This window comes from Anopheles bellator, chromosome 1 (genome assembly GCF_943735745.2).
Source record: "Anopheles bellator chromosome 1, idAnoBellAS_SP24_06.2, whole genome shotgun sequence".
NCBI classification, from domain to species: domain Eukaryota; kingdom Metazoa; phylum Arthropoda; class Insecta; order Diptera; family Culicidae; genus Anopheles; species Anopheles bellator.
The window spans coordinates 38,550,409-38,620,606 of record NC_071285.1 but is presented as its reverse complement, the minus strand read 5'-3'; the positions used below and the strand labels follow the sequence as shown (position 1 = coordinate 38,620,606).

General features: G+C 48.0%; 6 protein-coding genes and 1 non-coding gene across 13 annotated transcripts in view; 3 read left to right on the top strand and 4 right to left on the bottom strand.

Moving 5' to 3' along the window:
• Positions 1–13,016, top strand: part of LOC131205925 (protein spinster) — a 19,491-nt gene extending 6,475 nt beyond the window's left edge. The window contains exons 2-8 of one of the 5 annotated variants that reach the window (XM_058198236.1): positions 6,642–6,999; positions 7,061–7,387; positions 8,283–8,544; positions 10,139–10,237; positions 10,305–10,641; positions 10,823–11,249; positions 11,684–13,016. In XM_058198236.1, coding sequence (XP_058054219.1) covers positions 6,642–6,999; positions 7,061–7,387; positions 8,283–8,544; positions 10,139–10,237; positions 10,305–10,641; positions 10,823–10,974 — 1,535 coding nt within the window. In that variant the 3' untranslated portion in view covers positions 10,975–11,249; positions 11,684–13,016. Of the gene's footprint in view, positions 1–6,641; positions 7,000–7,060; positions 7,388–7,650; positions 7,913–8,282; positions 8,545–10,138; positions 10,238–10,304; positions 10,642–10,822; positions 11,250–11,680 lie in introns of all 5 variants that reach the window. The other 4 variants (XM_058198234.1, XM_058198235.1, XM_058198238.1 and 1 more) reach the window with 4 other exon arrangements.
• A 357-nt stretch (positions 13,017–13,373) lies between these two features.
• On the top strand, positions 13,374–15,323 carry LOC131214618 (sugar transporter SWEET1-like). 2 transcript variants are annotated; one of them, XM_058208970.1, is made up of 4 exons: positions 13,374–13,385; positions 13,519–14,224; positions 14,295–14,414; positions 14,486–15,323. In XM_058208970.1, the coding sequence occupies exons 2-4, from the start codon at positions 13,769–13,771 to the stop codon at positions 14,594–14,596; spliced, it is 687 nt and encodes a 228-aa protein (XP_058064953.1). In that variant the 5' UTR covers positions 13,374–13,385; positions 13,519–13,768; the 3' UTR covers positions 14,597–15,323. The 2 variants fall into 2 exon arrangements, with proteins under 2 accessions (XP_058064953.1, XP_058064945.1); XM_058208962.1 differs by having other exon boundaries at positions 13,374–13,444.
• A 234-nt stretch (positions 15,324–15,557) lies between these two features.
• LOC131213498 (peptidoglycan-recognition protein SC2-like) lies at positions 15,558–16,127 on the bottom strand. Its single transcript, XM_058207550.1, has one exon. The coding sequence runs from the start codon at positions 16,125–16,127 to the stop codon at positions 15,558–15,560; it is 570 nt and encodes a 189-aa protein (XP_058063533.1).
• A 2,617-nt stretch (positions 16,128–18,744) lies between these two features.
• LOC131215547 (peptidoglycan-recognition protein SC2-like) lies at positions 18,745–19,314 on the top strand. Its single transcript, XM_058209938.1, has one exon. The coding sequence runs from the start codon at positions 18,745–18,747 to the stop codon at positions 19,312–19,314; it is 570 nt and encodes a 189-aa protein (XP_058065921.1).
• A 5,017-nt stretch (positions 19,315–24,331) lies between these two features.
• On the bottom strand, positions 24,332–57,201 carry LOC131205706 (serine/threonine-protein kinase mig-15). The gene is made up of 18 exons (XM_058197920.1): positions 57,115–57,201; positions 48,861–48,926; positions 38,739–39,183; positions 38,431–38,673; positions 38,231–38,342; positions 37,945–38,161; positions 37,656–37,886; positions 36,560–36,580; positions 34,642–35,045; positions 33,260–33,476; positions 29,883–30,893; positions 27,672–27,800; positions 25,654–26,361; positions 25,423–25,578; positions 25,177–25,347; positions 24,957–25,106; positions 24,673–24,882; positions 24,332–24,594 (listed from the first exon to the last, which is right to left on the bottom strand). The coding sequence occupies exons 1-18, from the start codon at positions 57,181–57,183 to the stop codon at positions 24,421–24,423; spliced, it is 4,734 nt and encodes a 1,577-aa protein (XP_058053903.1). The 5' UTR covers positions 57,184–57,201; the 3' UTR covers positions 24,332–24,420.
• Trnav-aac (transfer RNA valine (anticodon AAC)) lies at positions 40,965–41,037 on the bottom strand. The gene has a single exon. It is a non-coding gene; the product is annotated as a tRNA-Val (tRNA).
• Positions 57,202–63,709: 6,508 nt separating the features above from the next.
• The window catches only part of LOC131206338 (calcium uniporter protein, mitochondrial), an 88,632-nt gene continuing 82,143 nt past the window's right edge, over positions 63,710–70,198 (bottom strand). For both annotated transcript variants that reach the window (XM_058198859.1, XM_058198860.1), the window contains exons 5-8: positions 66,632–66,737; positions 65,381–65,482; positions 65,098–65,301; positions 63,710–65,029 (exon numbers count right to left, since the gene is read on the bottom strand). In XM_058198859.1, coding sequence (XP_058054842.1) covers positions 64,739–65,029; positions 65,098–65,301; positions 65,381–65,482; positions 66,632–66,737 — 703 coding nt within the window. In that variant the 3' untranslated portion in view covers positions 63,710–64,738. The remainder of the gene's footprint in view (positions 65,030–65,097; positions 65,302–65,380; positions 65,483–66,631; positions 66,738–70,198) is intronic.

Below are 70,198 nucleotides of genomic sequence, written 5' to 3'. Positions count from 1 at the left end.
GGGCGCGGCTCAGCGTAATGTTGTGACGGTTGCACCCGCGGGCGGCATTATGTTACCGAAAGGCATTCTTCCCCCGTACATGTTTTTGTGTGGGTAATGTGGCTTAAGCCAAACATTCCTTCCGCTGCAACAACTGGTGGACGATACGAGCTACGTTTAACGGTTTGTCGATTGATTGACATATTTATTGGTCGGTCGGTGCGCTATCCACGTGAGGCCCAGCATAAACACCTTACCGAGCTTGTTTATGCCTTTTTTTATCGAACCTGTCACTACATCCATCGTGATGGAGCAAGCAATGGTGAACTTTATTTACATTCCACTCGAGCGGCGATGTAATTGATACGGGCAGACGCCCTAAGCACAGGGGGAGGGTCATTGCGAAGCACCTCTTGAAATGGAAGAACAAGCCAGAATGAGACACAACCTTAAGAACCTAATTCCGTTTACTTTGTTTTATGACATTTCACAAAACTGTAAAAAAGAGGACATTATAAAAAAAGTAAACGATGCTAAGCACTTAGAATGTTTGGACAAATGTCTCCCCAAAATAACCCCCTGCAGATGCCGGACACCTATCTCACAATCGACAGCAACAAGTCGCAGTCCTTGCGTCACCGTGACCAGCTGATTGCCCACCGGTTGCCAGACCTCCGCCTGATAAGTGCACCGCAATCAGTGTCCGTTGCTCAGGACCACAATCGCCTCTCTGCGACACAATGCGCCGGTACTGCGCCGACGTGCCCGATGCTTGTGGCCACACGGCAATTAGATTGCGCGATAATTATAACCTCTCACCAAGCGCCAGAATCTTCGTCGTCGACGTCGAGGAAAAATAATTTCTGTAGCTGTAGCAGGTTTTGCACCTTTCCCAACAACTCGATCGGAGGTACCGTACCGACCGATCATTAGCATCACCTTTGCACCGATGCCGGTTTTGCGTCACTTCCTGTTGCCGGCCGGCAAGATGGTGGCGAAAAGTGAATGGAACCAAAGGGGGGCACTCTTAAGCGTATTTCCCGCTCCGCCGTGAGAACGAGCGGCAGAGTTGAATGGAACACAGGTGTCGTCGTAGATGGGTGTGGCACGCGACAACCGCACAGACGACGGGACCATCGAGGCTTTCTTGGAGAGTCCGCGGCCACTGCTAATCAAACATCGTACGACATGATGGTGCACTATGCGAAGCCAATCGATGAGGAGGCAACAAACCGTTAGTCAAGGGGGACACACTGCACTTGTTGGGACTCCGGACTGTGTACGAGTTTTCATTTTCAAGGATTCATTTTCATCGGCAGAACGGGCGGCGTGATGAGGTCATTGTCTATTTTCCCTACACACTCCAGACCGACGGTTGTTTTCTAATCATCCAAACAACACCACGTCATCGGGTAGTCCGGCGGATGTTTCTTTCGGTTGGTCGGATTGCATGGGACGATCGCATCACGTGTTGTCGGTGGCACGCCTGCGCGTACATCGGCACCACGAGTCCCCTCGTATAATATTTTTCGCTGCCAACACAACTAGCCGAGTCCGGTTCGATTGGCCACCCTTCTTCTCGCCACGATTCCCGGATGTACCGCGTGTGGCTTCTTATCAGTAGACGCTAATTACAACATCAAACAATACGGCCGCTTCGTAGACGTCTAAACGCTCGCTGTGTCCTTGCTTTGAGGGAGCAAATACCATAAGTATTTGTTTTGGCCACGGGCCACAGACTCTGCGAGGAGCTAATCCTGTCGCGACGGTGGCGGCTCTATTTTTAGCCGGTTTGTCGGTGCACAGAGACGCCGCAACACGCAACGGTCAGAATGCAAACCGTACTCCGACTTGGTTGCAGTTTTTCTTCGCCACACTTCTCTAACGCGAAGAAACGGATGCGCTGCATCCGCCGCGTTCGCGCACTCCGAAGACAAAGAGAGAACGGATTGAGCCTGTCTCTCTCGTCGTTTTTCGCGCATTACGCAAACTATCAGCACCAGGCGCGGCCTCTCTCGCGCTCTCGCCTCTCTGGGTCGGAGTGGCGCGATCCGGAATCGACCAATCGCGCACGATTAACTGTCGATATGACGTCACGCGCCGCACCGTGACGGTGCGAGTGAGCGCGACGCACCCGGTTAATGATGATTACGCGAAAACGCGGCCCGCGGCGACGGAGCGGCACGTGGTGCCAGATAGCGGGGAACGCTAGCACAAACGGCGGCATTCCTCGGCACTGATCCTCTCGCGTGAGTTTGTCTTTTGGGGGGTCCGTATAATTGTTATTTGTTTGGTTAAGATTTCCCAAACTCAGTCCGAATTCCACCGAAACGCGAGTCGGCATCTTGATATAGCGGTTTGTTGGGGAGTTGGCTTGATTTTGTTCGGTGGTGGACGAGTCGGCCAACACGAGTGCCCCGAACCCCCCACCGAAACATTGATAAGGACCCTTGCTGGAACCAGTTTGACGGGCCGCCGGCTTTAGGTGGCATTTCGCTGGTAATTCTCATTCCGATCAAACGATTACAAAACGCACGCTATCGCGCCCTCCCCTGATAAACGGTCAATAAGTTGATACGAGTGCGGCCATTTGCGGACTGCGCCAAACCGCCGGCTGCAGTTTATTCGATCGAAAGGTTTTAATCACCCTGGTCCATGACTGTGTGAGGTACGGACGCGTGTTACGCACACGCGCCCCATCTAAGCATCAGGAAAGATTAGCAACTACAGGGTGGCCCATTTAAGTTTCTTTTTTTCATTTGGTTATAACAAAAAAACGGCTCAATATTTTTCGATGCGTGAACTTTTATTTGAAAAGTTCATTCACCAAATTTATATATGACATACTATTTTGGTTTTAGAAAATTAGGAAATATGAAAAACATATTTGCAAAATGGTGAGTCATCAACTCAAACTGTACGATACGTTGAAAAGATGATTTAATTGAAGCTCATGAAGCTCATTGAAGCCTAATCGAATTGAATGAATGGAGAAAGGTCACAAAGACAGCCACAATCGTTATCCTGCGCCCAATCTTCGGAAATTGATTAATCAGCAGAAATTGTGTTGTGAATTGGAACTGAAGGAGCTAGGAACTGATATCATTGGACTATTATTTTTCGGGCGCGGTGAAATATAAATGTTATGCGAACAAACCACCTCAAGACCGAAATTCAAGATGCCATTGCCGAGATAGGACCAGATACAATCGAAAAAGTACTCAAGAATAGGTCTACTGCTAACCCAATCGTGGTGGATATTTTACCGAAATTGTTTTTCATAAAACTATTAAAGAATCAACCATTCAAGCATCGAAAAATATTAAGCCTTTTTTATACTACCAAATGGAAAAAGAGCGCTAGATGAGCCACCCTGTAGAAAGGCTTTCTTTTTGTGGCCCAATTCTTCTCTGGGTCACTCTGGCGTCTGGGTGCAGTGATTTGGAGACTATTTTTGACCAATTTATAATAGCGAACAGCGCTGCAAATTCACAATTTACAGCGAAAGAGCTAGTGATGTAACGATTACAAGGCGGCCTAGGCATCGTGTAAGCTGTGCGCATGGCACAGATTCATGGCCCATAGGGTGGCCCAATGCCTTGATGACATAAACCCTTGCGTTTGAGCACTCGATACACTGGCTACAAAAATGGATATTATTGCGATGGTGATTCAACAGCGTGAATTTATGGTGACTCTCTTGCCAGCATTGAAGGTTGCCTTCCCCAACAGGAAGAAAGTACCTACCACTTCATTAGCACTTGATCAACTGGCTCAAGACGCCCGCCAGAGACACAAGAGCTCAGCGGCGTGTGTGTCACGGTCGAATGGGGCGTATCGCGCGTATCTTTTAAGGTCTGCTGATTCAGTCTCTTCCCAGGTAACCCTCCGTTCGTTTCCAAGAAGCCCCCCAGCAGTGGCAACACCCTCCTCTCGTGTGTGATGGGGGAATGAAGTAATCGCATCGCAAGCTTGGCGCTGCACCGGCCAGCTGTTTGGTGTCTGAGGATCATATCAGCGCTCTAACACTTCACGGGGTTGCCAAGAAGTGCCAGTGATACCCCTTCGCCCCCGGGGGAAGAAAAGGTCTTAAGTGTGTGGGGTGTTGATGTTTGATGCATTATGAGTGCCTTCATCAGGGCCGTCCCGTTCAATCATTCGTAGGCCCTCACGCAAGACTGCGATCGATCTGTTCCAGCTGCACCGCAGTTGACGTGGTGCACTTTCTTACTCGAAATGCAGCTTATTCCGTTGTAAAAAAACGGTGCCACTCTCATGACTTTATTTTTAGCCCGGTGAGAGACCTGTGAATCGTCGCCGCTTTCTGTATGTTTTGAAACGATGAGAGAAAGATGCTCAAAGACTTTATGTTTATCGTCCTATCGGATCCCTTTTAATGTTCCACCGAGTGGCTTAGTGTCAACTGGCAGACCCTCAGCATAAGAGTCAGATGTTTATGTTCTCAGCTGGGTCTCGTTTCAAGCAATCAAATCTAGGATGGTATTTGAACAAGGAACAACACTATGTTTAGTTGTACGAACCACGAGCCCAACCGACAGCTTCTGAAGCAGATTGAGTACTTCTTCCGATCAGGTGACGGTTGTTTATTACCAATTTGTTAAATGAAAACAATAAACTATGCCCGAAAGCATACCAAAACGATCCTTGCGGCCTTATGCAACATGAAATAGATCCACAAAGTACCTTTACGATCGGCGGCATCCCATCTGAAGAATGGTGTGTACCGAGCGGCGCAACACTTCAAAATAAAATACAACCGTTTATTTGTGCGATTTTTCGCGTGCCCAGTAAATGTGTTCGTTGCGCATGTGTTCCAACCACGCGAGCAAAGCAAAAACCCAACGACTCATCTTCGTCGGCGAGCCTTTTCTTCTGAGACTTAGTGTCTCGCAGTCTCCAGATGGAAACCCGTGACCCGTATCCATCGCGGCGGACGATGTGCCTCCAGTTGCTGGGTTTGCTGATTTTTATTTCCTTGAAATTAATTAGACGATGACTCCACCGATCCATCTCATCAGTCTACATCGCTGTTGCGATCGGGGTACGGAGTTCTTTTAAACGTCCACACCTTGGCCTCTGGTTCGAATTGATGAACCACCAACCTGATCGTGTGTTGGCAGCAGTCCACACCCGAGCGGCCCCTCGGGTGTAGCGTCAATCAAGAAGATCATCGTGGAACGTCAATTCGCGACGGGGGCCGGCCATGTGACAAGGTCAATCGATCACGATGGACTGAAGTACAAAATTCGCAAACAAGGAGCCTCACATAATACAATTTTCGCAGTAACCCACACGCCTCGCAGGTCCAGAATGGCGCGCAAACGCCGGCCAAAATTGAATTCCCTGTTGAATCAATTGACCTCGAGTTTGTTTTCTCTTGAAACCTTCCAGAGTCTTCCAGGTCCCCGGGAATGTGGGTCTCACGATCATTGACTTTCGCCGACCTTTCGGTGTCAATTTAATGGAATTAAATCTAATTGGCAATCAATCGGTGCTCGACCGGAGCGCTAGCTCCGATTGCCAGCACCGGTGAACAATTCTGTGATCCCGACCCGACCGTTGGTTATCTAAAGATCCAACCGACACCACCATCCTTCGAGTCGGGCGTTCGTTCTTCCCTTTGGCAAACCAATGTGATGCAATCCGCTGCTTGGTTTATTCTACGGCTAGTCGCATCGAGTCGACGGCGGAAGCGATCTGAAAACACACTATTTTTAAACAATGTCCGCCGGCGGTTTGTGATGGCGCCTCCCGGTGGAGACAAGCGTCATCCGACGTTTCAAAGTCCGCTCAGACTGAAGGTTGGGGTTCTTCGGGATGAGATGAGTTCAAAGTCGCCAGGAGACAGTGCCTTCGCGTGTCCTTCGTCATGTTTGTGGCGTGATGCCCGCCAAGTGATCATGCGATGGCTGTGATTAGAGTATTGTTTTTGAAAGGCCGCCAACTTGTTTTGCGGAATCAAATTGTTTCCAGAGGAAATGAACCTTAAATGTGTGTGGCGAGTGCCGGGGTTGAGTTGTCCACTAAGGAGGGCTGTGCTAATTGGCAAACCGTGACAGAGCTAATTACTGTCGGCCGAATGCAATGACCCTCTACAGTGGGTGCTACAAATGCATTTGACATAAATTATAACCCGCTCATTACTATGCCCCAATCCCAGAGCGCCAACAAGTGACGCTTTAAAAACACTTTAAATATTTATCAACCGAAAGCGTTGTCCTGCGCTTCGTGTATGTACGCTTCAAATCATTACTTCTTTGTTCAAACCAACTAAAAAGTTGTCCATAAACTATACAAATAATTTCTACTTCGTAACAAACCATGAAAACTGGCACTCACTTGCGAATTTGCGTCAAGGGAGCCTCCAAAAGTTTTTCTTCAGGGCTTCTCAATGCTTCTTCCAGCCGGAACGAATTCGTTACGGAGCTTCCCTTCCGCGTGACGTCCGACGTACGCGAGACGTCTTATGACCAACGTTTGATTAACGCGCTTTTGTGTATTCCGATTAGGTTCGGTTCTGGCGAGTTCCGTGCCCCACAAAAACATTTTCGCATCCACGCTCTAACGATCCTCGTGCCCGTCGGGCGGTTTAATCGTGTTTGACTTTATTTTGTACCCTTCTTCTTCGGCTTCTTCTTCAGGTGTGCTCACGGAAATACAGGATCACTTCCAAATCGGTGACGACGAGGGAGGCCTCCTGCAGACGGCGTTCGTCCTGTCGTACATGATCTGCGCGCCCATCTTCGGGTATCTGGGCGATCGGTATTCCCGCAAGTGGATCATGGTCCTCGGGGTTTCGCTCTGGAGCACGACCACCCTGCTCGGATCGTACATGAACCACTTCGGATGGTTCATCACGTTCCGCGCCCTGGTCGGCATCGGCGAGGCGTCGTACAGTACGATTGCCCCGACGATCATCTCCGATCTGTTCGTTGGCGATATGCGCTCCAAGATGCTGGCCCTGTTCTATTTCGCCATTCCGGTGGGATCCGGTTGCGGGTAAATATTTCGGCCGACGGCTCCATGAACGGATAGACTAACTGGTTCGTTTTGTTTGTAGGTACATTATCGGTGCGGAAATGGCCAGCCTGATGAACTCGTGGGTCTGGGCACTGCGCGTGACACCGGTGTTGGGTGCAATCGCCGTAGCACTCATCATTATGCTGCGGGAACCGGTGCGCGGGCAAAGCGAAGCGTCCCACCACATGCAGGCCACCTCGTACACCAAGGACATCAAGGCGCTGGTTCGAAATCGCTCGTTCATGCTGTCGACCGGTGGGTTCACCTGTGTCGCCTTCGTAGCCGGAGCCCTCGCCTGGTGGGGACCCAAGTTCATTCACCTCGGGCTAATGTCACAGGCGGGCAACGAACACGTTACGCTCAACGAGTAAGTATCGTGTGGTCCACACGAGATCGATATCCTGAGGGTCCGGCGAGTGTTCGTTTGTCCCAAATAATCCCCGTTTGTAGGGTCGAGAAGGTAGTGTTGCCATCCCACATCCAAGTTACATCCAAGTATAAATTAGCAAAGAATTGGCTCCGACATATTTCACGTGGCTGTCAACCGTGGGACTTGGATGGGAGAAGCTGATGCTACCTTTGTCAACCGCGCCCCTGCTTGTAACTTCTTCTAATCCATATCGTTCTAAGCGTGTCCTACCGGTTCGGGATCATAGCGATGACGGCCGGTTTGATCGGCGTTCCGCTCGGATCGTTCCTTTCGCGGCGGCTTCGCGAGTTTGCTGAACATTGTGACCCACTCATCTGTGCCGCCGGACTGATCAGTAGCTCACCGTTCATCTACCTTAGCCTCGTCATGGTCAAGTACAGCGGCGGCTGGTGCTTTACATTTGTGTTTTTCGGCGAATTACTCCTTAATCTGTCCTGGTCGATCGTCGCCGATATGCTGCTGGTAAGGGTACAGGAGCCTACGACTGATGACCTAAGAACAGCTCGGCGATCAGGAACACTACCGGTGGCACAGCACGCTCGCAGTCGACAGATCAGCGGGTTTTGGGCAGCTCATGTTATCATCATTAACTTTCCTGGCCGCTATATCCTTTGCTTAGTGCCAAAATTAATCATTTTTCTCTCTTTCTTTTTCTATTTTTTCTCTCTGTGGCATCAATCCGTCGGTGATCCGGGTACTGGCGATCGATTCGCTTCTCGGTGAATGCTTCCGCGCGTGTGACAATCTATGGACCCGACCACACGAACGATCCTTGCACCGATCGCTCCATTACCCCGTGATGCTCGATGTAAATTCTTTCCCACACGCGCAGCGTGTCGTTCGTGTTCGGTGCCATTACGATGTTGACCGGTATCATAGGCGTACCGCTCGGTTCGTACCTCTCGCAGCGCTACAGCACAAAGTACCTGCAGGCCGATCCGTACATTTGTGCGTTCGGCTTGATCGTGAGCTCGCCGCTGCTGATCGGCGCAATGCTCATGGTTCGCGTCAACATTTACGCGACGTATGTTCTAATCTTTTTCGGCGAACTAGCACTGAATCTCAATTGGGCGATCGTAGCGGACATTCTTCTGGTAAGATCCAAATGCCATTCATGTTTAAAATCTCTTCTTCTTCAAAACCACCCTTTTCCTGGCCACTCGTCGTCGTGCACCCACACACTGCCACGGCCGGTGTTTGGCATCGGGTCTAATCGAATAACTGTGCTTGTTGCTACTGTGTTTCTGTGTACTATCCCTACTAACTTTCTGATTTGGGGTCAGGTGTCTCGTCGCTAGTCCTTTCTTCGAAATGCAACACTCTCACACACTCCACCGACACACCATCCTTCATTTTCTTCTTCTCAAACACGAAAGTCCTTTTATATGTTTTTATACGGTGTTGGGTCCTAGGTTTAATGGATGTGGGTCCTTCGGCGTGGTCTGTGTCCTATCGCTGGCTGACGGCTATGGTTCTTTTGGAAGTCCATTTTTGTCTGCTTTACTGTTCATTCGTACAAATATTTGTTTGCGTCGATAGATTTTAGCTTTAGTTTTGAGATTTACATCGAAAGAAGACAACTTCATTCACTTCAGTTCTGGTTTCTTACTGAGGTAACAGAATGCTCCATCTTCGTCACCTTCCGTGACTGCAGGCAATATATGTAGCAAGCAATTCAAACTAATCGCCAAACCATTAACTGCCGTCGTCTTGTGGCTAGACGCTCGGCTTCACAGACAATGTTGGTTTTTGTTTTTCCTGCTTCCAGCATTAGAGACAAAGTTTCCTCCATTTGGGCGTTTGTTTGCTAAAAGAAACCTTTTTTTTCGCTGACACGCTGAGTTTGGTGCTTTTGCATTCTTTCAAAGAGCTCTGATTTCAGCCTCCCCTTTGCATTCCTGAGATCTTTTCCATCGTGTCTGTGAGTCATGTGTGAGCGTGTTGCGTTTTGTGATTTTGATGACATTAGTTTGCTTTTGTTGGTAGCATTGGCATAAAACTTTCGCACCCATCGTAACGCTTTTTAACCTTCTTAACCGGCTTCTAATATATAGCAACGGCTAAGGCCTCCCAACGGTCCGAGGAGATAAGGCGTTAGGCAAAATTCGCAGCACACAAACGTACGCACATCGAAAGAGCGCAAGACAAGGCAGAAAATTATCCCATTTAAACGGTCGCCCATACACCCTCCATATGCTCTCTCTTAACCGTTGATCGTGCGCTACGATCGTCCGAAATCGATTAGAACGTACGGGTGCGTAATCGGCGGTACCGTAGATTGTCACATAGTGCAAAAGAAGACGTAACAGACGTTCGTCTCTTCATGAGAACGGTGATTTTTTACTGTTGCAATTGCGGAATATTTTTCGCCATTGCGTTTGTTATGATTTATGCTGTGTTTTTGTGATAAAACGAAAAAAGCATTGACACGCATGAAGTACGCGTTTAAAAGCCACGCTCGAATCGACCCCTTGTGGTTGGAGATTCCATTCTGCGTCGTTTTCTGCATTGTCTCTCGAGTGCGAGTAGCGCCATCTGTGTTGCAGTAGTGTAAATAGGACCGTCACTGTTCATAGGCCAAGCCGTTGGTTTCTTAACATTTTGTGCATGAAAAATTAAAACATTTTTTAACAAACCACCAAAACTATCCATCGCTAACCGTCGTATTCTTCTGATTCGTCCTCACAGTACGTGGTGGTGCCAACGCGGCGTTCCACCGCCGAAGCGTTCCAGATCTTGATTTCACACGCACTCGGTGATGCCGGTAGTCCATACTTCGTTGGCCTGGTAAGTATCGTGCCTTCCGTTCCGATGTACGACAGAGCACCGCATAATGAAACCTTCGTCCTTTTAGATGTCCGAAGCTATTAAGCGAGTAATTCGGTTGTCGTCCGATGCCTACGCTGGCATCGAATCGATGCGGCCTTCCATCAGCATGCGCAGCCTATCGCAGTTGGCAGAAAACGCAACCGCGACGACACTGGAAACGCTCAGCACCAGCACCACCCCGGCGCTGGAACTGTCCGGCCTCGGTATGGGACCAGAGGACGATACGCCTCTGGTGAAGTTCCGTGCCCTGCAGTACTCCCTCTTCTCGACGTGCTTCGTCGAGATTCTAGGCGGACTGTTCTTCATGGTGACCGCCATCTATATCGTGCGTGATAAAGCACGCGCTTCGGCGGCCGTCCAAAGTAAGTTGGCCAGTTAGAGTGTTGCCGTCTTATTCGCTTCCGGTTTGTTTGGAGTCCCGTTTTTCGAATCTTGCTTATGCGCACCATTCCGTAAGCCTCGTTCTCGTTCGGGGCCATTCGTCTCCGGCTACTTCATTTACACGTCATTTATGCGCGCTTTCGTTCTTCGTATCCACCGCAGGCTGTCAGCTAGAATTAAGCGAAAGTTCCGGTTCCGCTTCCGATGGTAATGCTACCGACGATGGTCTGCGCCAGGCAATCGGTCCGCTGTGCACCGGTGCACCGTGCGATGGCGGCGTCCACGAGCACCGACGCCCGTTTGCGGCGTCCTAACGGCGGCAGCAACCGACTGAAGTTATCTAATTGGTGGTGTCCTTCGGTTCGTAGCTGTCTCTCGGAAGGCAGCACTTAATGCTTCCTGTACAATGTGTTCCCCTGGTCTCGTCATCCCCGATACCCCTTTAATCATTGCCCATACCGGTCCCCCTGTTACGAACCGAAGGGCAGTTGAGTTCCGTGATTCGATTGTGTCTCGTGTACCAGCACGATCGCTATTCCGGAATCGGGAAAATTAGATGAAGCCACCATGCTAGCGCACTTAATTCTAGGTTAGTTTTGCGACACGGATCAATGTAACTGTGTGGCTCCTCGGGGTCATTTTGTTGTGATGTTTAATTTAGTTTTGTTTTTGAACTTGGCCCCCTTTTTGTTTTTATTAACCGTGGTTGTAGTGTGGTGTGGAAAGTTCCTGATTGTCGTCCTTTTGAGTTCCTATGTTCGGAAGAGTTTGTTCGTGTTTGTTGCACATAACATCGTCTGTGTATGTCTTGTAGTACATCACTTTTTGCTGTCGTATTTTCCTAGTAGTTGCAAGTAGCAAGTTGTTATGATGATCTTCAAATCCCGTGTTTCGTTTGTTCCGTTTAGTATACTCAGTTTTGTTTCTCTCCGTGCTGTGTGCTTTGCTTAGATCGATTACTTCGTGCCAGTAGTTGACTGTTTTAACACTCAATTTATGTCCAATTTCTTCTTTCTCCAGTAGCACAATCGAATTCGGCCTCCGCGCATCGATTGGAGAGCTCGCTTTCCGATGTGGAAGACACGTTACCAAGCACACGGCCGTGAAGTGGATGACCATGGAGCAGTTGCTTGGAAGGAAACAACCGTGGTCCAAACTCCAAAGTCCTACGCAGGGCACGTGGAGGAGCCCTTTAAGTGGAGGGATTGCGATTCTTTGCTGCTCATTGCAACGATGCGTCCCCGTGTGCTCCAAACCGTAGATTTAGGTGAACACCAATTGGAAGAAAGAAACAAAACAGAACTGAACTGAACTGCAACCGCTCGCGGTCCCTCGTGGCCTGAGCTTCTAGGGTATGTCGTAGTGTGTAAGGATGCAAAATACTAGGTTTATTTTCTATTTCGTAATCGATGACCGTATTCGACGGCAACCTCGTTTACGTTTGGGACCTACATAGGATCGCGTGCGGCTCATTATGTCACAACACATTAGATGAACTGAAAGGTCGACACGATAGGGAACGTCGTCCCCCAACAGTAGAAGTAGAGGAAGTGAACCATCCTCCTACGGTGGCATGTATATAGACTCAACACACCACTACTCCCGTTCGCAGAAAGCGCACCTAGAAGGATTTTCGACCGAAGGTGTCGATAGCATTAACAATAATTACCACGTGTTCCGCTCGGGCGGGAAACAATGTTTGTATTAGATTCATCAACTTGCTGTTGTTACGTTAAGAAAGTAAAAGAGATATAGAGACACACAGAGAGAGAAAGAACGCGCGAGTGTCTCAATTGCCTTAAAACTAACTATTGGCATCACAGCATGAATGGACGAGGGTGTGTGAAAAGCAATAGATCTTATGGTAAATAGGTGCAGGAACACAGGTGAGAAACCGTGGAGCTTTGGTGATGTTTTCGATAGCTGACAAACAAGACGTAAAAGGAATGGTCCTGACGCCGGGACTGGATTGACTGAAAAACTACGATTGACGGGAGTTGATTTGAAGTTCTACCATTACCGTCTCGTAAAAACGGAAGAAAGCATTCTCTCAACTCCCCGGTTAAGTTACGTTTCTTATCTGAATTGCCCAACAACTAACAGCATTCATTCGTCTTATAGACTCTTTTAAGGAGTAAACTTCCGAGTACCGTTGCGCGTAATGAAATGAAATCATTTGAGCCAAATTGGTTAGAAAATGCGTTTAGTATTTTGCGAACAAAGCAAGGAAATATTTATTGGTCGATTTTTCTGTATATTCGGTTGTTTGTTTTCTCCTTTTCCTTAGCAAAACACAAGGCGGAGAACGGAAAGAATGAAATGTTAATAAACATAATGAAACAAACATGAATGTTTTCCGGCAATCCTGGAATTCCTTGTTTTAATTGAACTTCTTTGTATTAAGACGTAGACACCGACGTAGACGTCCAGCAGGATTGGCTTGAAGCAACCGGCGCTCCCGGTGCAGGATATCATCAGGAAGGGCAAGTGCGTGTGCGGCCAGTATATCCGCTGCCGGCTGAAGCAGTCTGGCGCATTCAACCGGAAGCTGAGCCTCCAGCGGATCCGCAGCATCGTCCGTCGGAAGATCGGCTTGACGAGCAACTGACTTTCTTGCCAGACATTTCAAAATTTAAAAATAATTCCCCTATCGGCGCACAGCGCCCTCTACTGCACAGCTGTTCTGCTGTCAAAACTTCTCGCCGATCCACAACAAAAACAAACGGTAAGCAAATAAACAAATTCTCCCACGATCGGACGACATTTTTTGTGTCCCGGCCCGTTGTAAGTGTAACGCAGCGGGTTTATTAACATACCGGTTAGTTGTAGACCTTCGCTTGGAATTCTACCTTTTCCAGGACGGTACACCACCACAGCTAGCCATCGCACCGTGGCCAACGCTTCACCGAAGAACGAATCCCGAAGCTACCGCTCTTTGCAATCGTTATCAGCCACAAAAAAACACACGAACAAAGGACGCTGAAAGAGGCGATAATTCGAATGACAGCATAGCACGCCCCGAACGCAACGGCGCCGATCTCTTCGATCAGATCACAGTAGACATCGTTACGTAAAAGCAATTCTCACGACGTCGGAGCGAATCGCAGAATGGATTCGATCGGTGTGGCACTGCAACCGTACAAGGACACGGTGGGCCTGACGGCGGCCATCGTGACGGTGGTGCAGTTCTTCGGTGGAGTGTTGGCCATCAACGAAATCCGGCGCCGTGGCAGCACCGCCGGTTTCTCGGTGGAGCCCTTCCTCGGCGGTACCGCCTTCTGTCTGCTGAACGTCCAATTTGGTCAGATGCTGCGCGACGATGGCATGATACGGGTTAACTTTATCGGTCTCGTGCTCCACATCGGGTACGTATGTGCTTTTTACCTGTACACCGACGGTCCCCGGAAAGGTGCCGTTTGGGGCCGGATCGGACTGGCGGGCGCTTTGACGGTGGGCGTGCTATCGTACGTGCAGTACGAGGATCCGAAGGTGGTCGAGTTCCGGTTCGGTATGATTCTGACTGCCCTGCTGTGGACACTGGTCGGCATGCCGTTGCTTGGATTGGTGAGTATTTCGCAGACATTCGCGACCCACACAGAACCCGTTCGCTCATAACCGTATTATGCGTTTGCAGGGTGAAATCCTGAAGAACAAAAGCACCGCCGGACTGCCACTGCCAATGATCCTGCTCGGATCGATCGTTTCATTTATGTGGCTGCTTTACGGCATCATTCTACGGAGCAACTTTTTGGTGGTAAGTAAAACGGTCACTTGATCCGGTGGCGCGCGTTTAAACGATCGCTTCCAACAATCGATTGCCAATAGGTTCAAAATCTCGTCGCACTGGCGCTGTGCGCGGTTCAATTGTCCCTGTTCATCATCTTCCCGGCGGAATCGCTCAAACCTCCGCCAAGTCCGGCAAAAAAACTCAACTAAGCTTCGATCGGTTGGTGATACAGGGAACCGGAACGGGGAAAGGATTTTTCGCTACTTCGTGAACCAGTTACGATGATAGAGAGAAAGAGATATAGAGAGATAACGGATAAGAGAATGAGAAAGAGAGATAGAGAGGGAGTAGTCGAAAATTATACGAGGAACGGTAAGGACAATAACAGAATGAACAAAAACATTCTTCGCTAAGTCTTGGTTAGCTACGTTGAACGAATTCCGCAGTTTTATGAAATTCAAAGACAATAAAAACGCAACAATAATGTTTCGTAATTTAGGGATAACGAAAAAGCACAATATACTGTTACAAAGTATGGTAACAATAAGTGATAATTCTTGCGAGAAAGCGGACATTTACGTCATGCTTCGAGAGTAAACAGTACACACCACTTGTTAACGTTTTAACGGTTACTAATAAACTAAATCTAGTTATGGGCAAGTTCAAACCTTCGAAAGGGCCGATCGGGTTCCTGTTCTCTTTTTCCGAAACTGCCGGTTTCCTCTTTCAACCGGGTTCCGGTATGTTATAAACTAGATTCCCATTAGCAGCGGACACGTTACGGTACGGCAAACATTGAATGGGCCCTCGAAATCAAAATTTTAAATAAGTAGACTTATGAGACAGACACGTTCTTAGAAACCTTATGAATCTATTTTTGTCAATAGTTGTTAGACCTTTTCGTTGATTGATGGATGATTCAAATTTAAGGAAGATAAGACCCTGCTAACGCGCACGGCGATCGTGTCACATATCCCTTGAGGGGAGCAATAAATCGGTTCAATCACGCCCTCGTGCTCCGATAACGGAACCTTCTAGCTTGATGGCGGTCATAAACCCCTTAGCCTTATCCCATTGACCGGTTCGATTTCCCAAAGTCATCGTGAACGTTCCGAGCCCCAAATTGGTGGATTAGAAGAGATAAGATCTTAGGCGTAATTTATTAAGGTCTCAGACGTTCGGGTTGAAGCGCGCCCAGTTGCGGATCTCGTTGAAGAAGGCATTGCCGGGGCAAGCGGTGGCCACGGCCTGTCGGTGTCCGATGAGCCAGTAGTTCGAGGCGATGTGTCCGAGCGAAACTCCGCAGCTGATGAGCTGCTGGGCGGCGTTGCGAGCGGCCGCATTCGGGATTCCGTTGGTGAAGGTGCCCATCACGCCCATGCCGACCGAACGATCGTTGTATCCGGGTGCGTGAGCTCCCTGGCGTCCCCAGCCGCGGCCCTCGTACGCCGCTCCGTTCTCACCGACCAGGAAGTTGTAGCCAATGTCGGCCCAGCCGTTGCTGTTCATGTGGAAGTTCTGGATGTTGCGCATCTGCGTGGCGCAGGCCGCATCCGTCGTGCAGTGGGCTCCGGCCGTATGGTGCATCACGACCCACGGGGCAGGACGGATTGGAAGTTGGGCCGTGTTGGCCGCCCGAGCTCCCCACTGGGCACGGGTCACAATGCGCGGACACTGACCCGACACGCCGGCCAAGCAAACGCTGGCCACCACCACCAGAAGGACACCCAATTTGTTCATTATTGTTTCGAATTCTACGAGACCTCGGACCAGAAAGGTTGTATCCCTGCGAGCGCATACCGGTTTTAACGGTCGGCACATTCCGCTTTCCGTTCCTGATACCGCTTATCGAAGGGCCAAAATCTTGGCGTGCCGTGTGAAAACGAACTTCGGATCATCTGACGAAGTGTACCCCTAATTAAGGGGTCGATTAGTTGGACTCCCGCAAAGAAACAACGATGGCCGATAAGATAACAGGCCCAACCAACGTCACCCCGTTGACGATTGATCTGTTGAAGCATTGGTTTGTTTACGTTTTGGTAACAGCAAATCGATCAAGACGCATTCAGGATAGGTTATCCTCTGGCATTCGGGACCGTACATTTTTTCCAAAAAGGATGCTCGAAAGAGAAAATTGAAGTTTTTCAGCTTGTTATACCATACAAATACAGTGACTGAAATAGAGCAAAAATACATGACTGGCTTTTATCTCAACGTGCCACTTATGTGACCCCTTAACAACCCTTTTTCTCGTACCTTCAAAAACACATCATTTATTTCCATTTTTGATAATTTGGCAACCTGTGTCTAATGACTGATTATCCCGGGCACGACCACGTTCAGGTATTTCGATAACCTATCCCCATTGTCAACCCATTCCAGATACAGGGGCTATCTAAATGAGCCAATGGGGCTAAACCTACGCAAAACGTGGCGTGATTGTAGAAATCTGGCGTGACCCAAAAAGTACAACGAAATCCTTTATCCCCGAGTGCGAAGGACCCCGCCTAAGTTTGCAGCCTGCCTGTAAATTTCGTTTATGGAATTAAAGTGAAACTTAGGATAAAATTATGCTTAATGGTATTCCAAAATAATTATTTATTTACTTTATTTCTCAGGCAATCTGTAAGCATCATTTAGTTGGAATTCATTCTCAAGTGAACTGTGTTTTGATGAGGAACAGAAAGAAAGTCACAGTTCAGTTGGAACGCGACAAAACCTTGAGTAAAGATATGTAGATTCCACGCAATAAACGATTGAAATTTTAGGATAAAACCCGGGTAAGTAAAATTAAATTATCAATCAATTCGTCACCTTCAAAAGAGTCCGTTTTGAAGGAATATGCATCCGCCGCCCCTCTTATCTGTCCTAGATTCTGACCAAGAAGTTCCACTTGAATAACAACATTTAACGTAAAAATGTAAAAGTTTAATGTTTAATTAGTTTAATGTAAAAGTTTTGTTCAACCTTTGGAATAATCGTCAAATCTGCTTGAAGTTGAGCTATTGAGAAGAGACCAAAAAACAAATAGTCTTCAGATAAGACCTCAACTTTTTCTCTGCACGTTTGTAAATTTTCAGCCAATAAACGACATCAACGGGTCCCGAAATAGCGGTCAGAATGGAACCGTAGAAGCTTAGAAAAATATTAATCGTTTTGGGAGTTTAAAATGGCTAAAAAATTTGGATTTTGCCAACTTTACAAAATATGTGTTAGTCTATTGTAGATTTTTGGACATTGCCTTAAAAAACTCGAAAATCGGTTTGATCAATAGCTTAACGTATGCTCTTGAAAGTTGAAAATAACTTTAAATAAGCTCGTAGTTCGAGAATCAATAAACCATGGCACGTTCCGTTCTGCTCTTTTTGTTTCAAACAGAAACATAACAGTTTTACTTAGCAAACGAATCTCCTGTTGTCTTTGGTTCAAGCAACCGAAGAGTGCTTCCGCTGGACAGAAAGGGGAACCCCAAATCGTTGCGGTAGACAAGTCCCTGGCTAACATAATTGATCGGAATTCCACTTCATCATTGTCACTGAAGCGGCAAACTGTCCGGGGGAGATCTGTGTCTGGCAGAAAGACAAGTGGACTCGATGAAACAAGTGGCGTACATCACCAATTAGTGATGACCTACGAGTGGCAAGTCATGATTAATCATCCTAATCCGAGCCGTGAAGCGGTTTCAGTGCTTTCGGTTTCTAGTGAAATTCCAGTCGTTTCTGGAGCATCAAGAGCATGTTCCAAAACAAATTGGCAAGTTGGCAATTTATCGCAGGACAAGGAAGAAACCGCTCGGAACAGCTGATTGTTGGGACTGTGCGGGCATTTGAGCCCTCATTTATGGCGCTTGATTGGCCGATTAAACCATAAATACTTCTTCCCACTCGTGCTCGGTGTCGACCTCCAAAAACCTACTATCTTATCGTTTGTCAGGAGCTGCATAAAGGTGCTACTAAATTAGCGCCGTGCCATTATCTCAATCACCAGAAGCCGATTACTACGGGTGAGTGTGCTCCCTACTACGGTTTGGATTCGGCCCCTCTCCAACCGAACTGCCGTATCCATAGTGGCTTACTTTACATGCCTTGTCTGGCGGAAAATCCACTTTCTTATCGTCTACGTGAGCGCAATGTACCTTCCACTGGAAGCTGTACGTTTCGGGAGTCATACGTCAGTTCCTTTGGGTGGACAGCGATTTGGGACAGAGAGGTAGAAGCAGCAAGGCTTCGGTGGAGGTTCAATGAGTAAAGATAAGATTTGGACGATAAGGACGAGCTAAGACGGAGTATAAAACGCCTGTCGGCCGCTCAAAAGCTGCTCAGTTGCTTGAAGTTTAAGGTCTCTTGCTTTGGTCGAAATGAATAAGTTGGGTGTCTTTCTGGTGGTGGTGGCCAGCGTCTGCTTGGCCGGCGTGTCGGGTCAGTGTCCACGCATCGTGACCCGTGCCCAGTGGGGAGCTCGGGCGGCCAACACGGCCCAACTTCCGATCCGTCCGGCCCCGTGGGTCGTGATGCACCATACGGCCGGAGCCCACTGCACGACGGATGCGGCCTGCGCCACGCAGATGCGCAACATCCAGAACTTCCACATGAACAGCAACGGCTGGGCCGACATTGGCTACAACTTCCTGGTCGGTGAGAACGGAGCGGCGTACGAGGGCCGCGGCTGGGGACGCCAGGGAGCTCACGCACCCGGATACAACGACCGTTCGGTCGGCATGGGCGTGATGGGCACCTTCACCAACGGAATCCCGAATGCGGCCGCTCGCAACGCCGCCCAGCAGCTCATCAGCTGCGGAGTTTCGCTCGGACACATCGCCTCGAACTACTGGCTCATCGGACACCGACAGGCCGTGGCCACCGCTTGCCCCGGCAATGCCTTCTTCAACGAGATCCGCAACTGGGCGCGCTTCAACCCGAACGTCTGAGAACCGATGGCTTCGTAAAGCACCTGTATTAAAAAGAACTCTTTGAAAGCAATCCTAAAACGGGTGTTTCATTTTTCACAAAAACGCGGTCCTGTTGATCATGGGGACCAAGAATCGAGCTCTGTGATTCAAATTGTAAAAAAGACATATTAAAAAGTTCTGTCATTTTCGGTGCGTTTCAATCGTGTTTAATTTGTAACTGTTTGCAACAATTAGGTAATAAACTACAATAAATGCTGTAATTCCGTAATAACGCGCAAAGATGGCCGCCTAGGGCAAAATCCTATTTCATTGGCTGTCTGTAATTTTGCCTAGCAATTGTCGTAGAACTAGGCGGCCATATTGCGTTGCCATGACACAAAGCCCATTCACTAACAATACGATCGGCCACAGGCGCCCATGATCGAATTAGACGGAGTGCGTAAAAGCGGGATGAAGAAGCGATCCATAATCCGTTTCAGGTCGACCGTTCAGCACGCCCCCGTTGCTAGGCAACCGGTGCCGAACTGGTGACGATAGCGCTGCCTCCTAATACTGGATGCTAGCCTGTTACTTTCGACGCATTTTCGAGTTAATCGGAGCGCGATCGAAAAACGGTTTCGAAAGCGTTCGAATCCTCGATTTCAGTTTGTGTTTTGAACGCCACGGACTAATTTCGGCTACGGATACGGTGTCGGCATTTTTTCTAAACAGCAATAAAGCGGCCAGAATCAGGATTCTTTTTTTGGGCAAAAATTACAACACAACTGAATAAGATAAACGAATTTTTATTCGATTCGCCCCTTGCGTTACCACGAGTTTTTTAAAGCTAGAATTAATTCTTTCGCCCTGAGCCAGTTTCTTGATACTTAGAATTTTTCTCCTTATCACACATCGCCTCACGATCACGCACCGGTGGGGCGCAATGCAGCGAACACCTCATGTATAATTACTTACCAAGGATCACTACTTACGTGTACGTTCTCCATTGCGGAGAACTGTGTCAAGGAGGCGCCACATTCTCGGTCATCACCTGTCGTTATCGAATGGCGCAGAAAGTAAAGCAAACACAGCGGGCAAAATCGGTTGATCTTTAGAGGAATTTATATTTCCGCATGTTTCCGCATCCGCAGCCGAGAATGTGTAACCTTAACGATCGCGTTAAATGCATCAATCGACAATACGCCGCCGCACGCGTCACTTCACGTGTCCTCGATCACTGCGGGTGCCGCCGCCGATACGACCGCCTTCAAGTGGAAGCTGCCGTTGCTTGGTGCTGCAGCCCCCAGGAGAAACTTTAGAACTCGTCGCAAAGCACTCATATCTCTGGTGTGTGTTTCTGGTGCCGCCAGTTGCTTACGCCAATATTGGCTGACCAGTGGTCCTCAAGTACGCCGGGAGCACCCTCTTCTTAGCACCACCGAGTACGAATGGGCGTCAAGTTCAACCGGTGGACGGCTGTCAGTGTCGCGGTCATGGCACGCGAACGCCGAAGGTCACCGTCGCGCGTACGAACCGAGTTGGGGTGAAGGATTGGCGCTTCCGACGCGTTCAACGGTTCGATTGTGACTGAATGTTGACGGTGGGTCCACAAGTAGGTAGAACGAACGTAGGCAGTTGAACGGAGGACTGTTTTCGCTTCCTGTCTCAAGTTTGGATCCGCAGGTTGGAGAGCAGGTTTTCGTGGAATTGCAGCAAACACGCGGCCGCCCCAAAGCTTCAAACGATTGTTTAGGGCCGATTGATATAGGGCCATAGACATATGGGAGATGGGGCCGAAAGCCCGACCCGGCGAATTAGCGAACCGGAACAGTCGCGAAAGTGAAGGTGTGCTCCCGTTACACATCAGTTCTGTGGTGGCTTGAAAATAGGTCACCATCAAGAGCGTCACAATCGTTTGGCGATCGACAGAGAAGACTTCGCCAAACCTCCGGCACTTGGAACCGGTTATTTTGGCACCGGCTAGTCAACGCCCCGCAACACAAACCGGAGGCACAGTGGTCCGTTGTTGTCACTAGCCGGAGAACTGGGTGATTTTTGGGAGCGCCCCAATCCTAAGATGATCGTCGCAAAAGAAAGCTTTCCCTGGCCCACTGACTTGTCGTTACAGTTGAAATGATGGGTAAGGGTCATCGTTCAGGTTCTAGCGATTCTATAAAAACATACATATGCGTCGATAATTTTATATTTTCCATCGCTCACAGCTGTTCTCACTATACACATATTTACTCATGCGTCGTATCGGCGTGGCGCGCTCACGCTGCTGGCACTGCAGCCCCCTTGTGTATCTGTCTCCAGCTTACTCTGCCCCTGGTTCCTATTTTCTTTCTTATCCTGTGTTTCCCTGTTTCTTGGCTTCCCCAGGGGAGATTCACTACCGATCGCACTACCGTCTGTAATCGTTCGCTCCGAATGCTGCTATATTTTACTCTGCTCAGTAGAGTTTATGTTGCTGTTATGTTGCCTTCCTTCCGTTTCTTGTTGCCTGTTCTGCCTGCCTTTTCTCTGTTTTCAAATAAGCTTACATACTACGGGTTTGCTAATTCAAAAATATAGAAATAGAGAGAGAGAGAGAATGATAGAATGATTCGAGGATGACTGTCACCTACACGTGCCCGTGTCTGTGTATGAAAATGTACTGCGCGTTTGATTACGAGAGAGAACATGATAACAACATGGGTTACTCCTCCTCTTCTACACGCCGTTTCCGTTTTCGCAAACACTTGGGCCCTTCTCACGCGCTTCTCTGCGGTGCTATGCGTATTCATTTGCATACGCCACTGACAAAATCCACTTAAAAATGGGTAAAACTATGATGCGTTCATCCCCCTACTAGAGCTAGGCCCACCTACACTCTCTCCCTCTGCCCCAAATCGGAACGCGGTGAGGCAGTTCAAACAGCACGCTTCGTTACAGAGCTTAACCTAAAAGACAATGTACGTTTACTAACTCCTCTTAACTCTCTTTCTCTCTCTCCCTGTGCGATCGTTTGCGATCGGCTTTAACATCTCGGTTTGTTTGTTCCGTGTTCCATTCATTCCTTTATTCGTTTTACTCATTTGCATTATGTTACCTTTCCCTCCCTTTCTCGCTACGTTTCCACAGTTATATACTTCGAGCTATGTGAGTGAGGAAAAAATACTATCTTTTTCATACTTTTTTCTTTCGTTGCAATGCACGTATATATATATATGTGTGTGTATATTTTGAAGAACAAAAACGAAAGAGAATGGAACGATTAAAAGCGAAAACTGATGCATTTCATCTCCCTTGCTCTGCTTCGCTCCATTCGGCCATTTTCTCGTTCTTGTGGGACATCGTGGGGTTTCAGCTACCGAAGGCAATGGAAATAGTACACCAGAGCCTTTCTCGAAAGCACACAACAATTTACAGCCCCCTCCTTTCGAGGCTAGAAAAAGGGCTCCATTTAGAGAGCTATACCATACTAGGAAGAATAAAGCATTGCAATCCGAAAGGATAATCGGATAAAAGAAGAGCGTACATAGAGCTTTGCCACTCGCAATCACAATTCTTCCCAAGTCCCAGACCACTGCTGGGCTGCCTCCTACTGTCCTCGCTCGCCGGATGCCTCGCACGTCGTTTGCCATGTTCTCGTATGGTTGTTATGATTTCATATGGTAAAAAAAAAACATTTAAATTATAGATGCTTTGCTAGCAGGATTCTTTGCCTTTTTTCGATTTCATTTATACGCAATTTTTTCATGTGACATTTAATTTTAAAAATATGCTGGTGACTATACTGCGAAACGCAAAGTAAATGGGTAAGTAACCCCTTACAGTCCTAGTGTATTCCAAAGCGTACGAAGCACATCGCTCGACTGTGGCGACCCCATAAGTGCAAACAGTTATGGCCCACTTTTACTGTAAAAGCCAAACAAGCCAAAAAATCACCGTTCGGTTTTCTGAGAGATGAATGAAATGTGTAGCACCAATTGGCGATCACTTGGCATAAAAACTGTTTTGGAGGTGCTCCTGAATATTATGTATAGTCTTGTACGAGCGCAGGGATTGGTGTAACCAAAGAAGCACGTTACGTACGCTTGAAACGGCCGATATATAAGTCCTGTAGGGTCCAGTTGCATAACGGCATTCGCACACGATGGCAGGGAGTCGTCACAGTATACTAACGTTGGCATAAGCGTTCGCCGATCATACACGACAGAATGAAGAAGAGACATTATAAGCCTAAATCATAAATCATGAACGAAACTGCGGGGGATTATATAAAAATAGAAAATGAAGTCGTTGCTACTATTAAACGCTTAAAAAGATAAGAAATGCTTCACGAACAGGAGGAGAGAGAGAAAAGAGAGAGAGAGACTCCCTAGCCGTTTGCCAGGGGGAATAGTTGAAGGATTAAGAACTGAAAAGCAATTGCACCCCTTCCTGGCTCTCTCTCTCTCTCTCTCTATCTCTGTCTCACTGGATGACTCTCGCCATTCGTTTGTTTCGTTATCTGCTTTAACATTCCCATTTTGATTGGGTTCTCCTGGCCCGCTGGCCGTTATCTGTGTTCCTTCATGAGCTGCTTGTCTGTGTGTCTGTGTGTGTGCACGGCTGTATTACCGGTGGCCCTCTACTATGTGGTGCGCAGATGAAGCCTACGGCCCTATAAGACGATGATTCCCGATTCCCACCCCCCATTGCTTGCGTCGCAGCATCGTAATATGATTGTTTCAATGTTCTCCCATGAGAGGCTGGTGAAAAATGCGTTGGCCGCGCGTGTCCCTAAACGCGCCCGGAATGCCGCGAGACTACAAACGAGCGGGGCACGAGCCAACAAGCAGGCGGTGTGGCCCCTGTCTGTGAGCGCTTACAAGGCGGGTTCGCTCTCAGCACGCTTTGTCCACGCGATCACGATCTCCCGTCGTGTCTAATATTTGTAATATCTACTCACGATCACCACACGCACTCCACCCCCCCTACGTACACCCCCCCCACCTTCTTTTAGAGCACTTTCGAAGCGTTGTTTGAGGGGGTGTTTTTCCTTTGTTCCCCCCACTTCCGTCTAATAATTAGTTTACATGTTTGCTACTATGTCTAGAGTAAAAAGTGTTGACCCTCTCTTCCTCTGCCGGAACTGCCTCTGCCGACGCGGTCCGGGGTTTACCAGTTGGCCATGCCCGGCTTGTTGAGCGTCATGAAGTAGATCTGACAAGAGGAGCCACCTTTGGCACTGCTGAAGAACACCTTGTCGTTCCGCTCGCACAGGAACTTCAAACGTTGCGCTTTCTTGTGCATAAACACTCCGTCCAGGTGGCCGGTTTCGACCGAACGAATCTGCAGCGGGATAGAGGAACGGGTTTAAGTCTCGGGGGCACCACCACATAACACCCGGCCCGACGCGGCGCCACTCACCTCGATTGCTTTGTTACCCCAGCCCATGATCTGGCCGGTGCCGATGTAGGCGACGGATGTCGGCATCTCGCCCCACTGCAGCACGATGTTCTTCGAGACCCGGCCCATCGTGTTGACGTAGACGCCCTCGTTGTCGTAGCACAGCAGCAGCTGCATGCCGTTCGAGTTCGGCAGCGTCACGATGCAGTGCGGCGAAATTGGACCCTGAGTCTGAGGGGAAGAGCGCAAACCAGCGAATCATTCGACGCCCGGGTGACCGAGACAGACCCCGAGACAGGACTTACGTGCTTGGGAAGGTAGATGTCGTACACGGTGGCCGAGTCAAGATCGACCGCATGGAACCCTTCCGCCGAGCCGTATATGACCTTCAGTCGCGTCTGCTCCTCGACGGTCAGATCGACCAACAGTGGACGATGCATCAGCTCACCGAAGCTCTGCGCGCGGGAAACGGAAAGAGGTTACCATCGAAACACTGCCCTGGCGCACCCGCGGGGAGTCGTTTACCTTAAATGCCATAAACTTGTGGTACGGTTTCGGAGCCCAGGCGTAGATTTCGATCGAATCCTTCAGGGCGATCACCAGAAACTTGATCCGCTCGTACTTGACAATCTTGAAGTGCACCGCACCCTGCAGATCACCGACGTTGATCCACCCGTTCCGGCGTTCCACTTGTTGCTGGAAGGGACACACGGAGAGAGAGAGTTTTTGGGTAACGCTAGCTGAGCTCGGGGTACGGGAAACGGGACTTACATCCGCCAAACCATCGGTGCGCAGGATTTTCGACTTCAACCACGACAGATAGTACACGCGGACGCGGTTCTTCTTGCCCGATATGGTCACCAGAATGTTTTGCCCCTCGAGCACCTCCATTTGCTGGAACCGCCGACGGGATATGAGCTGGTAGACCTGTGGAAGAGAGTGGGCATTAAAATAACGAGACTTGAGAAGCAACAGCACGAGCAGCAAGGGGGCGCTACCTACCTTGCCCTGTCCGGACCGATCGAGCAGCATCAGCCCGTTCTCGGTCCCGATCAGCAGATTGACACCCCACAGGGCGGCACACAGGATCTCCGAGTTGAAGCGCTTCTTGTACTTCCGGATCTCCGGCGTGTCGCTGGCGGCGTCGTGCGAAGTCGGCGTGACGTTCACGTTGACGTGACTTTCGCGCCGGGACGCCGCCGAACCGCCCGACTGTGCGCCGAACCCGAACGTCAGGAAGCTGCGCTGCTTCTGTTGCAGTGCCAGTGCGAACGGGGACACCGGAAGTTGCGCACCACCACCAGCAACCGGAGTAGCGGCCGCCGACGACGACGACGACGGTGGGTGATGAAGGTGGTGCATTTGGTATTGATGGTACGGGGGAGGAGGAGGTAGTAAATGATTGTTATTGACAATTTTATGATTGGCCGCACTGCTACTGCTACTACTATTGTGGCTACTACTGCTTAGGAGTCTAGTGTTAATCGAGTGGTTGGGGCTGTTGTTGCGGGAGGACGACGAGTTCGATGCGGTCGAGCCGTTGCTCTTGCGCCCGGCCGGGCTACTGCCCCGCACTGCGCCGCCACCGCCGCCTCCGAGGGCGACGGTCCCGTTGGTGCTGTACTGAGCAAGGAATGATTTGTTTGGCATGCTGCTGGGAGGAAGAACGTGGTTCGACTGAACGACGGCGGAACTGACGGCTGCTCGGTACTGTGTGTGTGTGTGTTTATGTATGTGTGGTGGGTGGGTGTGCGATGGCCCAATTATCGTTTCGACGGATCGTTTCGCCCCGTTTCGTCGTTTGCGCGAAACATTCATTATTATTAGTTGGTTATTGATTTGTTTTCGCCAAATCAAGGCGCAATGTTGCAAGCGCAATTTTAGTATTGTGATTGCATTCGGAATCCGGAATCGGATGATTGTTGTTGTTGTTGTTGTTGTTGTTGGATTGGGTGTGGGTTGGGTTGGGTTCGGCGGGTCGGGCATGAGTGGCGGTGTTTTTTTTTGGGGTGGTTTTGGTTGTAAAATAAAAGTAAATAAGAAAATAAAATTAGTAAACTCAAATTTGGAAACGGTCTCTGGCGGTTCACATACATCTACAGGAACCAGAGCAGGAACATCAACGAAACAAGCGTGTTAGAGAGGAGGGCGCGAAAAACAAAACAAAAAGCGTCGAATGATAAAAAGCGGTTAAAATGAGGATGAGCACTAAAAGCAATCAGATCGGCAACCGAAACCAAGAAAGAATGAAGGAAAGAAACAGAGAGACAGAGGGAGAGATTGACAAGTAGCATCACCGTGTTGAGGGCCTTTGACTGTCACGGATTTTTTTAAGCAAAACCGCACCAATGCCTCGGGATGCTTGGCTCGAGAGTGAAGGACGTAAACGAAGGGCTCCAGGAAACACCATCATGCAGTTGTGTTGTTTGAAGACAGTTGTTTGAATCCTCTCATTCAACGAATCCAGCAACTCAAAACGTAATCGTTGGCGTATTAGTTTGAAGCATGCTTATTAGTGGAGGCAGTTTTAGTCGGTGACCGAGGTACTCACACAACGGACTGGCCATCAGTTCTTTAATCGTTCGCATTCCTCCACCCGTTGAAAAAGGATATCGTTGGGAACCCGGTTGGGGAGGACTTTTGATAAGGAAGGGACTTACTTTAGGAGTGCCGAGAATCGAAACTCTTAACTTTGGAAGAATGTAGCAGTGTGGGAAACATCACATAAACCCCGTGTGTTGTGCCATTGTTTTCGGAGCCGGCACCGCGTAAGGATGATAAGCAGCGTGTGGGTGTGTGTCTGTGTGTATGAAGGAGTTTGGGGAACCAAGCGGGCTACGTGTGGCGCGGAACTCTTGCTCACCCAGCGCAAATGTGCTTCACACACTTTGAAAGTGCAACAGCGAGATACGGGGTGGATTGGCGCGAGTGTACGAGGGAGTGTGTGGGACGAGGATGAATGTGTGGGTATGGGTGTTACACGGGTGGCGCGATAGTACTACCTACTGTCTGTTACCTACCTCTTCGCTGGCCGATTTGTCATGCCGGGGAGGCGTCGCTGGCGATGCCTGACTAAGTAGATCCGGCAGGACACTGCTCGTCCGCTGGCCGGGTGTACCGAGGCTGCTGTTCTCCCCGGAACGGTTCTTCTGTAGCGGAAGTGAGTTGAACGTACGCGGGCCGTGGTGGTTTTTTTTCGGGAAGATAGACATGATACAACCGTTAGTGACGCAATGCACGAGAAGGAGAAGGTTTAGGAAAAACAAAGATTTCTTTCGTTGCTTCGTGATCGACCAATTACGATAGTGGTAAGATAAGAGAGTTTGAAGAAACAGAACAGAAACAGAGTTATTACTCATAATCGTACTCAAAAAAGAGAACCGGAGAACGCAAACGGAAACGAAATGGAACGAATCTGAGAGAAAGCTTTGCGGTGTTTGGTTTGCTCACGGGAACAATACACAGGAGTGTTCATGTGTTTTTGTTGTTGTTGACAACCAAAGATCGTTAATTGCGAGAGTTAGAGAGTGTGGCTAGTAGAAGCATTAGAAGGAACAGAAATAGTGGGCAATGGTGAGAAAAAAAAACAAGGGGCGGCCTATTTTAAAAATCGGTTAACGATAAATCGTGATGATTTGAGCGCTTCGATCCCCGGGCGGGGTGCAATCTTCACCGCGCGCGTTCTTTGGCGCGAATGGGGAAATCGCATTAATGCTGCAGGTGTTAGTAAACACACACAAACACATACACACCAGTGCGGTGTGAAACGACGGCACACGAATCACACATACAAAGGCGCACAAGAAGCACACTTGTGGAACTGTGGACTTGAATATATTGTTTGTGCAGATGTTAAGTTGAGGAAAAATCTGTGAACGCAACGCGGAAAAAGCTGGGGCCCAAACCCGAGGGCCCACCAAAAGTGATCCTTGCCGTGATCGTGTGCGATCTTACGGTTGAAACATGCTCGTGAATACACGAGCAGCAGGCACGGGAGCAATACGAATGGTGCGCCGCGGTTTCCGCATCCAACAACTTAAAGGTTTCTTCTATCTCCTCTGCGATACACCGATTATTGTTTATGCTTTCCTCCTGTGGGGGCCGAAGTGTCCTTACGATTCGATAGGGCTGTGTACGTGTGCGTGTTGGTATTGGGTGAGTGGGCCAATTTACATCCCGACAGTGTTTTGTTAGTGGTTTGTGTGCCTGACACGCGCCAGACCGATCAACGCATGAGACACCGCGATGTTAGTGACATACAACAATATACAGAGTACACAACTAACTAATTGGTGTAAACGCAAACATAAAGTTACTTAAACATAAATAGTATGAGAACATAGACACACAGTGACACGAGTATACACACAGTTCCAGCTGAACGAAACATGCAACTATTTACAGACGGTATTAACACACATAAATGGCGGGATTCGCAGCATGTTTCATGCCAATGGTTTTTTTTTTCTTCACACATTGTTTTAATTTTCCAGAGGGTTCGGACATCCGTAGGGGTAACACAACATTTAAGCGTACAAACACAGACCAATATTAGAAACAAGTGAACCTTCGATCAGCGCACATTCAGTTGCTTAACGGAGCGAGCAATAGGTTTAGTGGCTAATTTCCGGATCCGGAAACGTAGAGCGCGGTTCTGCATGCGAATGTGGCTGAGAATGGGCGGATTAATTGACTGAGATGCGCGAAACATGGAGGAGATCGGTTTGGGTTTGGGGGGTGGTTGGGTCGCTTTTTACTGGGAACAGGACATTGTGTGGGGTTAGAAACATACACGCAGCCGTGTGGTGGCGCTCGCGCATGGCATACAAACGCGCGGGAGAAGAAGAAAACAGGAAGGATATGGTGATGCTGCCGCGGGAACAGGCGTAGGGATCGAGGATCAGGAATTCGCTCCAATTTGTAGTTTTCGAGAAAGGACAGGGAACACGCCACCGGTCCGGCGGGGTTTTGGCACACACATCACCCTGCAAGCACGACCCCCTTCGGTCGTCGGTTTTTAGAAAGAATGATCTTCGATACATTTTAAGGATATTAAGGATGCTTCGAACTTAGGAATCATATTCTTAACACGGAATTGCACAGAATGGAACTATTCTGCCGATTACTTCGTGGGGTCGTGGTGTACGCTCGGCGGGTGTGGCTGAGACCCCTCCAGATGCGGTTCCGTGTATGGGTGGTGTCTGTGTGTGCGTGTGTAAGTGTGTGTTTACCTGCTGACCCTCGAACAGCAGCGGTGGCTGTCGAAGGTGCGGTGAGTTACGAACGAAGATAACGGATTCGGTTTTTTCGCGACGCGGCCGCAAGAAATCCATGTTGCGCGTGGCAACGGCGGCGGCCCCGACCTGCGCCGTGCCAGCTGGCCGTTGTTGGGCAGGATGCGCGTGGTTCTCTTCTCCGATTGCCCCGGCCCGGGGCGGCGTAGCGCGGGGAGACGAGCGACGGTCGTCGTCGCTTCCGGACGGATTCGTAAGTGAGTAGTTGGTCAAAATGGGCTCAAACTTGGTTCGACTGCTGCGCGAAAAGATGGCACTGGATCGTTGCTGGGGCTGCTGCTGACCGGAAGACATCGCTCGGTGGCCAGCGAGCTCCGTAAGACCTACGGCGCCGACACCGCCACCGCTGCCACCTCCCGTTTCCCCCAGGATGGCCGAATGACGCTTGGCGAGGGGAAAGAAATCGGAATTCTCGCGCCGGAAGGCACGGGCAAAGTTGAGTGGCAGCCGCGACGAGGACGACGACGATGATGCGGGATCGGCCGCTTCCGATCGCTTCCGATCGTGGGGCGACTTTTTGTTGTCCGGCGGCGACGGTGCCTTGTGGATTTGGCGGGCAAAGATTTCACTCTTTACGCGCTCCTCCAGCCGGATTCGGTTGTTCATCTCCTCGACCTTGCGCTTCTCGGCGTACGCCAGGCTCGACAAATGTTTGGCCGACGTGGAGTTGGCGTGCTCCTTGCGGCTCTTCTTGTCACCCAGCAGACCGGCCGCCACGGCCCGCAGGCGCCCATTCGAGTCGGCCGGGGACGGGGAGGAGGACGATTGGTCCGACATCGAGTGGCGCTGGTGAGGTTTCGGCCGCTCGTTGGAGGGGAAAAATCGCTCAAAGTCCCAGTCGCGTAGCAGAACCGCCTCGTCGCTTTCGGAGTGCGTCGTAGAGCCGGTCGACGCCGACGACGAAGTAGTGGTCGTGCCGATGGACGACGATGACTTATTGTCGTAGTTCTAAGACGGTTTGTGGCATATGAAAGGCGAACGTTTGTTGGATTTTTTTGTCTGTTCAACATCATTTTACAAACTAGGATACGATTTTAGAGAATGCGTACGCGAGCAGCAGCAAAGGCCCCGCGCGCTGCTCCTGTCGGAAAGTGGGGCAGGAATTTCGAGGAATGACCACCGGGACAGACAACTAATCGGTTTCGTAAGGGTCGATCTCATCGACGAAGCTGAAACGCTAATGCCACTTACAGTACAGAACAACACACTCAGGGTAGATATGCTTCAAAGAGAGATGTGAAGGAATTTGAATGCATGGAACCAAACGAACAGCCATTACTTCGTGTCACATTCAGTGAATGATTATCGATGCAATAGAAACAACTGCAAAGTACATGAGTTTGTGAGGATGATCCAAAGCTAAACGGCATCGAGAGATACTTATGGCTACGGATAACGCAGAGGAACCGCGGAATCTTACACAGGCACATCAACACACAACGAAACATTCACTTAAAGGGGCAATTAGAATATGTCGTAAATCGACGCAAATGAACCAGCAACATACATGAACGGAAAAAAACAAAACGAAACGAAGCTACAAACCACTACACCATTTGTATGGCACACACTGCGCTGATGTGCTGCGGAGAAAGAACTTTTGCAAATAAATACAAACGAAACAGACTGCAACAAATAGCATAGCAGTCGATTCCGCAGGACCTGCGACCTGTGTCTCCTGGGAATCGATCCTGGCTCGGGCGAGAAGCGCGACGTATAGCTGCGACGTGTGCGTTTGCTTGTGTTTTTGGCGTAGAAATATCGTGTGTCAGTGAAAGCGAGGCATTAGCTGTATTGCTCCTCCCAAAAGGAAATGAGGCAAGGTTTTTGCATCACTCTCAATTTGTCAGACGGTTTCTTCCTCATCATCGTCGAAGCGCCCAAATCGTCACAAAGTAGATAAAACAAGTCCTGATATACACGAAACAGACAATTCTGTTGGCCTATGATAGACAAAATATGGGATAAAAGGAATGAGGACAGCAAAAACCCACAGCCAACGGAACTAAGTGTGACGTAACACCACAACCAACCAGCCAGCAACTACCATCGTAAACAGAAAGAGATACAGTGTGTATGTGTGTGTTGTGTGAGTTTCTAAAATGAAGGCAATCAAATAATGATAAGGTTGAGAGGCCCTCAGTGCACAAAACACAACAAAGGAAAGAGAAACTATGGGAACACAAATAGGAGCAACAACGATGCGATGCAGTAAGATAGGAAAGTAGCAACCCAAACACAAGACTTTAATATCGGGCGCGTTTTCGTACGGAAAACCTACAACAACAAACGGAAAAAGAACGGTAATATGCAGTCCAAACAGCTATGCTCTCTTGCTCATTATCATTACGATTACTATTGTCAGAAAGTGAAATGATAAAAGTTCAATTTACTAAACAGTTTACGGTTTGCAGTTCGAAATGTTTCCACTTCAGACTCAAAATCTAAACCCCGAGTAGGTAGGTCAGACAGAGAGATGTAAAAAGAGAAAAAGAGAAAGAGAAAGGCAACCATCAACGAACGGGGGAAAACTCACTAAAGTACGATTTGCTTAAATTTTGTCGCCAAATCTTCCCGCAATCGAGAAATTCGAACAGAATGCGTATCACACGGTGTGATAAAACAAGTAAGAAACCATAACACGGACGCGAAATGTAGGACTTGAAGGCGATATTAAACGAGAAGTGAGAGAGGTTCAATGGGTGGTGGTACGTGTTATTTTGGGATATGCTTCGTTTGGCACTTGAATTATTGCCATCTTCCTGAACAACGAAACACAACATGGCGCAATGATGATGCAAGCACAGAGGAAAGTGGAAACCGAAAGCAACAAAAATTAGTGTGAAACGAAATGAAAACAAAAGCACCAAATTAAAACTAGCCAATTGACAGCGCGCTGACAACATAAAGCTCGTTGGAAAAAAACAATTTAAAATATTTGAAAATAAACCCAAATACGAAATCAATGGAAGGAAACCTCACACGGCCAAACTTCAAAGTGCAAACTTGAAAATGACATCAAGTCAGAAAGAATCATCAAAACGATAAACAAACAAGTGAGAAAGTAATTGTTGCTTCGTGAAACAAGCAAAACAAAATGGCGACACAGATGACAAAAAGGAAGAGTAATCAATAAGAAAACTAAGGATCCGGAGCGACGGTGATAATTACGACAGGATCAGCAAAAACCAATTACGAAAGACGCAAACTGTTGCTGACTTTGGTGACCGTTTATGATACAGAGAGAGATAGAAAGAGGTAGAAAAAGACAGAGAGAGAAAAAGTGTGCACATTTCGAGAAGCGCAACACTTACCCGTTTGATGAGCGTCCCGTCGCCTTGGGCGTCGTCGTCGTCCGGTGTTGGTGGTAACGGCCGATTGGGAGGCCCGCCGCTGCCCCCACCGGGGGGCGAGAGCACGCTGGCCCCAACACCACCGCCGCCGCCGCCGACACCACTCGACGAGGACTGATTGTTCTGGTCGGACTCGCTGAGCACACCCAAACCGCCCGTCCTATAGGAAAATTCGGGACTGAACATAATGGAACCAAAAACCAAAAACAAAAAAAGAGAGGACAGAGAGGCGAAAAACAAAACGAAAAAGAAGGGTGGTGGAAGAGTGTAGGGACAGTAATAGAGACAGAAGGAACGCACCGAGCAGGTGATGTATCGGAACGGAACCAGGACGGTTGTGCAGTGGAAGCGGAAAGTGGCAAGCGGCGAAAGTAAAAGTGCAAAAGCCAAAACCAAGGGGTTCAATGGTGAATATGATCAAACAAAAATATTGATCGATTGATAGGATGGTGACAAACGGTGGAACGAAAAAGGATATGTTTTTATGTTGATGGAAAGTAAAAATAATGAAACGAAACGAGCAGATTAGGAAAAAGGGGGGAAAGATAGACACAACAATGATACCTGGTTAGTGATGGGCGATGGTTGCGATGGTTTTCTTTTAAGTATTTGAACGTAATCATTATGAAAAGCACATCATAGCCGGGCAGGGCAAATACAACAAATCATTGCGCTGGTTGAGAGAATCAAACCGATATTTTGGATTGTAATACAACTCCAGTAGGAATTAGCTTTGAATTTACATATAAAAATGCGATCAACCACAGATCAGCGACCATTTAGGGGGGATAAAATCCTTCAACTTATTGTATAAAAGCTATACGATTGTTTGTAGTTATAAAAGGATCTCTACTCTTCTACTTTCTTACGCCAAATTGTGTCCGACACATTGTGATGGGACACCAATCGCCGTTTGCTTAACTAAAATAAGAATAACGCATTGTTCGACTGAAAACCGAGATAAAAACTGTTATCAATACATTATTTGTCGTTGAAATGTTTGAGCATTCTCTTGATCTTGATTCTCTTGATGGTTGCCGTACGTCATCAGCAGAAGAAAGTGAGTTTGGCACAATGATTTGAACGGTATTTGCTGCAGCAGATTGGATGATTGTAGCAATAAAATCCCTTTTTTGATTTTCGCCATCCCTTCTAGCTCGTGTCTGCGTGTGTTTGGTGTGTGTGTGTGATATTGTGTGTCCTTATCACTCAACTTACACGCCACCAACACACAAAATCCACACAAGGAAGACAGATCCATCGCTCTCCCCTTATGGGGCGCGGTCAGTTTCTGTACTGACCACGCTCCACATCCGTTTCAAACGGCTGAATCGAGTACTTACAGTGGCATCGGGGGATCGCTGGCGAGTAGCGTGCCGTCGTTTCGTGTTCGGCCGTTCGGTTCCTCCGGTTCCGAGTCCGAGTCGGAGCTTTCGATCGGATCGAGCGGATTGATCGGTTGCGGATGATGGTTATTGTTATTGATGTTACCGACAGCGCCGCTGCTACCTCCGGCGCCGGCGCCGGCGCCATTGCTGCTGCCACCGTTATTGTTGCCGTTCGGGGCGACGGCTGGCGACTTGCCGCCAACGCCGCCGCCACCGCCGCCGCCACTACCACTGACCTGAGGTGCCGCTCCAGATGGCTGCTGCTGGGGCCGATTGTTGCGCGGGGGCGCTTCGGGTTGCGCCTGCTGCGGGGAGGAGACGCCCAATTCATTTAGTTGTGCGGCCAACATGTCCAACTCCTTCCGGTGTGCGAGTAATTCGGGTGCGGAGGGTAAATGGGGAAGGCGATTAGGTTGAAGATTGAAGGAGGAACGGGGATTGTCGGGGGTGCAGGGGGGGTTTCCAGGGACGCATAGGTTGGTTGGTGACGTCAAACCCAGCGGACGTGTATCGTATAAGCGCGCGCGAAACGGGACGAGAAAGGAAAGAAAGACAGAGAGTGCCAACGTCATCATTCGTCATTTTTGTCAAGTAGGTTTGCCATCCCAAGTATGTTCCGTTTCGTACAGAGTGAAACAGAAACAGGGAGAGAGAGAGAGACAGGGGAAACGGAGTAGAAAAAGTGGGAACACGATGTAGGAGACAATTTTGATCGATTGTTCGGGGGACATTGGATCGTCAAAGTCATGGTGTTGTTGTTGGGTAGGTAAAAGGGATTTTGTTTGACAGGAGCATCAAAAAGAAGAAAAAAGAAGAAAAAAACAAAAAAGATCGATTAATGTGATGATCATCAATAGTACCGGACGGTCCGGTGTGTGCCTCTTTGCTAAGACGGATCACACGAGCACCAAACATACGGTTTGGGTAGTAATCAACACATTTTTTGTGTACCGTGATTAGTGTTTAATGACAGTTTTATCATTAAGTAGAAACCGGGTGTTATTATTCACATCCAAATAGGAAGCATTAGGACATTAAAGCACATTTATAATCAAAACAATAAAACGTTTATTACGCGTGCGTTCTAACGTTTGTTTAATACGATTCGCCTTCACAGGGCCCACACGGTTGTCGGTTCGCAGAATCTCGATAACCGCGATCATGTTTACAGAGAAAAAGGGTAACATAACAATAAAGGAAAATATCAGCAATTAAGATTAATTTATATCAAGAAGCAATCCGGTAGAAGGTAGCATAGCTGTGTTATCCACGGTACAGTTTAGATAAAGTTACAGAAAGGTAGGAACACAAACGAGGAAAAATGTATATAAAAAAAGTTATTTTATGAATTGTTCGTTGAGGTAGTCAAAATGAAAACAAAAGCGATTACTACCTCTTCTAAACGGTTCTAGACAAAAAATTACAGTTAACCAATCATTAGAAAAGCTAGGAATATGCCATAGGACTCTGTTTTAAGGTTACTTTCTCTCTGGCAGTACACATTTCGTCCGTCAATGTCAAAGTCTGGTGGTCAAGGTGAATCTTGAGAATGTTTGTGGATTACGGAAGCAGCTAGCAGCTTGCGAGATCGAAATAGTTAAAGCGTCGAAGAACAACGATTGGCAAGAGAAGATCCTGTTCTTGTCAAACAGAACAGAGAAGCGTCTTTTGTAAGGATAGCCAGACAGTAACAGGAAGCTTTAGTAATAAACACAGTAATACGGCAATGAACGGACATACAACAAAACACAGACCGAAGGAGAAACGCGGAAAGACAGTGGCTAACGAGCAAGGGAGCAACAAAGAAGGAAAGCAGCTCTAGAAGAAAGCAGAAGGTAACACGGATGGTGGCGAAGGACTAGTTAATGCTTACCTCTGGTCTTCTCGGTGGCAGCTGGGGGCGATCCGAACACACGTGGTTGGTATGCGAGAGCAGCGTGATGGCGACATCAGCCAGCAGCGGTCAAAAGGCGCGATGATGCAGGTGGTGTTGTGATTCACGCAATGCAACGTGCAGGGAACATAGGCGTACGACAGCCAACGAACCAGCGACGACATTGCAACGCCATATTTACAGTTTTGGGATTTGGGGAGCAGGTGATGCAAATAAATACGATCACCAGAAGAGGAACAGGAAGAGGCAGAACGTGGCAGAAGTAAACGAGCGAACAAACAATATTTAGCGACATTTAACGGACTAAATAAATACAGTTTATACGGTAAGCAGCGTCTGAAATGAGGCCCATGTGTGCTATCGTTGTTTTCGGTCGCGTTGGTTGGAAAGTGTCTAAACCATAAATGTTAGCAACAGTTGTTGACGTTTTATGTTGTCTGTGCATGTTATTTACAGTGTGTCAGAGTGTAGATAATTGTAGGTGCGATTTGTACAGAATTATATCGTGAATCCAACATTGACCAGGTTCACACGAAGATAATAATAATGTCAGTTTAAGTTGGCAATTTACTCTGCGGCGGAACCTTACTATCAGCCGGTGGGAGTGTAATGTAAATAATTGCAAGAGGTTCAATTTACACCAGGCTCATCGCTTTGGCATAAAGCAAGAAAAAAAAGAATACGGTTCTCTACGACACAAGTAGCAGCTAAAGTAAGGTAAAGTTACATCAAATTCACACACAAGTAAGAGGGAAAGTAAGCGCAAAGTAGAACAAAGAAAAAGTCAACCACAGCTAAGAGAACAATGAAACTAAACTCTAGACATTGACAGAAACAGTGAGAGATTAGTCGAATCGAGAGAGTGATAGAATATTCCTCCCGAAAAGCGTCCTCTATCTTTGATTCGTCCGTTTTTTCCGTATGCGTTCACAGAGCACGATCGTAGCAGGATCGTTCTCTCGGTGGGGGGGCAGAAGTCGTTTCGTCGGTTGGTCACAATCGGGTGCGCAGCTGGCGGAAGCGAGTCCTTCTGGCCTGGCGGCACAAATCGCTGCCCGAGCGCGCCACTACTTACCACCGGTTTAAAGAAATTTTGCTGATTGCGTGCAGGTTGCTGAGGCGTCTGAGACGATGGCTGCTGCTGCGGTTGAGATGAGGACGATGAACCACTCCGCGGTGTCGGGGGCAGAGGTCGATTGGCGTTGCTGTTCGGTGGATCTGGTACCACTATCAGCCGCTGCGGAAGCTGCGGTCTCGACGGTGGCCCCGGTTCCTCCACGGGCGGCACTTTACTTCTGTCATCACGCTAAAAGTGGACGGTACAGTTTAGCGGAACGCCTAGCGGACTGACGGACGAAGCTTACAGGCTGTGGTTTCTGGTTGCGATTCGGTGGCTGCTGTTGTTCGGCGTTTTGCATGCGCCCCTCTTGGATCTGGTGGAACGTACGGCGCAGCGTGTCGTTGCCCGGTGCCTGAATGATCGACGACGGTTCGCCTGCCGTCTGGCCGTCGTCGTCGTCGTTCTCCGAACCGGAATAGCGATAGTCATCGCGCTCCTTCTCCTGCTTGCGCTTCTTACACCTGTGTGAGGGATCACGATCCGATAAGCAACGCAGGCCAGTCATGTCACCAGCTCCCGATTGCACTTACCTATCGATATGATCTTTCAGTTGTATTCTAACTTGTCTTTCGGTCGGTTGCTCTTTGATGAAAGGATGCTTCAGTAACTGCTCCGTGTAAGGCCGTTGATGGTAATCTTTCACTACAAAACGAAAGCAGCCAGATAAATCGATTAAATAATTGGCAGAAGAAAGGAGGAACTGTTTTCTATGTCCCGTCCCTTGACCCACCTAGCACCGTGTCGATGAAACTGTGGAACTTTTTGGACCACTTCTTCGACTTCATGCGCGGCGGAGGGTTGCGTGGAATTAGGAAGAGGGCACGCATCGGATGCAGATCGCACAAGGGCGGCTGTGATTCGGCCATTTCGAGTGCCGTGATGCCTAGCGACCAGAGATCGGACCGATTGTCGTACGTGGCATCCCGATTTTCGTCGCACGCTATGACTTCCGGGGCCATCCAGTACGGTGTGCCTGGAAAACCGAGAGAGAAGAGCAGAGTTAACTTTTCAATTGCTGTCCACAACACCGCCACTCACCGATGAATGTGTTGCGCCGGCCAATCGTTTTATCGAGCTGGGCCGAAACACCGAAATCGACCAGCTTCACCTCGGCATTGTCCGTCAACAGCACGTTCTGGCCCTTGATGTCGCGGTGTATCACCTTGTTCGTATGCAGATAGCTCAGCCCGCGCAGGATTTCGCGGCAGATGTACGCGATCCACTCCTCCTTCAGGCTCTGGCCTTTGGTCGACTTCACCAGGTCGGTGACGGAACCGGCCCCACAGTACTCCATCACCAGCCACAGCTGGTCGTCCTTGCCGGCGGGCGTCTTCTTGATAAATGCACCGTAGTATGTGGCAATGTTGCGATGGTTGGAATACTTCTTCAGCACGTTGATCTCGAGCTTGATCTCCTCTTCCTCCTCCTCGGTGACGTCCATCACCTTAATGGCAGCTAGTTGTCCAGTCTTTGTGTGGCGACCCTGTAGTATGGGGAAGAAGCGCATGAGGGACATGAGTTGACAGATCGGTACACGATACGCACACGCACGGCGCAGTTTTCGATTATTTTTAACTTTTATCTCGACCCCGCGGTATGGGAACTCAACGGGGGATTCCGCTGGGCTCGATGCGTGGTGGGCAGCAACAATAATTACCACACCATTAATGGACGCTCACCACTCCTACGCAAGCGAAGGACTAGAGTGGTTAGGAAAATTAACACCCACCCGCCTAGGGCGTAGGTGTGGCGTACGAAAGCCTAGCGGCATCGAGGGACACGCGGGGCGCGTTAATCACATCACAAAGCTTGTGTTCCCGATTTTCGGGAGGGCGGTCAATCCCTTGTGCTTATGTCTCTCATTAGTCCGCCGCTGCCGTTCCTCTATTCGCCCACCTGAAGTTACGATTATCGAGTCGCCAACCACCGCCGACGAGCCATATGGGGTTAAATATACACCAGAGAAGCTGACGGAGCCACCAGCCAGTAACCTACGAGCGGGACACCCACGTGTCCATGAGGAGGCAGCACACAGCTCGCAACTAAATCCTCGGAACAGTGGTCCCGGTGGGCTCTCGAGCCGACAGCTTGTCGAAACAGCTGACGTAGAGGCCGTCTGACATTGAAAATGAGTACAGCGCCGCTTAGCAGCACTTTTTGCTTGCCCCCTATTTTATTAGAAAGTCCATTTTCTTTTTGCAATCACGGAATATACAGTGCCAAAGATTTCCAGGCAAATACTCATCATTTGAGGCATAGCTTCTAAACAGCAAAAGGTTCGGACTCAAGCTCAAGTTCCTCCCGAGTACCGAACAGTGCATCCTCTTCAATCGCGCTGATCGCCACAGGCATTGAAAATATGCAGGAGTGAAGGCCCCAGTGAAGGCGCCCGAATGCCCCTCCCGGGAGTGCATACATAGTTACCATATGCACACAGCGCACTCCACTGCCATTCTGCTTAAAGAGGAAACATTTAATTATGCGCGGCCGAGAAGTGCACGGCATCGCACGCCGTTGTAAGCTCCTTAATTCAATTTACTTCAATATCAATTTTCGCGTTTAGACCAAGCACACACACATTGCGCGGCCCCGAGCCCGGCCCGAGACCTGGCGAGATGAAGTGGAATCTGAATCTGGTTATGGATGACTAGAAAGGTGAGAGGGCCAATTCATGCGATTGCGTGGCGGATTGCGAATGAAATGGGGAAATAACGGAGGCCACAGGCATTCGTTGCACCTTAGCCTCAACTCCAAACAGGCTGTGGTGTTGCATTGAACAGAATTTACGTTTCTTGAGATTAGGACCACAATCTCGTTTCACGAGAGCCACTGAGACGTACTGTGCGGACCGTGTATGGTCATAGCGGGGTCTCCCGCAAGGTTGAGACCACTGATGGAAGAACAATAAATCTCGTCTCCCACAGCCTGAAGGGTTTGTTTCAGCGAGCGGCCTCGGCGCAGCAATCGTGCGTCCGTCCAGACGTTCAAAGGATTATGAGGACGCACCGAATGGCGCGTCGGCCCGGCCTCAAACCTACGCTTCAACCTGATGTGGCATTCCGTGGTCCGTGGGTGTTGCGATGCAGAAGGCCCACGCAAAGACACCTCCGCCACCACCACAGACGGTGATTTGCATCGGCATATGGGCTTAGGCTTAGAGAAGAAAATGGAGAAATATTCCATTTCAATCTGCGGCCATTCAGGCCTCACCTGTTGGTCTCAAGCGATGTAAAAAGTAAAGAATGAAAACAAAAAAAGTTGGCGTGTTTCCGCCCGGGATCGAACCGGGGGCCTTCCGCGTGTTAGGCGGATGTGATAACCACTACACCACGGAAACCGCTGTGCGTGCACTACACCAGGACTGCACTAGATGATGCCGACAAAACGAGGTCAGCTCGAACCGCCTCAAGCAGACCTTACCAATGGCCACCACAACCGAACTATCCTTTCACTGGGTGGTTCACGCATTCGCGCTCATGCATTCATTCATTCATTCATCCTACCAAGAGCCGTCGTCATGCCGCCGAGCATGGGAATGTCCCCCAACGAAAGAAAAAGCAGAGAAATGAGTGAAGGCGTAGTGTCGAGTGAAAAGAAACCATAACATCGACAGGAGTGACGCGAGTAGAGGCAATATACAAAAAGGAACGGAAACAGAACGGATCATAAACTCAAAAAAGGACAAAAAAAGTTGAGCGCAAAAAAGGGTGTAAGAAACCGGTTAATGTTAGTGTTTCTATTTTTAAACCATGCGTTTCAATCCAACTTCCCCGTGGCAAGAAAGAAGGGCGAACGGTTGCATTTATGCTTATGTCGGCTCCGGGATACACGTAGTGACACCTCTCAACAATTTCTACACCAACCAGAATTTCGAAACTACCTTTCTTTTTAAATTGAATAATTACCATTTACTTAATGTGTGTTATTTGTTAAAGAACTCTCTCTTTCTTCGTCTTTGCCTGCCACTTTCCAAGTGAAATAAAGTTACCACCATCCTGTAAGTGACTCCTCTCTCACGCTCCGCTCGGCACGCTCGGTGGCTTTAAAGTAAACAAAAAGCCGCATTAAGTAATTATACCTGCTTGATGGAGAGGTTGAACAACCTCTCCCAAGTCGCCCTTTGACCAACCACCAGAGTAAAGACAATTGATTTCTTCAACGTTCAAGAAAACGCCACCACAATCCTCCCACCGGGGGCATTTTAATGACCACTTGGAAGAGACTCTACTCGCGGCGCGGTGAATGCGCGAATGCTCTAATCATTTGTTTATTATTTTAATGAAAGTCTAATGTTCCATCCGAACGCCAACTACTTGCCCTGTGTCGGTACACGGGGCTTCTCTCTCCCAAACGGGGCGACTCCGGCGATCCGTTTTATTACCGAACGCTGGGCGCACATGTACCGCAGAAGTTGAAGAAAAATACACATTAAAAATGGCGGGAAAGTGAAATTTTCCAATTGCCGTGCGTAGAGCGAAACAATCGAATTGGTTGGCGAAGAGGCACAACAAATGCGCAAAACAAAGATGCATCGAAGACAGTGTGTGTGCCTTTCTCGCCTCTGGTCTATTTCGACGCCCATCTCAATCTTCCCACTATGTGCCGCTGACTCTAACTGACATTGAAAAGTAAAAGTCAATGACAGTGCCATGTGAGAGCGAGAACGAGATGGAGCGCCGAATCGGTGCAAGAGAATGAGTGTATGAGCAACACACAAATGGAAAACATGCTAATTTATTAGCCGCGCCGCGCAAATGAAGTTGCGCTGGCGCCAGGCCAGACCATGCGTTGCTTGCGCACAGAAATTAATATTCGACATAAAGTAATGCACGCTGCAGGCCATAGGTGCCTCACTCCGAGCTACACACGTAGCGGCTGTTCGATTGATTGTTGCCATGATTCACGTGTTAATGCTCTCTACTGGCGTAATGCGTATGCCCAGCTCCCCAAGGCTTATGCAAGAAACGAAACATGGGAACAATTATTCATTTGCCACATTTAGTTGATTCAATATTCAACTGTGGCCGGACTGGCCGGTGCCGCACATATACCCGAGTGGCATCGCTTGCATGGAATTTGCCTGTGGTTTCAATATTTTTCAACCTCATCCTACAAGTCCATTGTTCATTTGAATAATGAAACAACGATTAACTACACGGAATGGGATTTCCTTTGAGTGCATACACGCTGCACAGCACTGCAACAAGAGTGCAGCAATAAATGCGCACTCAAATATTCCGGTGACTCATCGACCATCATCGAGAAAAGGGTTGCCCATCGGTCACTTCCTTGAAAAGAATTATTTTTACTTTAGAATTTCCTCTCTCAAAAGGTTTCTTTGTCAACTGGTGGCTGCTTTTTTACGATTGGTATTTTCCAGGAAACTGGCATCAGTTCATCGAATCAATACTTGCTAGGTTTGTGGTAGTAGAACAACGATTGAATTTTAGTTTCCTCTCTAATGCAGAAAGAAAGTGGAAAAATCTCCGTCCAACTCCGACTGCCGAACATTGCCACTTCCCGCGAGGCCCAATTTGCACCCGAATTTTCAGTTTTCCCCCGAAGTGAAATCAATCTTTCCATTTCCGCCAACACCAATTTTGGCTTCTTTTGGGGCTGGCTGGCTGGCTCGTGTTGTCCTCCCCCCTGAGGTGTGGCCTGGTAATTCGGAGGCAAAAAACGCACACCCGGATCAACAATATCGCGGCTACGAGGGACCATTAGAGCATAATGATGGAGCCAGCCAAACTGTGTTTGGTGATCGAGCATGGCCCCGATTCCACTCCACTTTTTGTCCCAGCCACCAGAGCTAGAGATGGTGGCCGAACAAAAAAACGCACTCGGCCATAGTGTGCAAGCGAATCGGTGGAGAAGAAATTAAATTCATTACTGGTGACCTCCTGACCATGGTGGTCCATGGCTTACAGGATTGAGGCTGCTGCATGTGGTACACACCGTGCAATTTTGATTGGTGTGTTGCAAGATTCAACAGAGGTCGTAAGATGTTTTCATTTCTATTACCAGCTCATTGATTAACAACGTCTGCAAAAGATTGACTCATTTTCTAGTGATTCGACGAGCATATCACTTCTAAGGCAATGATCATTATGAAGCATAAAAAACCGTGCCATAATCGAGAGTAAATATTCAAACGACAGATGATGGAGGTTCTCGAAGTGTCTTCAATTGACCTCCCAAAGTGAACCTCGCTGATTCCCCCCTTTTGACCACCATGTTTCGATTCTCTCGACCAAGACGTGACACAGGGGGATAGTCCCCGCCATTGCAAGGCCCGGTAGTTAAGAAAGCAATAGAATATTAGATAGAATCATTACTTTCACGTGTTCTCGTTTCGTGTCGTTATCATAATCAAAGGCTGACAAAAAATTGAAGCATAACCAGAAACAAGCAAATCGTTTTGATAAATATTTAAAAACAAATACCGTTTCACTTGCAGTATCTAACTAAAACTCACAAAAAAGAAAAACGAAATAATTTCAAAATGCAACCAACAAATAAGGATCTCTTGCCGTCCGTGAGGCTGGGCACAGCCAAACCGCAGCTCCACTCAAGAGATAGTCACGATTGTCGCCGCGAGATAAATGGCGCGCTGGGTGACAAGAAAGAAGACACTGCCTGTCTGCCTGCCTGCCTTTGCCCGACAGAAACCCCCGCCCGATGCACCCCAAATCAGTTGCCAGGTCTGTTCGGCCATCCTCTCTTCTGTTCCGGCACGCGCTCGGGCGGCGATGCGCAAGCAAAAATGCATTCCGTGCACACGTCGGAAACGCAGCGGCGTTATGCACCGATGAAGTGTCCGTCCCGTCCCGTCCCTCTTCTTTCTGCCTCTTCTGTCGCTCTTTCACTCTCCGGTCAGGTTTACACTTCACTCCTCCGGGGCACAGTGAGTCTTGTTTGTCTTGGATGACACTCCTCTCGATGCACATCGCCGTGCTCACCGCCATGGCATGTAAATCATGTACGGCAGGCAGAGGCCGCGGCTGTCCCAGAACGACATCCCACCTCGATGATGCATGCGCATATGCGGCTCGTGCGGGAAGGCTGAGCGACGGGAACGCGGCGTCTTCTCCAGCGCCAAAAAGTGTGCTGGAGCAACACGACGACGACGATGATGGCGGCGGCGGCGACCCGCGTGAGGTCATCGATCGTAATAAAAACAACACGAAGCAATATGCACGTTGCACTGCGATGCAACGCAAGGGTGAGTAGAAAAAACAACATTTCTAATTTTGTCTCGTCTCTCAACACGGACACGCGCGGAACGTTGCCGGAATTCCCAATCGCTGTTTGCCGTTTTTCTTAGCGATACTTGACGAAAGTATCCTTTTTTATGCCCGTTTGCCCGCCAAAAGGTAATTAATAGTTCACGTCACAGCAGATACTGTGGGCTGAAGTGGGTCGAGGTGGTAGCCAAAATATTGATTTAAGCCCAACAGGGGTTTAAAGACATGCCGCCAGCGAGAACCTGCGCTCCCCTCTGTTGGTCGGAGCCACACAGCATAGAACACCCCCCGTCAGGCGTTAGTCAGCCGTGGAAGACGTCAGCGAAAAAGGGGGGTAAATCTGGATCACGGTTACAACGTCGCTGATCCATTGAATCCAACGAGCGAGCTTCCCGTCAATTCCGAGACAGACATCCAGACGAGCACGCCCAAGGTTACCCCGCGGGGTACAAAAGATAATGGAGTCACCGTTCGGGGAAGGCGAAGGCAGTTTTTAAGCAACCTCGGAAACGACCTCCAGACGGATCGAGACGGAGCGACCCGATGATACACACCAGGGACAACCGATCAATAAACGATTTGAATGCTTTCTTCGTTGCTAACTTTTTGATTGAAGGTTTAAGGTTCGTTTTGCCAGTAAACTGAGCACAAAAGTGAGCAAAATCGCTGTTGCGAATGAAATATTCATTCCCTTCCGATCGCTTCTTCCGCAAGTTTTGGTCCTCTTTGGTCAGCCATCGACAGAGGGCAGTGCTTTTGGTGGAGGCCAGAATTGCACGTCTATCTATTGACTGCGGAGAGAGCCCAGTGTCTTGAACTTTGGCGACCCACGGTTTGTGCCCCGTTGGCAGCGGGCGATAGGCTATAGACAGACAAGACCGGACTAGAGAGCTTCTGGGCTACAGAACACATTTCTCATTTCCCTACGGCTGTGCGCGGGACGACGGCTACTGCCAACCACTGCGGGCTGTGACTTCCAGCAACACACAGCAACCAGAGCTCGCCCCGGCCACGACCCGACCACGATGCAATTACTATGACTCTGCGCGCCCGTAAACCGGTCTAGACGGGTTCTTGGGGGCAAGTCTTCTTTTGCTTCTCTCCGCCGCATAGTGCGCCGCGGCGGACATCCCCGGTTCTTCTGGAACGGGAGCGTCGCCGTCGCCGAGCCGGACCTGTTCCAACCGGGAGCCAGTTTGCCGTTTGTGTATGTGTGTCCGCCTTCGAGGAGTGCCAGTAAGCTGGTTGCAGGAACTCTGTGCTGAAACCGCCTTTTGCGAGTCGCCAGAAGTTCAATTAAGATTTGCTCACTAGCACAGCAGCGCAGGAATGCGGATTTATCGCTGGACTCATCCGGTGGACCCCATCCGGCGAGTCCAGCGACCTAACACGGGAAAAGGTTGATAGCACCTGCCACGCATCGAGAATTATCCGATCCGGCTGCCTCGGAGTCATCGCAGGATACTAAATTTAGAGTATTGCTTTCAAACAGAAACACATTTCGCCGTGGCCGAGGAAGTCCTGGACGCAAAAAGGCCTGCTAGTCTCCAAAACGAACCCCATTATGGTTCCACGGGCTGTTAATTACACGGTTTCACGGCGATTGGTGCATTAAAATAGATGACTAGTTGCTCCGGACACATCCAAGGCCAATTCCACGAAAAGAGAAGCCGATCAAGAACCCTGGTGGCGAAAGAAGGTTACGGCGGAACGGACATTGGTTTCGCGTGCGCTCTCATTCCTGGTCTTCGCCGCTAACCTCTCGAAGATCCTCCGGGCAAACCGTCGAAAATCGAACGGCGCGCTCTAGCAGCCATGCGCCACGCACCGGGCTGATCACCGGTGAGGGTGAGAGACTACTCCATTGGAGGCCGCCCTCCCGGGGGCTGTGGGGGTCCTAAGGCCGATGCTGAGAGTTCATTGGCCGGCGCGTGAGAACGCAGCACGCGCCGGCCGCGCTTATGCTGCTCACTAACCAGCGGCGCATAAAAACACACCTTCTTGTGCCTCGTTCGCGGCCTGGAGCAGCGTCGCCGTAGGTTTTGTTGTGACGAAAATAACAGCACCCAGCATAAAAACCTGACGTTCCGCCGATGATGACGAGAGCCGTTCTCTCTCTTTCTCGAGAGAGAGAGAGAGAGAGACAGAGAGAGAAACGATTCTCATTTGCATCCGCGATTATACATTCAGAATAAACGGAACCCCGCGCGCAGCAACAGGCTAATGGTAATCCTACCACAAAAGACTGAAGAATTTAATCCTTTTTAGTGGTAAGTGACCCCCATCTGTGACCGAAGAGCGCACGGTAGGGTAATTGTTACTGTGATTTGTGCACAAAACAATATTGTATCTCCAATCCCGGACGGGGCAAATGTTTCCAATTCAGTTTATAAATACAGACGCAGTTTTTGTAGTTTAATGTCTAATGAAACCTCTCCAGCTCCTGTTTACTGTTTCCGTTCACAAACATCAACATAACACTTTGCTCCGGGGCCCATCAAAAAGCGGCGAACGGGAGAACACGGACCGATGCTGCTACGAAACTCGTAAACAAACGATGATGGGCCGGAGAGACGTGATGGATGCTGATGACGATGAGTCACAGAGACCGATGATCAACAGGCTTTCAGCTGGAACTGTCTTGTGGTGATCGGTTCATTTGGTTCATTGCCACCGAATCAGTAGCAGCGGGAAATAATGGCCAAGTCTATGTGAGTCAGGAAATGCACAACTGAGGGCCACAGTAAATTGACTTTCAACAAAACCTCATTAGTTATGTAACATCACAAAAACTGTGTTCTCTTGACAGTTGCGCATGATTTTTCAAATGGAGTCGCGATCGCGAGTATGCAAAAAAAAATCTACACAAAAAATGTATTGAAAATTCGTTTGACATTGAGAAATCATACAGCTTGACTGCAAGTTGCATTCTCACACAGTTCCTCGATCGTTTCACAGTTGACGGTCCCCGACAGCATCGCTTTAAATTGAACGTTCAAAGCGAACAGAGTGAAACATTCGAGATGTCGAGAAAAAAGATAAAAATGTTCCTTACTTGTCTCTCCTTTGAACAATGTTTTATGCTTCAAAACTGTCGGAAATACGTCGTACAAAGTCGAGGACGAGATACAAGATAAGAAGGCAACGTTGTGTAATGTTCGTCAAAATTCAACCATTTAAAAACGAATGATGAAACCCTAAATCTAACTTCAATCCGCTTCAGTTGGACGTTTCCCTGTGGTCATCCCTTTTATTATGTGGTTTTATATGAATAAATGGATCCCTATTTTATATGGGCCCCTTTTTAAATCCGAGTCCAGCCTTGGCAGCTGTGACGAGGTATAAGATCGTAAGTCTGATCTAAACATGGACGACGATGGGTGAATGATAGACAATTTTGAACCAGCATGTGCCCATTAAAATGAATGCGCCACAGCCCGCGTCGTCGGCAGTATCGAATTGCTTTCTCATTTGAAGACCTCATCATCGACGCACTCCGCATCATTTGGACAACGAATACACTCTCGAAGGCTCCACACTGAGACGCAGTGTCCGTTGCAGGGAGAACATACCCCGTTCTAGTTCCAAGAAACGAAAGAAGAGCCGCGGATGGAATGACATATTTACTCGGGCTGGTGAAAGAAGGCGGCAGCAGTTTTGTCAAAGCCGCACTCACGCCGCGGCGGAACGTTTATATTTAGCGTCGGTATAATCTCGGGTGCCCGGGGTTGTGGCACGTGCCTGGACACTTGACTGAAACACTCTGACTCCAGCCGCCGATATTGAAAAAAATGTAACCGTGCCTAAAGACCACTAGCATTGGCAATGCACACGGCAAATGCAATGTGAAAAGGTCTAACGAAGCTAATGGGACAAACATTTTCACTGGGTTTTTCAAGCAAAAACGGATACATACCTTGTACACCTGTCCGTACGTTCCATTTCCGACGACTTCGATCAGCTCGAAGATGCCAGCCGGGTCCTGCGTGGGAAGAGAAAAAGGATGACAAGAAACCGATTAGCGAAGAAGATTATTAGACGCGAGAGTTTGCAATGTGGTTGCAAAGTGTTTGCGTCACCGAACCCGAACCAGATTGCCCAATTACCAACCATAATTTCCTTCCCGTACGCCAACGGAACGGAGAGATCCATTAACCTGGCCCCTGAAGGAGGAACTAACCCGCGTAAAGGGTCCTTGCCGCCATTACGCATCGCGCGCAGTTGCATCGGCGGGGGCCGGATGTGGTTTTGTGGTGGGATGTAAAATTTGTTTACTTGCCGGCCACACCGGAGCGGTCCCCTTCGGTTGCAGTAACCTAGTTTAAGATTCTATTTACGGAGCCTCGTGGTGCGCTCGTCGTTGATTGAAAAGTCGATACACTGGAAACATTTCGGCCACGGCGGGCCGCCCGAAGCGCAGGGAAAACTCAATTTTCCAACCGATCCACAACCCGGCGCGAAGAGCTCAGAACGAGAGGAACGCACCTCGAACGAACGGTAATGCAATTTTGGGTGTGAATTGAAGATAACGTTACGCGCCATCGAATAGCGGGGCTCTCGGGGAGCTCGCGGGTGTTTGAATTGATGTTCGAAAATTCCATCGGAGAAGAAACGATGCCAACGATGCCGCGTAGGCGCGTACGACTGCATCCAGCGCAAAGCGCAACACAATCGTTACATCGCGGCCGGCCTTCACCCAAAACTGCACTCGTAAACAAGCCCCGATTGGGTGTGGGTGTCGCGGGGCACACATTGCATAAATTCGGATAAACTTCATCGCCCCCATAGCGAGGAATCGGACAAAAATAGCATCATTCAGTACCCATAAAAACTTTAAACCATGGCATTACTACAATGCTGCCACCACCAAGGTTCGATCGTAATTGAATAAGGACTTCAGTCCTTCAACCACCCTCTGGACTTCGCACGTCCAAAATTGCCAATGGACACGATGGTGTCTTCACCACGCACAGCACAGCAGGTGAAGGCCCCGCACCACGATCGATCACCGGAAATCAGAGACCAGAGAGTTCCACATGGCAGATCTTAAAAAAAAGGTCACTCGGTTCCTTTTGGAGAGTCCAACATATTTCTCGCTGGTACTGCAGGTCCAACCTACCCACAGCCAGGGGCAAAAACCTGACACGCTGACCATCACAACCGTAGCCACAGTGACATTGGGTTGGAGTATTGTCCGAAAAATGCGTTCGATCGCCCACACGCCGATCTGACGGTGCGGAACACGTGCGGCTCTCCGCTGTGTCTCGGGTCACAAGTGGGCCAAGAGCTCTCGCCATTCTTTAGGTTCGCCACCGGAAAACGGAAATTGTTGGGCGAAAAAACAAAACCGGGGATCGGTCATTGCCGGCGCGCCCATCAGTCAGAACCACTTCACTTGGCGCTGCGGACCAACGGGGTCGGGGCAAGGTCGTGACGGTGGCGGAAAATAAAAGCTGATGGTCCAGAGTCCAGCACTCCCACCAGGCGGAGGGTGTGGTGCTGTCAAGTTGCGAAGTGATCCGGGGTTCCAAATTAAGGTTAAGGATGATGGGGTTTAGCCCCACCTTCACAATGTGCTTAGTGTGCAAGTTATTCTGGCTACGTCTTTTCATTTTCAGCCTTCGATTGAATTATTTATTATTTTCCTTTACTATTTGATACATAAATAACCTTACCGTTCCGCCTAGAGTGGGTTTTGGGAAAAATAATCAAACGTTAATTAGAATCAACATTTTTAAACGAATGAACGAACATCGTCGTCTAATCATAAATTATCTATTTGAAATACACGTGGTTGATGACGATATTTGTTTAAATATTCGATTTATATGACGTTAAATCGTTCAACGATTGAAAGATTGGCCTGTTTTATAAGAATCAAACACAAGGATTAAAAACAATACTAATACTCGGTAGCATCCTTCAAAAATAGGACGCAAACCGCAGACAAATATTGTTTTTCAAAGTCAAGCAAAGTTAGCAAACAAAAGTTAAAGTGAGCAAACTCTATCCCTAACTGTGGAAAACATAGCCAAATGTAAGTTATCAAGATGATGACGAAAGAAAGTGGACAACAAAATTACCAGACGACAATGAGACGACAGGATAAATATGCAACACAGATCGAAAGTCTGGACGGATTGATCGAGAGAGCTAACTAACAATTACGGTAATAAATTAATAAATCAACCAATCAATATCGATCAAGAAATTGTCTATTGGCCCGCATATAATCGAGTGGCCCCTCTTGCTTTGCCCAGGAAAAATGGAAATCTTGATTCCCTCACGGAAGCGGCTGTTGAAAGGGTGGTCTCGTCGTTAACGTTTTTTTTGACATAGTGACATCATAATCATAATCGACACACGCTGCTCCTAATAATGCCCCCCTTTTCGGCCGATTTTCTCCCTATAGTTTGGCGGCGCCTCTTTCGGTGTTACCCGATTCAATTAGAACGTCAATCATCACAATCTCCACAGCCAGCCAGGAGCTGGGGCTGTCGCGGGCTAGAAAGTAGACTAATTATCGGTTCCGTCGAGCCGAGCCGAGTCGAGTGTGAGCGGTGTTTGTTTTGTGCATAGCCAGCCAACATATGTATCGATGAACGCACCCGCGTTCGGGTGTTGCTACTACCTGACGCATCTCAAACGAGCATCGGCGCCGATGACTAAACTGAAGAAGAGCGAGATTTTTCAAGAAAACAACGAAAACCGAAAATCCTCCCAAGAGAGTTAGAGAGGACTGACATTCGTCCGCACGCCCGTGACGCACATATTCCGAGGGCATTCAGAGACATTCCGCCACCGGATGATTCACGGAGTTTGACGGTCGAGAATACGAGCTTGTTGTTGCATTCCGGTATTCATCATTGCGCGAGACGACGCAATTTAGCGCGCTGCCTCTGGCATCTATTACGCAATTAACGCAGACATTCGGGATCACTTGAATGCTCCACTCAGCTAAGTTTGGCCGAACACGCTGAACATGACCGAGCATGGCTGGTCTCGCTGTTGGCCAAGGAAAAAAAATAGGGGATTTATCGTCTACTGTTGCTGGCCGACGTGCCGGCTGACCGTTTTTAAGCTTGCTCACGTTTGGCCAGGGAGGCAGCACACCCCACAAATCATGCATTCTCCTGCACCCGAGACTAACGGCGTGCGTCTTATCAGTGCGTCGTCTTCGTCGTGCTGTGTCGCGCAGCCCCTTGAAGGGTTCTTCGTTCCGTTATCAACCCGCTCTCTCTCGTGTGGTGGCCCGAGAAACAATCGACAGCGAGTAGGTCGGTACCGCGTACCACGACCGCTGCTGTGCTCCTCTGCAGTGAGGTTCGCCGGCCAAATGTTTGTTGTTGATTTAGTTTTTTTTAATAAACTTTATCCGCTATCCGCCGGACGAGTGGGACTAGCGGAAAGCGGGTGAAAACACGCTCCCCTTGGGGGGAAGGCTGTGAAAAAACGGCTGAATGTTGATAAACGAGGAACAGGAACAAAACCCTTCTTCAAACTAAGGGTTCCGTGCATTGTATTTTTAATGGACATTTTGGAACGCAGGAATATTCCAATCTGACTCCAAACATTCGAATAAACACGCGACATTAACACACCTTGGTCTCGTTTGTTCGCCAGATTGAGCCATGTGCGATATGGGCGATAACAAAAAATTATGAAAGAAACTCATGCACATTTCGCTACTGCGCTTTCGCTATAAATTACAAGAGACCAAAGGAAATCTTTCAGAAACAATATTTGCCGGCAATGCAGTGCTCGTTAGACGACCCACATGGAGAAGCAAAGCAAGGAAATCCTCGTCGATCGGTGCAACGACTCGTCCAACCAGCCTCTATTGCATCCATTTTTGGGAAAGTGAACGAGCCGTTCCAGGGTCGAGAGTAACCTTCAGGCGGTTGTGAGGCTGTGAGGAATGAGATCAAACGTCCGAGCGAAAAAAATGCGCTCAACATCGGAACACCGGACCCAGCAAATCATGGCCACGCGCGCGCGCGCACGCGGACAAGGCAATCATCTTCCTCCTCGGCGCTCTAAGTTCGGATGGCGTTGGTGGAAGAAAAAACACAAGCCGAACGAAAATGTCACTCCTATAAGAAGCTCGATCTGACCGTGGCACGCGCGTAGTAAAAACGCAGTATAGGAGGCAGACAAGTCAGGCAACACAAAACGCTCGTAGCCATCCACGTCCTCGATTGATAAGTGACGCGCTTTCCGGGTTGAGCCGCGTCGACGACAATAAAGGCGCATTAAATCGCCGACACATCGTGCGCGGAACACGGGTACCAAGTAAATGTCGCGCAAGTAAATATTGACTGAGCTCGATAAGAAGTGATTCTTTCGCCCCTCCGGTTGATGATATCACTCACTCTCGGCCGTGTGCTTGGGTCATCTAGTGAATCATTCTAGCCACAACGCACTTCACGAAAAAGATGCTTTTACGTCGCACGAGAAGCCCACGGTTGGTGGGAAATATGTTTGATTTATACTGGGTTCGTTTTGGGTTTTCTCGCAAGATCTTCTCATCAACACGCGTGACGTAACACTGTGTGTTTGACAATCTCTAATTCGTTCCGGTTCGAAAGTGCTACGGGCACTAAAAAATCGGCCAACACCTGATTTAGCATCCTTTCCGCTCACTGATCATCTGAGTGCCGTGTTATGCGATCGTGTTACGTGTCTTGGCGATTCCTTCCTTCCGCCCGCGAACCGATGCAATGAAGCTAGCATCTATTATCACACGCTGTGTCACAGTTCAATACGCCTGTCTGTTTGGCGAATCGGGATATGACGGCGGGCTTTGTCATCTTCGACAAAGTTTCGCCACCGACAGGCGAGAGCGTTGATAAATCAGACTTTCACTCATTTTTATTGAACCTGTCCGTGACACATCCGCGGGCACAGGTATTGCCGTGGAAAATGCCGTACTTAAAAACGGTAAAGCTGAGCCGAAGAGCCAAAGAATTAAAAAGTAATGCTCATTTTTCAACGACAACCCGTTTTCTTGTAAGAACGGATGATCTGTCTCCAGGTTCTTCTCTCTCTCTCTCTTTCGATCTCTGGCCGTTTGACTCGTGCCAACGGGGGAACGAGTCACACGGGAAGCGGAAAAATTGCGACACACACGAGGCAACATCTGCTTCCCGGGGTGTCCCGGGCCCCAACGCCGGCGGGCGGCTGTTGTGTTTATGTCACAGCGTTGGTGTCAGCGTTAAAATTAGTCACTTCACACTCCACCAGACCGCGGGGGGCCCGGCCATAGCGAATGGCGGCTCTCACTCCGCTCGGTGGTGCCTTGTTCTTGGCGGTAGAAAAGTACGATATTGTCGGGAAGAATATCTTCGTAACCGTCTTGAACCTCTCTCGTTGGCCACCGAGAGTCCGAGGTCCATCAGCAGCGCGAAACTGAAAGCCACCTGAGAGGTCAATCGAAACACTGCGCCACTTCATTGGCCCAATCAATGGTCGCGGTTGGCGTTAATTAACAAAATAAAACAATCGTTCGTCAACCAGACGCGGGCGCTCTCTCAAGTCAAGATTGTCAGAGTGTGTTTCGTTCGCGGTAAAAGCCATTAAACAGCGTGAATTCGATCAATTAGAGCGGCGCCCATGAGATGGCGATATTTGCAAGGCAAGGCACTTTGGAAGCATTCAAAAAAAAATAACCTAAACAGTATCTCAAAGACGATTACGAAATTTCAAAAGGGAAAATCTGTAAATTAACCTTTTGAAAGAGGCCATAAAGACTCCTCAAACTGGGGTTTCGGCGCGCCCCGCATGGGTTTTAAAACATTTTAAACGATGGTAAACATCATGAGGTGCTCTCTTTGAGTTCACACCGTGCCGGCGCACGTTGACAGATTAAAGATTCATTAAAACGCCACGCTGGCCGCTTAATTTGTAAAACTATCCTCCAGTTTAATTGCAAACGGCACACTGTTACGACACTGGCTTGAAAGAAATGCTTACGAATGCTGTTAAAAATCAACACAAGATTGTCTTTTGCGGATGATAATGGCCATTTTTCAATGCTAAAGTTTTGCTCGCTTTGAAGTGCTGGACCAGAAACCATCAGCACCTTTTGGCTACTCTTTTCCATCCCCAGCCCAAAGCCCACGATGTTGATGGTGGGGTTTTTCTCAAAACATTACCACATTTTTCCACGGCGTGGCGGGACAAAACTACTAAAACCAATGCTGGGAAAAGTTTGTCTTGGGAATCAAATTGTCCGCCGCGGCGCGCGCGCACCCCACCGCCCGGCGTGCTGGGAAAGTTTTCGGAGAATGTTTTCTTATCTCCGGCCGAGGGCAGCACCCCGACACGTAAGCAATGCGGGGCTTGGGAAAACTATGCTGCCTATCGCCGGGCGGCAAACCGTTTTCCCTTCCCGAACCCCGAAGCGCCATCCATTTCGGAGCGAATAGTTTCATAATAATTAGTGGATTCAAAACACGCCCGGACCCCGAAACCAGGGCAAACCAGGGAGGGCAAGCGCAGCGCAGCGTTTGCAAGATGGATGGCTCGTAGGAGAAATGGATGGCTCGTGATCTCATTTCCGGTGGTTTGCTGGAAAGGCTTTCCGCTTTCTACGCGCTCCCTCCCCCCGGGAAGGTGCGGTGGCACGGGCATGGAGGCTCGTCGCGCGCCCCACGAAGGCCCCTCGGCTAATGATGGAAAACAACAGCCCGAAGTCGCGGCCACGCAGCACTGTCTTCTTGCAGCCTTGTTTGATTTATTTGGCCGATGCTGAACGCACCGCCAAAAAAAAGTGGGAAATTTTTCCACTTTCCATGTTGGAAAACATGAATAATTGTCGAGGTGTCTCTATCGGTCAATCGCCGTGGGCGAGTTGTGGCAAAATCAGAACTCCTTTTAAAAGTGCACCAAAAAGCGCTTTTCGGTGGCTTCAAATGGGATCTTGGCTTTATCGGATGAAAAATCAACCTGAAATATAGCGCTTCCGATGAACGCACCGTTTGCTGTCCACCTCGAAATGGAAAATGTTTTTCCTCGTGGCCCTTGAGAGCTCCCTTGGTTAAGCGAAATTATGGCCAGTGAATGGTTGGTGCACGGGATAAATTATCGGCCGCATCGGTAGCATAAATAAACTCGAGGGCCTCGCCATAAATCCATCTTTCCCTCGTTAGCCCGAGCACGTACCCAGGCACATACACCCATATGGAAAGAAGCGCGTGCTCACGGACAGTGCCACCATCAACATCCAGCTGTTGGTGCTGCGTGCTGCGCAAACCGTTTGCGAGAGAGATAGGCGTTCGCTTGGGCTTTGTTTTGGTTTCCTTTTTTGTGTGGCCGTTTTGGGGAATTTTGACGAGCAACTCTGCTTCCGTTTATTTGGTTGATCCTCGTCGTGTTCCGCCAACGAAGGTAAACAAAACGAAGATTTATCACTGGCGTTATCCTTTTGCTTCCTGGCTCCCGTGGAATGCACAGCGGCCATGTTATTTTTTTTTAAATGATAAACTCGATCATTTTCCAGGACGGAGGAAGACGTCTTTCCTGGACCATAGGATCAAAAAATTTGAGTCTTACAACATCACGATCACGAGATCACCAATTCTTAGGCTTCCTCCAAAATGGTTCCTCTCTTTTCAGTGCCGATCGTCGCTTAAAGATGGCCACACGCAAAAAGCGGGGACGGTTCGAAAAACATTTAAATTCTCCGCACGCTACGCAGGAGCAAATCAGTGTTCCATCATCGGTCGCCAGCTACAGCGAGTTCAAGGTCATTAAATGGTAACCGGTTCCACTGGCAGAGGGTTCCGGTAGGGAAGTCAACCGGAACCGGAAGCACTGAACGAAAGTGTCGCGCTTTGTGGGAACAACAGTGGGCAGCATTCATCATCGCGTTCCCGGCAAACCATCGACACGGCAGGATTGCCGGACGTCTCAAGAATGCGGCTGTAATTCTTGGGCATCTCGGGCGATCAAAGTAGCATGCGGATGCGGTAGCATCGACTGTCAAACTCCTGTCGCCAACAGCAGCGAGCATCGGGAAAAGAACCAACCCCACCCAGTTAAATCCCCAGTTCCACGGGATGACCACCGGAAGCTGTGACGTTGGGAGGATCAAAACAACCGTTAAACCCCCAATCCCGTTGACACACCCATCCACCTGTCACCAACTGAACGCACACATACACACTTACCTTCAGCGCGTTCAGATCGATATCGTCCAGCGAGCAGTTCACCGACGGTGGCAACATTTGGTGCGCCATTTTGACGTCGGCCCCGTCTCACACGCGAACGGTGACCAGCAGCGGGGGGTGGGAAGACGCGGTGATTCACAGGCTCCCCCTGTCGGCCACTCACTGGTGTGTCACTCCACTTATCGGCCGCCAACTACTGCACTGTGTCCGCGGCGGCCTCTTTAAGCTTTCTTCACCGGAATACGCTAACTTTGACGGTACACCTTACGAGGGGATGCTACACGCAGGATGAGAAATCAGGAACAAAAAACACAATTGATGCATTTGTTTAACGCGGTCACAATTCATGCACACAACCACACAGGGCAACAATAGTTTACTTGCAACACGCACACACCCGCGAGCTGCTGAGCAAATCCACATTTTATTGTCGCCGGCTACTGGGTTTCCATTTGTTGCGGAAGAAAATGAACCGATGCACACATACACTCACACAAACGCACCGGGCGCCGTCAAAGCACACTAGACGAAAGGCCGGCCGGGCAGCAAAAAAAACTTCCCTCGGTTGCGGAGACAACCATTGTGAGCCCGAAGAGATAGGAAAAGTTCCGTGTGTGAATGAAAGCGAAGAAAGAGAAGAGAAATAATAGTCGACCCGACCCGGCATCGAAGATAACCGCACGATTTTCCTTATCTCTTGCACGGCTCAACCACAGATGCACGGAGCTCAGCACAATCTCGCAGCAATTGAAGTTCGAAAGTTTGCTCGCCCGTTAATGCACCGGAAACTCACGAAACGAGATCGGTTTTGGGAACACCGCAAATTTAACACTTTTCGCCGGTACGCCCGCTCACCGAAAAGCGCCGAGCAACCGAACCGGAATCAATCGATAACCGAGAGAGACAATGAGAGACAGAGAGAGGGAGAGAGAATACCCGAGCGAACGGAGGAAAGCGATGACAGTGTCTGCGTATATGAATGAATTAGATATGGCTCCAAGGGGGTCGCGCGCCCGTCACCGGCAATGGTGCAGCGCCCGGTTTGGAATTCCACGTAAGCCTCGGCACCTACACATGCGCTGCGCTGTCAACCCAAAGCCGGGGAATTGTTACTCGAAACACGGCCCAATGGGCTCGGATAAACGCGTGCCAGAGCAGAAACCCGGGAATGTGCCGCTGGTCCGGATTGTGGCCACAGAATTCCCGACAGGAACGAAAAGCCCTCATACCTGCGAGAAACAAATAATCAAAGTGCGCCTCGCCGTGTATATGTGTGTGCATTTTTTCACACTGCGCGATAACGCAATGCATAGCGCCACCGTTTGCTTTGATTAAAACATTGCTCTCCACACCCAGCAGCGCGGCGTGAGTAGTGTGGCATGTTCTATTCGCCTTCTCGCTTACACTTGCGGCTGCCGCAGAAAACACCCATCGCAGGAGATTACACTTACACAGCGGCAGCTTCTCGCGAGCCGAGAGATCTCACCAACACACGCGGCGACGCCCGCTCGGGTTTATGGACGAACAGTGGCGAGCTTTCGTGTCGTGTGGTGTGTTCTTTTCTTTTACCGAGAAGAATAGAAGCCACTACAATGGCAAGGAAGGATTCAAAATTATTGCTTTGCAAACAAAAGGAAACCAGGCAGACGAACAAGGCACAGACCACCCGTCTGCCCCGTCCCGTTCCGTCCCTTGGACCACGCGCGGCAGGTGGATGCTGTTTCTAGGATGGTTTGTGCCGCACACACCACCACACAGATGCCAAATGTGCGCACTTTACAATCATCGAACCGGAGTTTGCTTCTCTCGTGCCCCGCCGTGCAACATTAAAGCAAATTCCTTTTCCGCGGAAGCTTTTCTCTCGCCACCAGCGCACACCCACGACACGCGCGCGTGTTGATTGGAAGACCAATGGAACCCGAAAAATGGACGAAATTGCGTCAAGCTTCACCAGATCACCACCACAGTTAGAGAGTGCGTGCTGAAGGGAGGGACAAAAAACAACGAAAGAGAATTTCTTCTCATATCCTTTCACTTGCACGGTCACTTTTCTTGCTCCCGTCCGTCAGAACAAAAAATAAGAAACTCAATGGAACTCCCAGCAGCACACACACATGCACACACGGGTTCACGCAAAAAGTGGCGAGAAGATGACGAAGATTCGCGCACTGATATCCAAGAAGATAGGCCGCAAAAGAGGAAACCCGTTGAAACGTACGATAAAGCCGAACGGCCGACTGTTGGATGAGAATTTACTTTGGCTCAACACTTGGCAACCATTATTAAAACCGCACACGGCGCACGAATCTTCCGAACTCCGGAGACTTCTGCACGCACTGTTCTCCGTTAGGTTTGGTTTTCCCTGCGGTCCGACAGAGCGAGACAGCAGCCCTCGCGAACGATGCCGGCAAAGCGAGAGCAATACTGTTGCGCACGGCAACATGGCAGCAACTGTCACACGGGTATACTTACCCGGTCGTCGAGCGCCGCGTGGATGACATCGGTGCGACGGATGCGTTACTGTGAAAAAGCTGGTTCCCCAACCGTTTCTCATTGATGAACAGACGCAGACGCGTACGCTTCATTGCTTCAATTTATTAATGTTTTATTTGCATTGAATTAGCATTCATTTTACAATGTACATTAACCGAACTTTACACAACTGATCACATTCCCATCCTCAACTCAAACCGTTACTAGCCGTTATTCGTTTTCGGTTGCTAGTCGTAACGTTACTGTTCCTGGTCCAACAAAATCGAATAATGCGAGTTAATTCAAATGCTAAAGGCGTTTTTCGTGCGACGCATTCCAGCTAACGGGTGGAAGGAAACAAATCACACACGGAAAGCCCACAAAGAGCAGAACGCCACAGCAAAGAGAGTGGGAGAGCGAGCACGTGGTTGGGTTTTAAAAATTCGGCCACTTCAACTCACTACACACCAGTTCCCTACGCGGTGGTAAAATGTTAATGTAGCGTTTTGTTGGGTAGTTTTTAAACGGCTATAGTCGAAGGTCTCGCGATAGTTAGGAGAAAAGATTTACCAAGGATTTTCAATCTATAACATTCTTCTGATACAAAGCATTCGGCTTTGCTCGGTTTAGTTAGTTCGTTTATCGTTCGCTAGCCTACGGAGGAAGTGAAAAAGGGAAAACTCAAATCCGATGTCCTACATCGCCCAAACACGCTTAAAGTTGCGCGAACACGCCATTGTGGTCGGCTTTCGATAGTGATGCCTCAGTTTCGCGGTATTTTATATAACTCATCTACGAACCATGCGCTTCTGTTTGGAGCTTTTTTCCAATTCAATTCAACAAACGGTTTCTACCGATGAAATGAGTAGATATTTATATATGTACAATGAACGAGTTTTTTTCTAGCAGATTTAACAAATATTCTCACAGTGCGCGTAAAATGCCGGTCGATTTTCATACAGAGATCGTTATTTCTCTCTTTTCTGCCAGCGTAATGATTACTATTTTCGCACGAAGAAGATGCGTCTGATTAGTTTGTTTATGTTGGTACTTTTATCAATGATAATTTGTTAGTTCGTCTAGTTTTTTATCTGCAGCATCGTTTCCTTCTGCGTTGTTGTTTCCCGTAGGGGTCTATCCGTTTTATGCTAACCGTGTGCCACGCGGTACTACTTAATCCGTTTTCTTATATGCTTCTATGGGGCCTCCTCGTTTTGTAATACTGCGTAGGATATATTTTTTTTCGTTTTGTTTTGTTCTATCATGTAGTGGTGTTTTTTTTAATTCATGAACCGGGATGTGTGTTCCACTGTTTTTTCCGTTCATCGTTGAATCCATATGTTTTAGTAGTTGCAAGAAGTTTTCAACATGTCTGTTAAAGTACTGAAAAGTCAAACACTTTCGTTTGTCCACTAGGTAACGTTTCCTTCCTTTTTATGCAAATCGAACGTAGCGAGAATAAAAAAGATATCCGCACCAACCGCGGTTGCAGAAGTCAGAAGATTGAGATTTTTTTAACACGTGTACTCGCTGCATGTTTTGCATCATTGAAAGCCAACTTGAAGCAGCAAAGCTCGGTGCTGTTTTAGGTAAGAATATAGTTTGGTGCTATCTCGGAGACAGGTAGATTTTTTGTGCATAAATTTTTGGGTTATAGGTTTCACAAGTTTCAATGCTAATTTACTATCTGTCGTCGTCACACGGTAAATTGTTGGAGTCGGTTCAAATTTTTGTAATTAGGAAGGAGAGCTGCAGCTGAGTTTTCCAACTCGACACTATCAAATTCATGTACAGCATTCTTTTTCCACGAACCTTGAAATTTACTGTGAACGGAGCTTAGCTATTTCTGAACACCAAATGCATCTGGCGTGTTGTTTTCACTTCCTCCTCCTGTTAGTTAGCATATACTCGTGGTTACGTAGATTGGCACTTGATATTTCCATTTTTTCTTCTTCTCTCTATTTTTAACCATTCGTTATCGTTCAAAAACTGAACGCACCTTGAATGTGTGACGAATCGCTTTTAGCGTACATTTCATAGTGCAACATAATACATTGGAAGATAGAGTAGTACTGTATATTAACATAGTTGGAAAGTTGAATACAATTCTTTTCAGTTCTTTTCCTAGCTAAGCAGAAAGGAAGGCAAAATAACACGAGGACTTGGAATTCATGAAGTATCCTGGGAGGTGGCGGAACGTTTTTGAATTTCAAATAATTAACATTACGTTCGGACAGGCGATATGATAATAGGTTAAGTCTTCGGCAAGGGAATTTTAAATGCTATTGAATGTGAGTAGATAAGGTAGGGAGATATTCTGCGATAAAGAGAGATAGGGAGAGCGAGAGAGAGCGGTCTAAAAGTACTGATTAGTGTTAGTAGCAAATAGTTGTGTGCTAAACGGGCAGATAAAGTTTAACAGCTTCGATTGCATTCCCCCGATGCTTCTTAATATTCTACTGCATCCTGAGAATGGACACGTCGAGTGACCCGAATGGGGAACGGTCACTCAACAAGATACAACTCTCTAAATTCATTAGCGTGATGAGCCGCACATTGTTCGAATAAAAAGTGATTATACTCCTTAATAGTTTCGGATTTAAAAATGGCTCTAAAAAGGGATACTCACATGACGTATGAGATTGCTTTTGTGTTTGCTTTACAGGAGGTCAAAGGTTGATCGTGGTTGGTTTGAAGATCGATTGCTCCACACACACACGCACACACACATAGCGCAGTAATACGTTGGTCATAGGTAAACGGTTAGTAGAATAATGTTTTTCGATTTTCCCTATCGGTTTTCGGTTGGCTTTTAACAGCAGTAGATTGGATCCTATTTTGTTTAAAACTGCACCGTGCCTTTTCCTTCGTTCGTTTGCATCGACGGGACAGCTTCACTCGCACTGGGATTGATTATACATGTTTTGGTTGTTCGGCATGCTCACTTTGAAATGTTAAAATACGAAGATTATTACTAGCGTGTCCTTCCGGAAGTCGATAGCGCGTTTTACGAGTAGACCCTTTCTTAGCTCTTCTTGCGTGAACAAGAAGTGTGGTTGGGTGTCATGATTTTGTTTTATGCGATTGATAGTTTTGGGAGTTTCAAGTTAAGAATTTATTTTTCGGAGCTTTGAAGTTGCAAAACTTAAACGTTAAAAGAAGTGTTCCTATAGCGCCGATATACTTAAATAGTTGCCAAAAAGTGACATGTTTTCGAAATTTTATTTGGCTTCGATTGGGGTTGGTTTCGTCTTGCCGGTTTTGCATCAAACAAATGGGACCCCTGCTTTATTTGGCCCAAACAACAATAAGCTCAATGGATGTGCACGAAGTTTTTCAGTGAGTGACAGATCGTGTTGCGCATTGCCTGATGTCTAAAAAACCGGTACTATGTCAAGTCCCCGTACGATAATGTGGTTTTGTGAAGTAAGTGTCGCATGGTTCTCAGATGTCGTTTGATGTGCTGTTTGTAGCTCACCGGAAGTATTAGGAGGCCGGTATGAGCTGCGTCCAGGTGCATGCGTAGAAGATTTAATTCCTAAGACTAATGGTTTAGTTATAAGTGGATTTCTGTTTGTTTCTCTCCCTAATGGCCTGTGCCCCACAACATGGCGAGAGTTGACGTAACAATATATAATTTTTCAAATTCACTTTTTAAAATTTTTACGTTAACTTTTAGTCTGCTTACCAGGACCGGTTGCTGTATTCCGGGTTTCATAGGCAAAACGATTATTTCTTCTTTTGCCTTCAAATTGTCAGAACACATTCATTATTGGTTTTGACCGTTGTGTTTGCATTCCTACAGCCTAGAAGAGTGTTATCGGCAAACATTTAGAAAATAATGCACGGAAACACGCATGAACTCGTGAGGAAAGACTATTAAAATAGCTTAATTCGATGGAACATTTGCCAGCAAATTTAAAAAGGCACATCTTATTCTAACCATTAAGAAAAAAATGTTACGATATAAATGAACGAATGGATTATGAATTTTATCTACGATAACTAAATTGCACCATAGTGATGGATACGGCTCTTTTCGAAAATTTCAAAATCATAATAGAACTCCACAGAATAACCTTAAAGGGTACCAAAACAGAAACACACGAATGTCATTTTTATTGAAGTTCATTTTAAGACAAAATTAAAACATACAAACATAAATATGATCAAACGCGCGGAAGCGGATAGTAATGACGTAACACACTAATGGGACCGTTAACGTTCAACACTTTTGTATCGTCCAATCGATTAACCATAAAATTGTGCTCCGTGGGTAACTTTGAACCCTGTGAAAGCATTTTCGAAGTAATAACGATGTTTTTTCAAGGCGAGAAACGTATCAAGTTTCAAGCATAAATAGAAATCTAACCTTCATTCGACGCAAATAATTAGAGCGCTAACATTACGTTGTAGATAAGAGATTCGTTAAAGTACTGGACTGCTTGGTCAGTCTGATTCGAGCACGTTTATTTGCTCCACGCAAGCCATTGTTTTTATGCTTGTTACAATCAGCATTTTCCTCCTTGCCAAACACAACGAACGTACAAACATAGAAACACAGAGATAGTACACAAACATAGTTAGAAATAAACCAGGACGATGCACAAACAAAGGGAAAGGAGAGCCATCGCTCCGTTCAACATGATCCATACATAATAGTCTTACTGCGGGCATTACTGTTCCTTGTGCGTATAATAAGTACGGGCCTTGATCCTTTTAACTTTTTCGGTTGGCCTCATATCCAATGCACTGCGATGAGCCAACTAAGGGAGAACCGCTCGGTTATGTTGCCACGTGATTTCGAGTACCTTTGCTGCGCAGCCGTTACTCGCGTGCTGCCTTCCGCGATGTGGTTGTGCGTGTTTGAAGTTGTGCTTGGTTTTCTCCTATGTCTCGGCCCCCTGAACTGCTCTGCGAGGAGCAGGAAAAGTGATTGTTTTGACTATATCATGATTTTACAACCTTTTCATTTTGTGCTTCTTCGTCCCTTATCGTTCACTAAGACGATGCACCATTAACGATTGTGTTGCTGTCTTCCGAGCGCCGTTACGTTCTCTTCTTTCAACTTGGAGTTGTCAACTTGAGTCGTTGTGCTAAAAAGAAACCCCCTGTTTTGTCGCAACCACCTCACGCTGATCAGCAGCAGCGATTAGTTTTTACTTTTTGACGTCGTACTGCTGGTCGCTTCGAGGGCAGCTTTCTGTAGCTGCTGCTGCTTCTTCGAGTTCGCTATCTCGGACGCGCTGAACGTTCTACTCTTCGGTGGTGGCGCAGGAAGGTGCATATAAAGTGGATCACGCAGCCGGCGCAGATCGTGCTCGATCTCTGCGATCTGGCGTTTGATGTCGTTATACTCGGCCAGATTGATGCCCGCTTTCTTTGCCGCCTTGTGCAGCGTAATTAGATGCTGGCGATCCTTTACGTCTGGTAGCAGATACTCCTAGATTTAGGAAGACAACATGAGCACGATTGGCAGCAACTATTAATGGCAAAATCTTCACGACGTACCTGCTTGGTTAGAACGAAATACGCATAGGCGGCCATTGCTGTGCCGTACGTGACGAAGTATGTCACCGGTTCCATAATGTCCCACGAGTACTCCCACCAGGTGAGCCGTGCTAGTACACCAAACTGTACCGACATCAGACCCAATCCCACCCAGGTTAGGGCGTTCGTTCTGCGCGCTGCCTTCTGATCCAATTCTGATTTTTTCTAAAACGATAACAAAACAAATACCTTTAAGTATGGTTCCCCACGGGCTTCAGAACAGGTAGCAGCAATGTGGCATTACCACTTCCAGTGGGCCAAGCTTTTCGTTCAGCTCTTCTAGTTTGCCGTGAAGTTCGCGTTCCTTCTGAATCTGATGTTCGCCCACGTGCAGAGCCTCGTACAGCTGCGTAAAATAGCGGAAAAGAAGAATTGAAATAATTTATGTAGCGCACAGAAAGATACAATAAAACTCAATCTGGACACAAAAGTTAAGGATCTCGCATTAATAGTGTGCGATTGATGGAAAGGATCCATTAGTTCCTTGGAGTTCTACCACTTGAGGAGGTTTAATCTATTCGATACGTCGGATTAATTAGAAACAGATTAAATTACGTCGCTTCACGTTCGGATAGACCCTCTTTTGTGGCCAGAATCCGAGAAGTGTAAATGGGTCCCACGTCCGATAGTTGAGTCGAAGTTTGTTTGCCGTTCACATCCTTATCGTGAAAGAGGTTTCAACCTGATACCCCACGTGTGGTTTGTTTGTACGGTCGAGCTACAAATTGGATCGCTAGTAGTGCCGATTAACCTCGAGGTGGCGTCGTCTGATAAACACCGTTCGGGATGGGTTTCCACAAAAAGGTGTATATTTGACCGGCTTATCTTCACAGAACCGGATCGTCGGTGGTGTTGAAATATGAAGCGAAGGATGCTAAACTGTGGCAACAGATTAAACAATCTCTCCGTCGTAACGTGTTCAAAGTCTTCAGGTCTTTCGTCCTGTGGGCTGCTTTAAGCACCGTTAGCTCACACATTGTTTTCATTTTAACATGAAATTTAACATTTGTAGTTTTTCTAATGCTTAGCGAAAAACAGACTCAAAAATTATTCCGTGAATGCATGAGAGCAAACAAATAGTAAAAAAACATGTGAAAAAGGCACAACGAGCATGAGTACGCTCTCATGTAAAATGCATAATGAGTGAGTTACACTTCACGTATTTAGCTTCTCGTACATTCTCGCTGTCGCATGCATATCCATCATGCGCTGCGCCCATTCTGCAGCAGAACTGCACTTTAATCCCTGAAGTTTACCAACCAGTGGTTTACCAGTGGTCCCTACAGCTGGCCGACCCACGGCGCGTGTAAAAACAAGAAAAATCAATTTACCACCTCAGCGAACAGAGCTCGACTAAATGTGGGTCTTGAGACGAGACGAGCTAGAAATATTGCATACACTAATCCGGTGAACCGAGACCTGCACTATGTGTGTTTTAATCGGTTTGCGTCCTTTCTGAAACGGCTTTGTCAACGTTTTGTGCCCAGAACCTTACCTGTGCTACGAGTGCCTGAACGTCCCCTAGTCTAGTAATTTCTTCTGAGGTAATTTTTTCACGTTTCGGTGGCTTCACGTAGTATTGTCGGTCGTTTAGGTGCAGCCTGGAAAAATGAGAAAGGAGGAAATGGGTGCATAAGAATATAATCAGGGTCACTTTTTTCACGACAATCACGTAGTTTATGTGTTTGAATTCGTTGATGGGAAGTTAACATATTTATTTTTTCAAATTCGAAATTGTTCTTATACAATTTTATGCATTTGTTGTGTTGTTCGATTGGTTTGCACGGTTCAGATTTAGTCACAAAAATGTCGTTAGAGCGCAACACGTAGACCTTGAGTGTTTCTTCTAACGATACAAGCAACGGTCGGAAATTCAAATGGTACACAAAACAGCAAAGTTACTCACCCGCACTGGAGTGAAGCACACTTGACACGAGTGGAACTTATCAAAACAAAATGTCGTCCTATTCTTTCAGGAAATTCACTTTTAATCGCCGCTTTCGCGCGCCCATGTGAACAACCAGGCGTCTCCATCGGGAGGAAATTGGAATGTTCTCGGTCCCTGCTCCTAGACTCTTTACGAGGCTGAAGCGACACGTTTGCTTACTTACAGTATCTCGCTGTTGAACTCGTTTCCCTTTTGAGCTTGACACATTTTTCATTTCCATTTTACCCGAACACTTGCGGTAACGATTTTTATCCCGCTGGCAAACGAGCGCATTAACCTACACAAAGTAGGATGCGCAGTGCTCCACATTCGAGGGGAAGTCGTTTTGGCCCGAGGATTCCGGTGTTTTATTTTCAGTATGTTCCAGGAACATCCTCTCAAAGCCGCCACTGAAACAGCGGAGACCTGAGCGGCGATTTTCAGAGCCTAATAAAAAGGATACACAAAATTGTTCATCCGATGGAAGAGTAAATTGATTCGAATTTCCTTCCACCGAATGCGTTGTGGTGCTTTTTGAACAGGCACATTGGCTTTCCAATTACCTATTTGTTTGTAGGCAGATTCGTATCTGTTTGATCAAGTTGTTTTACAATTCAACAGCACGATCAGAACCTTACTCGCAAACCTTCGTTCACCAGGACACACTTCCTGCATTTCCGATAAATTGAAAAGCCCGATATTGCACCGTGCGCAGCAACAAGTACACTCACTTTGATTCGTGATAGCGCACACCGGGAACATCGCACACTCGCCACGGTGTAGTAAGCATGATGCAGCCCAATCATTGACCTAAATCAGTCAATCATGAACCTCTTCTTCCGGCAATCAATTAAATGGGAATGTCGGCAGCGAGCACAGTTATGAGCGAATCTTGAACGTCGAGCATATTATTTCCGGCTTGTACTTCGATTGAACCGTATTTGATCGAAGCTCGATTGGGTGGCTTAGTTGGGTGGATTGTGTTAAGCCTCACTGAGACTTCGAAAGTCCTTCATCTCACCGGAAATGAAGCAAGGGGGCCAATGGTCGGAGAATTTTCTAGCTTTCCACCAGTTGGAAATTATGCTAGGGGGCATCATCTTGGGCAGGGACCAAATTGGCCTGTCGATATGATGAAACGGAGCAAAACATAAATCTCGCGACCCCATGAACCAATCCATCAATTGAAGTGAATTAGTGTGACACCGTTGAGTGATGTGCGAAGAAAAAAAGCAAAACAAGTGACGGATTAGCTCCGACTGCCACGGGCCAAGCTAATTAATTTAATGCGTCACTGGAGTGGATATAAGTGGGATTACGCCCGCAATCAACAGCATACAGCGCCAGTGGCGATGGGTGGATATCGTTGTTCCGGCAATGTCATCCACTCATCGATGATGATGATGATGATGATAGAAAAAGAAGAGATCCGGGCAAAGTAAACCCTAATGCTGCTTCTTGACGTTCGAGTGACACTTGTGGGAAAGTACGCTATATTGATGTTTGTTCACCGAGGATACGCCGGTCACATCCTGGGACACGAAACCATCGAAAGCACGATGCGGTTATCGGTAGCTAATGATATTATTCCTTGGCAAGTGTTTCTTTTCAACTGATTTTTCGTTCCCTTTAGCAACAAGTATGGATATGTACATATTATATGGCCCGATTTATTTATTCAAATTTCAAAGTTCAACATATTGAAAATTTTATTATAATTAATGTTCGTATTTCCTTATTAATTCATTTTATCCGTTTTACTTTGCTTATGTATTTTTCATTATTATCATAATTGAAAGAGAGTGAAAGAGCAAATAATGACGCTGAAGAAGTCTAATGATTCTGAAAGAATGAATTGTACCGAAGGTATGATTGAGTGCTAATTTTGAAAACTGATTACTGATATTCCTCCCAAAAACCACAATCAGGAACGATGTTAACCTGCTTCTGTCTGTTTAGGTTGTCAGGACCCTGGCATAACCGTATGTGCGTAACACTTTACCCAAGTTTTGTTGTACTCCCTTAAATGCTACACATTCATTAGCTACACACTTTTGTAGTGCTAAAAAAGCTATCAATCTTTGTCCCCTTCTGTGCCACGAATCAGAAGCGCAACAGATTCGGGGGCCTCATGTCATCATTTTTCAAAGCGATCAATCATCATTTTCAACATTTATGCCAACGCTCAAACGGTTGAGAAACTCAGAAAACCCGTGATTTACCGGGAGCGCTCGCCACATGTCACCGACTGCATGAGAAGAAAATTAGGACGTGTAATAATTTTTCTTTCGCTCACTCTTCCATAGACTGACACGAGCTAATGGTTCCAACGACACCTGTTGTGTGGGGGCACCACAGCCTATTACAAACAGCCGACCCGCAGCCGATGACGTCGGCAGAAACCGGCCCGATAAGCGAAACCGTTTTCCCACCGGGGTAAAGAAACTAATTTTCCTCCCGTCGATCGAATGCACCCGATAAGGAAGGTTGTGAGAATGGCGCCCGAAGATGGGGCTGGAAAATTGGGAAAATCCAAACACAACATTCCGATCCGAGACACGGGCGCTGCACCTTCGGCGATGGCGATTGTGGCGGCTGCTCGGTTGGCTTGAAAAAAAAATAAACAACCTGCTTCGTGTTGTCCGTGACCCCTAGCGGTGGTCCAACGAAGGTTTTCCACTATCGTCGAAGAACTCACGGCGAGCTGTTTGGGTTGGAGGATTAATATCTTATAATACAGCCGACGGCTGTGAGGACAGCCAAAAGCCACTGCCGGCACGTCACGCGGTACCAATCAGAAAACCAATCTGATTTTGAATCTTTCACTCCCGGACGACAAGGCGAACCCCGGACCGGGTGGAAAAAATTAGACAATTGACGGTGTACCGGATCGGGCGGACGGGTCGATCGATCTGGACTAGGATAAAGGTTTTCGCCGGTAAATTTCACGATGCTCGACCCACGCAAAACCCAAATCGATATCGATTTTATTAGTTTTTAAGATAGTGAACCTAGGAGTGGTTTTACCCATCGAAACGATTTCCGTTTCGAAGGATGAAAGTTGTTCGCCCGTAACGTATTTTTTGTCCGTTTCCTTCGAAACCGAGTGAAGCGTTGAAGGTGCTTCGTTAATTC

Bases quoted from the DNA above. Each gene is read 5' to 3' on its own strand.
- LOC131214618 (XM_058208970.1), top strand. From the start codon at position 13,769: ATGGATTCGATCGGTGTGGCACTGCAACCGTACAAGGACACGGTGGGC. The intron at 14,225-14,294 runs GTGAGTATTTCG...ATGCGTTTGCAG, and splicing joins GCATGCCGTTGCTTGGATTG to GGTGAAATCCTGAAGAACAA. The intron at 14,415-14,485 runs GTAAGTAAAACG...GATTGCCAATAG, and splicing joins TACGGAGCAACTTTTTGGTG to GTTCAAAATCTCGTCGCACT.
- LOC131213498 (XM_058207550.1), bottom strand. From the start codon at position 16,127: ATGAACAAATTGGGTGTCCTTCTGGTGGTGGTGGCCAGCGTTTGCTTG.
- LOC131215547 (XM_058209938.1), top strand. From the start codon at position 18,745: ATGAATAAGTTGGGTGTCTTTCTGGTGGTGGTGGCCAGCGTCTGCTTG.
- LOC131205706 (XM_058197920.1), bottom strand. From the start codon at position 57,183: ATGGCGCACCAAATGTTGCCACCGTCGGTGAACTGCTCGCTGGACGAT. The intron at 33,477-34,641 runs GTAAGTACTCGA...CATTATGTTCAG, and splicing joins AGCGATCCCCCGATGCCACT to TCCCGAATTTTCCTATAGGA. The intron at 25,579-25,653 runs GTAGGTAGCGCC...TCTCTTCCACAG, and splicing joins ATCGGTCCGGACAGGGCAAG to GTCTACCAGCTCATATCCCG.